The sequence below is a fragment of the Haemaphysalis longicornis genome, unplaced genomic scaffold (assembly GCF_048455015.1).
Source record: "Haemaphysalis longicornis isolate Haplotype H1 unplaced genomic scaffold, Haemaphysalis longicornis Haplotype H1 scaffold_7, whole genome shotgun sequence".
Taxonomy (NCBI): domain Eukaryota; kingdom Metazoa; phylum Arthropoda; class Arachnida; order Ixodida; family Ixodidae; genus Haemaphysalis; species Haemaphysalis longicornis.
In genome coordinates this window covers 85,533,406-85,605,494 of record NW_027526422.1, presented here as the reverse complement: position 1 = coordinate 85,605,494, position 72,089 = coordinate 85,533,406, and the positions used below count along the sequence as shown (strand labels likewise).

General features: G+C 47.7%; 2 long non-coding RNA genes across 2 annotated transcripts in view; both read right to left on the bottom strand.

The window, feature by feature from the left end:
• The window catches only part of LOC144144594 (uncharacterized), a 14,948-nt gene extending 10,369 nt beyond the window's left edge, over nucleotides 1–4,579 (bottom strand). Inside the window, exons 1-2 of the long non-coding RNA XR_013317287.1 lie at nucleotides 4,487–4,579; nucleotides 2,315–2,401 (exon numbers count right to left, since the gene is read on the bottom strand). This is a non-coding gene — a long non-coding RNA (uncharacterized LOC144144594). The remainder of the gene's footprint in view (nucleotides 1–2,314; nucleotides 2,402–4,486) is intronic.
• Nucleotides 4,580–40,928: 36,349 nt separating this feature from the next.
• Nucleotides 40,929–56,162, bottom strand: LOC144146036 (uncharacterized). Its single transcript, XR_013317641.1, has 4 exons — nucleotides 55,880–56,162; nucleotides 49,997–50,052; nucleotides 42,025–42,129; nucleotides 40,929–41,078 (listed from the first exon to the last, which is right to left on the bottom strand). It is a non-coding gene; the product is annotated as an uncharacterized LOC144146036 (long non-coding RNA).
• Between the last annotated feature and the right edge of the window lie 15,927 nt (nucleotides 56,163–72,089).

Below are 72,089 nucleotides of genomic sequence, written 5' to 3'. Positions count from 1 at the left end.
ACTATGTCTCTAGAATAAAAACTGCTTTAGGAATGGTACAAATTGAGCTTAATTTTAGCGTCATCAGGCGTGCTGCTCCAAATTGAAGCGCCATTAAATCCAACCATTTATTTTTCGCAGATATTCAGCAGTACACGCAAAATGAAATGCTCTTTTTCTTACTGCCGCCTATAGTATACTTTTTCGGAGCTACAAAACACTTGCCGAGATTTGATCACTGAGGGCTAATATTTTATTAATTGTTAACACTGTTCTAACGTATAAATGAAACCAAAACATAAGATGCCGGTCCATTGACGCAAAAGCTTATTCGGGCAAGCGAATTTTGAATGGTTTATGTTTCGCAGCGTTTGTGTTTTATCCTAAGTGCACCTTCAGAATGCCACCTGGACTCAGCAAGCGCAAGGAAGCTATTCTGCATAGGCTGCGCTTGAATGTGGCCTACAAGGGACATTACCTCTACAAAATCCAGCAGGAATCTTCGCCTTTTTGTTTCACATGTGGCTCACGAGAAGACATTCGTCATGTTATATGCGGGTGCGCAAAGTACACCGTGCACAGACAGAAACTAATAATATGGGACATCTTGAAGGTAGCGCACTTAAACACGGACACTAGGGAAAGAAGCGACAAACCGCAGCGCTTTCTTTCCCTAGTGTCCGTGTTTAAGTGCGCTACCTTCAAGATGTCCCATATGCATTACCAACTAGCCCAGTTGTCACTTCTTCTACAGAAACTAATAATATCTTTGTGTAGGCCGCTTAATGCAGCACTTGAACTGAGGGCTGTTTTGGGACCTTGGTCGGGTCTCAGTTAGGCTGCACGTGTAATCAAAGCTCTCTTGGAGGTTCTTCGGGGCGCAGAACTGGACAGAGTTTTGTTATTGAAAATTTTGGTCACATCAAATGACATCTTTTTATTCTTACAGATTTTTTGCTTTCTTTCTCTTTTTTTCTATCATCTAGCGTAGAAAGCCAGCGCGACGGCTCGGCTAACCTCGGCAGTCTTCATTAAAGGCTTTCTCTCACTCTCGCTGATTATAAGTTCAAAAGATGCCTTATGTGTATTACCCTATGGCTTCATGCAGTAGCCTAATCGGTTGTGAGTGAAAGCTAAATATAGTATGTGGAGAATAATAAAACCGAAGTGAGTTCACATGAGCTATCAGTTAAATATGGCGCCCATACGGTAACAATCTTGTTTTGTGATATGACGGTATCGTAGACAGTGTTTCAACAGGTACAAGAAATAAACTGCTGGGATATCCATGCTAGTATCCTTAATTATTCCGGCAGGAGCTATGTGGAGTCCAGGGACCTTACCTCAATTAGGTGTTTAAAGTACTGCCTTCAGTTTCTTAAGGTCGGATTGGAAAAGACGTTAATTTCACTCATTATGAAACTTCTTTTAATAGCCGGCACTGATGGCGGCGCGTGGAATCCGATTTCGGGTCACTCTGCCGTACAAAAGGTGGTCTTATATGGGTAAAAACATAATTAAAGGAACCGAGAGTACCGTTCTCTAGTTTATCTGCAAGAATGTGCAGATTTTAACTGAGCTCGGTTGTGTCGTCCATAATGTTTTAAATTTTCTGCGGATTGCCGTTGGTTTGCTGAATGAGATAATTAAAAAAAGTTTTTATTTAATTGTTGAAGAAATGATAATTCTCCTGACTTATTAACCATTCGTGGACTACTGGAAAACTTGCTGCGAAGACTTGCACGTGCTGATAAATAATTTCTGGCTCTGATAAACCTTTCTGATAAATTCTGATAAACCTTTCTGGCGCATACGTCGGGATGACACGTCACTTGTGGTATAAATTAACCACCTCTCGGCTGTTGGACGTTTCTTTCCGAGGGCCCGCGACTTCTCAGAGGCAATCTTTGGGTTTGCCGACGACCACGGACGAAGGCCGAATTTCAGGGAACGTGACTTCAACAGCTGACGCTGGGGAAAAAATAACACATTCCGATATGGCTGTTCCTCCCAACCGACCAAAAAATTGACCAGGCTTTGGAACGCTGGAATCCCTTTTATTAAAAAGATTGCGTAGGAGCGTTTTGGTCGTGTACCTGTATTTTCACAGCCGTATACACTTATCAAATCCTTTAAGAATGCTGACCAAGTTTGCCGACGTTCGCGCCAGCTGTCGTTTACATCAGTGATGTTGCGCAAGAGTACAAACGGAAACGTACCCGACTGAGCTGCTTTTGTGCTCAAAAATATATGAAGACGCTGCTGTGCATCCTTGGCCACGAATTCGCGTTGTTTCTAAGCGATAGGGAAAGGATGTGCGTGGGAATCGAATTACCTTGCAAGGCGTGCCGTCCTTCTTGTAGAAGATGTCGTCGCTCTTGCCGTTTGCCATTTCACAGGCAGTGAAGCACTGCCTGAAATTCTGGAAACAAGGGAACGCAGAAAAGGCGCAGTTGGGGTGGAGGATAAACTTGCATCTTAAAAAAAATGCGCAGAAATTTTGAGAATTGTCTACAAATGGGGAGCGTTCTTGAGCCGCTTTAAACTAGATTTGGCTATGACTAGCCAAATACGTTCGGTTATTTTATTGTTTCTAGTTTTCTTTTGTTTCTTTTCGCCAATGATGTAAAGTTACACCGTTATAGCGATTAAGTGCATTTATTTTGCAAATTGTACATTTTTGTGGAAATTCAGGGCGGTACACGGTTGGCTCATTCCCGCTATATTTTTATTCGCATTTCCTACGATCTTTCCCGGGCTTTTTTTGTTCGGTCTTCGCTTTTTGTGGGGGATATTCATCAACCTCCCCACCTTCGCTACGGGCCGCATTATCACTCGTTTGTTCCTTCTGCGCCCCTTTTACTACCCGTCACAAGCAAGACGCGCTTTATTAACGCCACCACCAAGAGCTTCTGCCGGTCAGAACCCCAGTCACCCAATCATTAGAGCCAAGTGCCGCACGTTATCAACAAATAGTTCTTTCCTTCTCACGCAACAGCAGTTTAAAATTCACTACTCAATTACATAGCCTCGTGCACAAATCGCAAAATATTTCTCAAGAAACTTGAAATTACTAACCTATCAGCCTTCACGTGATGGTCCTTCCGAATCAGTTGTGCAAATTCCATTGTTTTTTTTTCTATCCAGCTTTCATAATGTTTGCAATAGTTTCGCTATTCCTAGCTGATGTTTATTTCCCTTGCGTTCTTTTTTGTTGCTGTTGTTGTTGTTTTCATTATGTATTCTTATACCTTGAGGCAAGCCCTCCCCCCCCCCCCCTTCGCCCTTATGTAATGCCCTCGGGCCTTTAAGGAGCAAATAAATGAAATGAAATGATAAGATGCATGTTTTTCTTTCGTGAGATCGTGTTTGTAAAGTTTTTATTTTGTCTACTTTTAACAGCGAAGCTGTTTAGCAAATCGTAATTTTTCGTGTCCGCAGTTAAAAATACCAAGAAATTGCATGCAACCAGTACATCGTTGTATCATTTTCTGATGGAACTCGACTTTACTCTTTCCCACATCCCCTTCTCCGCACTGCTCCCCTCGGAACGAACGAGCGGTTAGACGTTTTCACAGCGCAGCCGCGCGAGGCCGTGGCTTGACCTCCGCTAAGCTTGAAGGTCAGATTGACGCTACGAGGAACGAGCCGCTTTCTGGGCTTGCACCAAGATGGCAAGCTGGGCGAGTTGGTTTTGGTTCATGGTGATAGAAAATAGCCAGCGCAAGAAAGACGAGGACGAGGAAGGTGACACAGCGCGGCTTTTTTTCTTATTTTTTTTTTCGGGCAGTACAACGCGTTCTTCAACCAGCACCAAATAGTCATCAACGTGTCGAAAGATGCGCTTCACGGCTCCATTTAGACATCCTTGCACACAACGACAAAAAAAAAAAGCCGTGCTGTGTCTGTTGCCTTCCTCGTCCTCGTCTTTCTTGCGCTGGCTATTCTCTATCACCATTTCTGGGTTTGACCTGGAGTAATAAGCTTTACTTAAAATTAGGCGAAATGGCTGTCTGTAGCAGCTAAACAGAGCAAGTTAAATTAACAGTCTGTGAACACTGCTATGGCCCGTACTGATGCCCCCATTGGCTGCGACGCATCGTGTCGCTTCAAGGCAACGGTCTCATCTTTGCTAAGGGGTCAGCTGAACTGCTGGCGGATCATCAGTAGGTGAGGAGCTGGTACAAGCTGGTCACACCTAGCGACGCACCAGTCGGCGCCTTCAGCACCGACCTGGTGCCGCGTCAACCCCAGAGCGTTCAACTGGTCGTTAATACTTCCGCAGATGCAGCTCAGAATGAGTGCTTAATTCGGTCTCCTCGCCCTTTTCTCATTAAGTTATCATCTTACTTTTGCCCGCTGCAGCATGAAGCCCTCCCGTGGGAGGTTTCAGCCGAATACCATACCGGAGTGACCAGATCCTATTTTGGGGAGGACCTACTTGTGTTGAAGTTTAGGCTCTAAAATACTTCTATACGCTGTATAGCTTTTGGAGGACGTCACTTACAAGCTTCCCGCGACACTTGGATGGTCCGTCGCTCCACGCCATCGCGATCAAGGCTGCACAAAACATGAACCCATATCTTAGCCGAACTGTAGCGAGCTGACGTATTTTACAAAGCGGTGGTTTTTGAATGAGATAAGATAGATTGATATTGACGAGGTTCTTGTATGTATTGGGGGCATCGAATCGCTGCGCTATTACGCCACAATAAGGGTTACCTAAGCATGTAGCTTCGCTGGCGAGAACAGAAGAATACGAGAGCTACCACTTATCAGTTTTTCAGCTTGAAAATTAACAGGCATACAGTAGCTGACGAGAGAACGCTGATTCCCCAGAATCAGCGTCCTCTCTGGCTGGTCTACGCCTGTTCTACTCACGTGCCGCTGGATAGCGGCGGCACGTGACAGCGGGTTAAATTGCCACTCGACACCGAGGCTCCGGGTTAAATTGCACGGGACGCAGGGTTAAATTGCCACTCGAACTCAAATGTGTCTTTTACTCATTACAGTGGCGGTCGTTGTCTCTGCCACACAACAACAACCACCACGGCAGTTTTTTCCCACTATGGTGCACTTCAGTCTTTAAAACTGGCAGAAGTAACGGTACCTGTTGCCCTCATTCGTGAAATCGGCAGCTGCCCTCTGTTTTGCGAAGACAGACGCAATGATTTTCAGTAATTCAGGGAGATCAGCGCATGCGCCTCATCATTTTCCAGAGCCCAGGGCATATGCCGTTAACATGCATGCTTTGACCGCGCCCCAAAGCCAAACGCCTGACAAAAAACAAACAAATCATCTCAGTGCATTCTCAAGCGCTCGCTCGAGGACACCACTGGTCGACGCAGTCTTATCCCAAGGCTGTGGGCTCGGTTCCCTTCTGGTGTGAACATTTCTCACCGTGTTTCCTCCTTCCTACCATTCAGAAAGCTCCATTTACACCCACAAAACGAGACGACCTCAATGGCGGTCGTTACTCTAGCGTTTGCTTTTCTTGCTACGTTCATTGTGCACATTGTGTGCGCGTTTCTTGTTGCTTTGTGCACAATTAAGAAGACAACCAGTAAAACCTTCGTCTTACCAATGAAGCAGAAGATTCGAAGGTTGGTCGACGTGCCTCGGAAACGCATGGGCGCTGTGAACATGGGTCAGCAGGCTCCGGGAGTCCTGACTGCAGTGAGTGACGGCGGGCCGTGATTCGGATGCCGAATAAAGCGGGGCAAGACGAAACGAGGGCAAAACTTAAGAAAAAAAGGGTTCCTTCGGCGCTCGGCAAATAAAAACGAAAAAGAACAAAAAGACCACGATCAAAGCAGAGAGAGTGAGAAAGAGAGTATTCGGCCGTACATTGGCGTTGTCCGGGGACAGACTCACGCCGGCCCTCTCCCATGTACACAGTTCCGTGCAACGCGTGCCACCGTGGAGGAGAGAAAAGGTTGTGTACCATTGGCACAAACGGAGGCCATTTGTCGGCAAGGCAGCGTTAAATTACAGTTGTTCGAATAACACGCCGGTGTGTGGCCAAGACACCATTCATGGCCGCAATCAAAACAATTGTTTCTGAACATCGCAAGCTGTATGGTGCATTCAACGGTCTCGCGCACTTATAAAGCACAGAATGTATCAGCGAATCTGGGCATACTCTGTGCTATAGATATCCGATTTCTGCTCTTGGAACAGCAACGATAGCCTGTATTTAGTGAGCAATCTACTGGTACGACGCGTTCTTGTTCGTAGGCTTTAATAGAAAAGAACACTGCCAGAAGGTAGAGTTTATCTAGAATTATTTTCTTGTGTGCTGCATGCAACTTTTTGTTACGAGTCCTTCTGTCAGCAGCATTAACCCGCTACATGAGGACATGCTACGTGACATGCTACTACTGTGGTTCTAACGATGTCAGGTCCGTGTTACTTGACAGGCACGCGCCTTTCCGTTTTTGCCCTGATTCCACTACAAAGGCCGCAATCTATGAAGCCCTTGCGGAAAGACGGCTGGTGTCGCCATGATTCTCCCTTGTTTTCTTGCGGGGGCGTTTACGACTCGCCGCGTAAAGTAACGTTCCACGTCCGCCGCAACAAAGAACGTGCAAACAGGGAGAGAAATAGAGAGTGGCAGTATCAACCCAAACTGGTTAACGAGGCCTGCACTCGCAACTCCTGCCCTGTCTTCCCTACTCATTATTACCTGATGAACACAGAGGTCATTTGCGTTTTCTCTCGCGGAGCTCCTTGATGGCAAGAACAAAACGCTAAATGGCGCGTCTGTGAGACGTCGCGGCTTCCGGGCATTGCCGCCTACGTGGCGACGCGTAGACAAACCACTCGACGGCACTCAGTTGTTCTTCCGCCGCGTGCTAAATCTCTGGACGCCTGGCTTTTCGGACGTACGCGTATTTCCGGCGAATTTACGACGTCAAGTCGTGAGCCCCTCCGCCATCTCTGCCTCGCCAAGTGCGTGAACAAGAAGGCACGGCTCGACGCTTAGCGCAGCCTGATTGCCGCCAAAGGAGCTGCTCAGCCGACTGCAATCTCGCCTGTCACGTAGCCTGAAGTGTTTATATGCCTTGGCGCTGCTGCAGCGTAGCTAACTTGGTAGCTGCTGGCCACGCTAGCTTGAAATTTATGGGCGCTGGTTGCGAGGGTGTGGGTTTGAAGGATATATGGGTGGTCTGATGCGTACTCCGGAGCCTATGATCAATGTCGGCCACGAGCGATCTGCATCTCCAATTGGTGCTTTACACCGAAGTGAAACATGAGCTTCACAACGCGAAAACGGGCCAGGGATAACAAGAAGAGGGACTGCAAACACGCGGTTACTTACAGCTAATTTTAATGGAAAGAAGACACACACTTAAATATACATTCTATCGCAACGTCAGGGCAGATAGCATAGCTTCGAAACAGCCACGTATACAAAAACGGATTAAAAACCGCTGTCGACAGACGTAGAAACAACGGAAATGCCGACAAACCGTTCAGTCATGGGAATATTCACAATTGGGTGCCGAAATAACTTCCCTTATTTTTTTGACAATACAATGGACGGGTCACTTATCTTATGCACTTATCTGGTTTCTTTCGTTTTCTCGATGTGATGTCTTGGTACGTTTTCGCGCTGCGATGCTCATGGGCCACCAACTAGCCGGTACCTGCTCGCTTTTAAGCGAATCACATCTCCCGATGACTGCGAGCTTTGTTCACTAGGATTCAGATTCAGGAACCGCCGAATGAAACGAAAGCAGACCCTCGGAATAATGAAGCCCTAGGGACAGTGAACTGGCTTCGTTAGAAGAGCCATTTCGATAAAAGTGGGGATAATTCACTCCCAGTGCACTGCAGTTGGGACTATGAACAACTTCGAATAAAGCGATTTCGTTATATAACGAGGGTTTACGGTAACTAGTCGGCTTATGTGCTGTGAATAATGGTATTTGTGAGCTGTGCTTTCGAGGCGCTTTATTGTCACAGTCTCCTCTGCCACTTTGCAACAAACAGCCTGCCAATAATTAAATGACAAGTCTGGTTAGAAAACTGGAAAAAATGTAGTCCAGGTTTGTCGCTCCTATAAGCACGACTAAATGCGTAATATTGATTGGTTAGTTTGGTTATGGGCCGACATAAACAAAGTTACACCCATTGGTGTATAAACAAACTTTGGGGCCCGGCGCTTTTGCTGGTGTGATGACGACGATGATGATAATGACAATAACGACTATACTCGGTTACAACTCAAGAATGGCACCACCACATGTAGTTTATCACTCCGCCAAAGCGCCGGACCCGTGACGTCAGTGCGCGCGCTTTTTGAAAGGGGTTTGCTATGAATGCGTGATGTCGTCTGCCTTGTCTCACGCAGTTTTTTTGTCGTCACTGGAGTCGTTTATAAGCATATTAAGTAAAAAAAAATCACGGGAACGGCTCACGACATATTCAAAATATTCCCAGTAACGCCCTACTTGCGCCGCGCGGAGAAACATCCGGCTACGGTGATAAGGCGCAGCGACAACTTCCGGTGCCGTTCTTAAGTTGTCACCGAGTATAGGAGTAGTATGATGGCAGCGGCGATATCTTAGGAGTCAGGATGCTTAATTTTCGGAACACTAAAAGATAACGCTGAATTCTTCATTAACACTGAAACTCGGGCTAGCTTGGTGACAATTAATGACTGTAACTTGATCACACAAAAAAGTTAGTCTGCGCTGGTCTTGGTGTCTTTTTCGTTCAGTCCTCGTTTTTTTGTGCGCTCATGTTACAGTCATGAGCCGAATTCTTATATTGTATAATTCGCGCTGAGTAGTTGCGGGTTCATTAGCGATCGCAGGACCATTGTTGTTGTTGCGCTAGAAAAAAAATGTAGTCGATAAATATAAAAACAGAACAAAATACAAAGTCAAGAAAGCACGGGCAAACGCTGCTGCTCCAGCCCGGCTTTAAGAATTCTGCTTTAGAAGCCCGCAACGGGGCGTATCTTTCCCTCTCCTCGCACACCGTTCTAACCCTGTTTTGCTCTCTAACCGTCTCACTGCCCACGTTCGGTCGCTTTAGTAGCGGCATTGGCTGCCTGTAGCTCTCCAATGGCATCGACGTTCCGTCGCCGTCATGTATATTCCATCCTTTTTTGCGGCTTTCCTCTGGCCGCACACTCCATTTAACAACGCGTACAACCGGTGATCCACTATGTTACCCTTAATGACCAAGGGTATCTTGCCTTCGCATTACGTGCCCTAACCACGCCCATTTCCTCGTCTTAATTTCTACTAATATGTCCTTAACACGCGTTTGTTCCCTGACCCACTCCGCTCTCTTCTTGTCCCCTAACGTTACGCCTATCATCTTCCGTTCCATTGCTCGCTGAGTCGTCCTCAACTTAAGTTGAACCCTTTAAGTGAGCCTCCTAGTTTCTGCCCCGTAGGCATATAAGATCAAGAATTGTGCGGGGATAAATTGGTCGCAGTTAGCACAGAACCCATATAATTGAAGATCTATGGGAGAGGCCTTTGCTGTGCAGTGGGCGTAGACAGGCTGATGATGACAACCGGTGAAGGGAATCCCTGGACCTGTCGACACTGCGTGTTACGGGCGCATCGGCCAAGGACTTGGCGTATCTCTAGCAACGTCGGCAGCGGAGCGAAGGCAGCGCCACCGACCGACCGCAGCCACACGCTCTTCTTTTGTTCTGTGCTGTGTAGCTCCGGGGACGGATCGACGCCGAAGATTTTTGCCGGCATGCCTCATCGATTGGATGGCAAAGAAGGAGGGTGGATGGCGTGCACTTGCTATTATACTCACGTGCAGACGCGTTCACCTGTCATGCAATGTGACGTCAGTGCGCCACGCGCACCAGGCTAACTCGTTTCGACGAGGGCAACGTGCTGATTTCGAACGGTTGTAGCGCACTAAGATCCTACTCTTCCGGCCCGGGTTCAATTCCCATACGAAATTAAATGCGTTTTTTAAGCGGAAGCTTTCTTGGTGGGACCGGTGGCGTCATGTCAGAAAAATATTGCATTTCCCCATAGACCGGTTGGTCAACAGATACGCTCTGATAAAGCCTCTGGAAACACGGCGCATGCGTCAAACCGGGCTTACATTGTGTCAACACGGTTACTTGAAAATTTCGGAAAAGGAGCGGCTCTAGATAAGACAATACACGCATCGATCATAAAGGAGGAGTACGACAGCATGCCTTGATCTCATAAACTACGTATCGGCATACTTTTAGATCGTTCGTATATGCGTTTACTCGGTGCGCGAAAAGTCGTCGCATGGGTTGATTCCTCGTTTGCGATTTGGGTCTTTGAAGGTTTGTCCTTCGCTTGGACGCACTTTTAGCTTTCGCGCTTTTTTCACGCTTCTTCAGAAGCTACCGCAAATTGTTTATTTTTTAGAACCGCAGCCATTTTGTATTCCGGACAACAACAACAAAGACGACAACTTTTATTACTATTGATAGCGCTACGTTTTCGCGTTAAACAATAACGGGCGTGAGAGAAACAAGCCGAAACAGCGAAAGAATCGTAAGAAAGCAGCAACTGCGTAACGCGGTGCATCTGTACGAAAATGTATAATTTTCATTTAGCACATTTAATAAACTCGAATATATATTATTTCAGGGTAATTTTAAAAACAAAAAAAAAAAAAAGAATTTCGAAACATACGCCCAGCATCTGCACGAAACGGAATAATTGACGGAGTTGATGCTAGCGCATTTAACCGTGATAGCAATGAATGCCGATTTAATTGGTAAAAAAAGAAAACGAGAAAAAAAATATTGGATCAACTAAAGAAATAAAAAGAATGTCTGACTTATACACCGCAATTACACACGGCAATTACTAAAAAAGACTTCAGAAACACACGGGAACACTAATAAAGAAATTGACAAAAAGTACCAACCGCATGTGTACGAAAGGGCATAACTTCTACATTGCACACGTAAAAACGTAAATGGAAATGATGAGTCGAAAAACATAAAAAAAAATAAACAATTTGGCTCCAATCTACGCTGCGAAGGTGGTTGGAATGCGAAGCTGTAAACGACACGCACAACGATTACCCATGCGATGTCACTTAAATTCACCCACGTGGCTCTAAAAAAAGTGAAACCAGAGACTTTGGCAGCCGTTACCTGCGTTTCGCAGGTGTGTCGCCCGCGTAACCTAGTACCTGAAGGCAGCAGCGACGGCAGAAAGAAAAGCGAAAGGAGGGTCAGTCGTGGATGCATCTGGTTTTTTCCCCTTTTGATCACAGGTGGCGCTTCCGCGCTTGTATTAGGGGTCTGGCCTGCTTTTCGCATTTCTTATTTGAATGATGTGAGGTCAGCTCTAATGCGAGTAATTTCTGCCATGAGAGAGCATTTTCCCGTCTAATCGCGGCCAGTTCGTTCTCGGCGCGTAACCTAAGCGCACGCTCTTGTGCTAATTGAGGGGATACGAGGGGGTTCCGAGCTCCGGGAGAGACCACCTCGGCCCAGCGCACCTGCAGAGTTCCATCCTTGATGCCGCGCCCGGCAGCTGGGGATCGCGCTCTGACTGGTGTACCGCTTCGCGAGGTCGAACTCCGACGCCTGGACCCAGACCGGTTTCTGGAACTGCTCCGGCCCCTGGGCAAGCTTCTCTTCCTCTCCGACGACCGTGATTGGTGGCCATCTGGGTGCTGTCCACGTGAACCGGAAAGTTGGGACCTGGCTTTCCGAGTCGAATCAGCAGTTAGTGACTGCTTGCGTCGGTTGACAGGCGGCAGAAATCTCTTCTGGCATGGCTTAGCGGCCGTTGGGTGCTCGCCAGCGCAGAGCGCGCAGCGTGGCCTACATTCGTACTCTTCCGATGTTAGAGAAACGCCGCATGCCCGACACTTAGGTGTGTCTGGAGGTTGGGGACATACGTCCTCCCTGCGTCCCGTCTGGTTACACTTTCGGCAGTGTGGTACGGTACGTTTGTAGAGGTAGCATCGAAGAGTCGCCCGTATGCATTGACGAAGAATGGGACACGCTTGCCGCAAAAGGTGATCACCATTGCTTGTGATTCTCCAAGGCGCCTGCAAGCCAAGACCTCGAACTCCGGGGCTTCAATTTCATTCAGAAGCTCTTCTGGTGTGGTGTCATGTCTTATTCCATAGAGTACCCCTTTGAATGAATTATCGGGTGCGACTCCGTGTGATGCGATGCCTTAAGCTGTTGCATTTAGTGTAATTTTCGACATTTTGCTAAGTGCAATGGCGATTTTTTCCCATGAGGTGCTTTGAGCGAGCACGTTTTGCTTTTCGTCCACACGGAGCCGAATGTCAGGCTTCTCATCTGTTATCTGCGCCTCCTGCATCACGGCGACAAGTAGTGTAATTGGGCTCACCTTGCTGAGTTGTAATCCGCCGCGCGGCCGTATTGCGAGCTTGTGATCATCAGCAGGGAGAGGGGGAAGTCTTGACTGGCGCACCGTAGGCCGGTTCTGGCGTAGGGTAGGCTTTGTTGGTGTTACGATTAACTGCTGCTGCGGCGTGACAGCTTGCGAAGATCGCTGCCGGCGCTTGTTTGCTCGGTTGGTAACGGTGATCCATGGCTGTTCGTTCTGCGCCTCGCACCCAAGTGCCGAAGCGTCCTGGTCGATGTGGCTTTCCATCTCGATGTGGGTTTCCATCTCGTTATCCTCCGTGGCGTCGGGGGGCGATAGGTGCTGGTCGTCGGCGTTTCCGCTCACTGACTGGCTCTCCACGAGTCCCGGTGCGGTGCCGATGTCTCGGCTCGGACTCGCCGCTAGTGCTAGCAAAGCGGTCCCCGCCTTGGAACTTCCGATGGGCGTAAGATGCTTAAAAATTCACTTACAAGCAAAAGTCCGGTATCAATGTTACCGCTGTGATGTTGTAATCACGTCGGTGACATTGGATAAGGTCGCAAAGAAGAAATTTCAGCTGGTTTGGCACTTTAAATCGGAGCTGAAGTGGAACACATCAGCACAGCATGTTGGTGATGCTGATCCTCCCTGGGTGGGAAACTTCTCGAAATGGGTGATTAGAAGACCAGATATCGTGGAGGGGAAAACATTATCCAGAAACAATTTCCACCATCGCATTTCGAGGTTCAAAGGAAGGAATCGAGAGAATGTTGATGTTTAATGGTGCTAGTAAAGACTGTACAAACACCACCTGCGGGCGTTTGTACGTGGACCATGGCTGAGCGAAAAAAGACAATGGGGGAGGGAACGAACACCATTTGCGACCTTAAATACATGGCAGCCGTGACAGGGCCCCGCAGCCTGCACACTAGCCACTCCCTCGTCGTCGTCGATGATGTGCCATGGCGCCATGCATGGAGGCCTTGTCCGCCTATGCCCCGTGGCAATATTATTTGTATTAAAGCTGTGACTGAGACCTACCCATGACATGTGCTGAGATAAAACTTGGCGCAAGCACATAATCGTTCGAGCAGCCCAACGTCATAAAACTTGTTTAAGGATGGATACGATAAAACCTGGGTTACAGCCGTTTTCTGTAACCATAGTTCTTCCGTAGAAGACTATGTTATTCCCGGCAGATGGTAAAACCGAACAAGTTACGGCTCTACGGGGAACGCTCACATTATTACAACTAAACGAAACTCGTGCCAATGACAGAGTCACCCTAGCGACCAAATGCAGTGTAGTTTTTTCCAAGATATCTACGTTAGAGAGAGCTACAGAGCATTGACAAGAAAGTTGGCTTCGCCGTATAGACGTAAAACGTATTCTTCTGACGGAACTAAGAAATTCCGTGGGTCAAACCATACACAGCTTGGCTTTAAAATCTGCACTTGGCTGCTATAGTTAGTCTAGTATAAACAGTAGCCCAGCGATGCAGACTACGAACCTATTTTGCATACCTTTTTTTTCCGTTGTGCTAACACGTCATCACCGTCAGCCCTTCTTGGAATAGTGGAGTCGGCAGCCGTTCTGCCGAGAAGTCTTCCCGAAACACTGTCACGTGGCTCAGTTTGAAGCGTCAGTGCTTACTTCAAAACGTGACGTATGGCCACTGACATACATCTTGCGAGTGAACTCAGGAAAGAAGCGCGGGCACGTCATGGAGATCACAGAAGAAATGGCGGCTTCTGGCCCTGCAAACGCGCGTTCGCCGGTGAGGATAGAAAACAAGAACACGAGACCGACGACCGGATCGTGCCCCCGAAAAATGACACCAAAAAGAACAGCCTGTTTTGGTAAAAAGAAGAAAATAGAAAAAAGAAACAAACTAACAAGAAACTTCCATCAGGAGCAGAGGGTTGGGTACGTTCCCTCCTGCAGGTTGTTTTGGGGGTACTTGTTGAAACGAAACGGCGCGCATATGTGTGATGACGCGCGTTAACAAGACGGCCAGCTGAAACGTTCACCGGCTTGCTTGCTGGGAGGAAGAAAAAAGGCCGAGGAAAAGTTGAGTCATGGGCAACTCTCCCGGCATAATGCATGAATTCGGTGCAGTTTCCGCCTCCGACAAGCACGTTTTATTCAAGCGGGAGCAGTTTTTCTACGGTTCCAGTGCCAATCACGGCTGTCTCGGGGCACCAGGTGTCTTTTGAGAGAAATCGGAGCATAGGAAATTGTGAAAGGCGATGTCCTTTTCGAGGAAAGTGACGACGTGTTCGTCGAGTGATACAGGCGTTCTTTATAGACCTCTCTCTATGGGCGTCTGTTCGGATGCGCTTGCCGCTACACAATCGATTTTTGTTCCAACTGAGAAACAGGGCGTCCAACTGTATTTTTCGAAGTTTAATGATGATTTGTTTTTGTGTTTTGTGACGTAAAGGAAAACATTGTGGATCACGAGACAGCCGCCCAGTGGTATCCAGCACGAAGCATAGAGACTACCGTTCAATGGTAATACCGCTAGCAGGCTTCTTCTCCCAGTTTTTGATGGTAATAATATGGCACTAAGTAGCTGGTTTTCGTACACATCGCTGGTAGAAATCGGTAGCTCATACCGTCCATCCTTACGAATATTTCGCTGCACCGGTACACGGCAAAAGACCCGATTAAAAAGAGGGAAAAGGGAGGGTGACAGCTCGTGGTGTTAAACCGGGGCAACGTGCTGGCCATGTCGCTGTTCTCATTGTCGTTTACGTCGTGATCATTGTGATCATCGTCATTAACGCCGTCGTCGTCGTCACCCGACTAACGCATAATGCCGAATGGAGGTCCCTCCTACAGACTTGAGCCGCGTATATCTTTTGCCATTCGAATCCTACCTCCCGCATTCTTTTACTCATTTCTATCACCCACTCTGTACGAAGCCATTCTATTACCTCACATACAAATAAACAGGCACGGAGTGATCTTGCTTGAACGCCAAGACGATGTGTTGAGAAAAGCAATTACCAGTAACTCAAGTCCGAATGATGATAACGCCAATTGTATAATCAATGGTACGGAAAGCCTCGCGTCCTTATTCTGCGCTGTTTTGGCAAAGACAAAGCAAGGTCCTTGTGAAGAAAGAAAAAGCTCCACCTACGCAGACGTGGCGGCTTCGGCTTCCGCAGTTTTCTCTCGGTTTAAACAGCTGTACAGGACCAATCACCTCACCAGGAGAACGCATCCGTCGCGGGTACCAACTGACGGCTCTAAAAATTCGCCTCCGCCCCTTCGGCGTGAGAGACCTGTTCTGCCGGTTGGGCCTACTGTGTCCCGGCATGCCATCATCCCTGATAATGCACGGGTGACGACAGCAATGAACGCTGCGCAGGCGCCCGTATCTGCCGCCCTCTGCACGCAAGCTTCAGCGTCGCTGAACCAGCCAAGCTATTCTGGCACTCAGTTGACCCAACAACAGCAACCACTGATCGTAGACCCCGTGGTTCAACAGCCTACTACTTCATCGAACATACCCAGGGAATGGACTATGATTCTTATGTGCCTGGAAGTGAAGTACCAGCACCCTGCGCGAAGCACACAACGGTCCCCGCACAGGATGAAGTCCACTTCAGACGCTTCTACCGCACCCGCGCCTCCCTGCAGCAGCTCTCCCACCGCTGTTTACCCAACCCCACCTCCCGACATTCCCGGTTCACATTGAACCAACCACCAGATTTTATATCAGCACTATTCCCATTAAATTAGCTCAACAAGTGCTAGACTGGTGCCTGGGCACCCAGGGATATCAGGGGTTCGTGATTCATAAGGTGTCCAACACAATAACCGTCCAACTTGCCAGCCTGGATGACGCTAATAAGATCGGTGGTATTACCAGCATCCCGATCTCCAGTGATGGTACTGTGAACGTGCACTCTTCTTTGCCTTTGGGCCAAATGTACAGCGATGCGTCTTATACGCCCTTGACTAAAATGACTCCCTTGCGACCATTCTACGTGAGTTGAGGTCCCCACGGAGGGGCCCACGGCGTATGGGTAGAAGCAGGACCTAGTCACCGTACGAGATTCTTCTACCATACCGGAAAGGTTCTATAACAATGGCTGTGTACTGCACCCAAATCCTTTCCGGCCACGAGTCATGTATTGCCGCAGGTGCTTTAAACTAGGTAACCAGCAAAACCACTGTCTGAAGGTAACTGCAGACCCGCAGAGAATGAATGCCGACGGCAAGCCATGCTATTGTTGCAGGCATTGCAAGGCTGATGACCACAAAATAACGCCGGCAAAGTGCCCGAATAAACAGCGTGCCAGAGCCCGCGCTCGCCGTCGGGAAGACAGTTCATTAAGGGTTACACTGAACAATCGATTCCAGGTCCTGGAACCCATCGAGTGCTCTGCTAAGGAGATCCTTAGGAACCTAATGTAACAGATGCTTTCTATTCGGGGGTTCCGAAGAAGCTCGATTCATAAAGCACAGACCACCTAAACAAACACCAAATTAAATCTGGGAGTTCACTGAATCTGCTTTGATAGATGAAGACCGGGATGCTCAAATAGCCCAGCTATCTAAACAGCTTCATACACTCCGCCAAAAAAAAGGCACGCGTAGCTGCTGTCTGTAAAGAACGGGCTGCAGCGCATTCACTGCAAGGTTCGCTAAACTTGCTTTTATGGATGCGGGTCAATGCTCAAAAGACAACCCCCTGTGATCCAGCTATCTGGACAGCCATCCGAACTAGAAACCAAAATTTGCATAGGTAAACTTCATGTGTGGGCGCTCCTTTTACAAGAGTCAAACAAATTATGCCCTCTCCATCATTTCATTGGTTACCATACTCCTACCGTCCCGGTGATGCACCTGGAAAAGCGGCAATATACATTGTCAGTAGTATTCCTCAAGCACCAATCGATCTTAAGAAATGGTGTTACAAACAGCAAGTTTTAACAGTTTTAACGCACCCAGCCAAAACACCCTTCCTTATAGGGTCCTTTTATAGCAGGTCATGCAGAGCACGTCCTAACCTGGGTTGGCTCCACCACCTTAGGGCAACGTGCCCAGGCACTCCCATACTCGTAGGAGGAGACTCCGACGCCCCACAATCTTTATCGGGCTGCGAGCTATACTCCAAGAGAGGCGTACAGGTTCATCACACATTCACGGGCATGAATTTTTCCTTATTGAAGAACTCCACGATACCTACCATCCTTACGTAGTGGCTTGGCCCCGTTAACCCCTCCTGGAATCAGGAACCAGACGCTTGGGCAAATGACCATTCCCCAATTTTGATAGGCTTGCAGACGGAGAAGTTACAAAAACTTCGTCGCCAGGTAAGAGTTGTTCACTGAAGCAAAGTCCTCTCTCACGAACGAGCTTTTTCTCTAACTGCCGAGAACCTGATCTCTACGCTGCAGTCCGTACTCACATACTGCACTATACATACCACAGGGCACGAGGATCATCCGAAGCCCAGAAGGCACCTAATTACACTCTGGGCAGAGCGCCGCCAGGGAGAAATTTTTTTCTAATCACCACCTGACACAATTATATGCTAGCGCTACGGAAAACCGTATCGTGGCACAAGCACGACGCTACGAGAAGCAGTTGTCACATCGCCGGTGGCATGACTGGTGCGCTGGCCTCGGCTCTGGCACTGGAAATAAGGCCTCAAGGCGGACTTTCCAAGCGATGGAGAGGAATGGAAACCTGGCTGACCCGTCAGCTAGCATTCACCTGGCTCTCAACATCAGCCCAGCGGAGTTTGCGGTAAGAGCGGCCGTGAGTTTCTTTCCTAGCTATCAACATCCTCCGGCCCCCCTTCCTTCTGCTGAGCAACTGGACGTCTCTGGTATAATCGAACCATTTACTATGGCTCAGCTTATCGCGGCTATTGAAGATTCAAAAGAGCACTCTTTTCCAGGGTATGATGAAATCTCGTATGAGCAGTTCAAGAACTTGGAGGGGGAGGCCTTGGACGCACTACTCCATTCGTTGAATGATGAGTGAGCGAAAGGTGTCATTCCACCCAAGTGGACACACTCTGTGGTAGTGCCTATCCCCAAATCGGGAAAACCACCCATGGGTATTAGTGCACTAAGACCCCCGCTTACAATATGCAAGATATTTCAGCGAATTAGCGGCCCCCCGATTATCCTGGTGGCTTGAGCACAACAGGAAGTACCATCCCGCTCAGATGGGTACCGCACCTTTGTACCGCACCTCGGTACAAAGGATGGCCTGTATATTCTGGCTGACGATATCCTGCATGTTTTACCCCACAGCCACCTTGCTGACCGGTGGGATTCTACTTTATGTATCCAAAGTGGTACACTCCTTCCTGTACTCAAGAGCGTTTTCAGTACGAGTGGATGGGACGCCTGCCGGCCTGTTTACACCGAATCGTAGGGTACCACAAGGTGCCAGCACCTCTCCTGTTCAACATCGCATTTTCACCCTTGGCATGGAATCTGCAAGACATCCATTTGGTGAGATTTCTCATCTACGCGGATGATGTCATGCTGGGGTCGACGAACCGAGACCTGGATTTGCAGGGTCGTAATCTACAGCAAGCCGTAGATGTTCTTCATGCATTTTCGCAATGAGCTGGTTTAGAAATTTCAGCTGAGAGGTCTTGCTACGTACACGTGGCTAACAAGGAAGGATGAAAGTTACCCTCCATGGCTAACTTTCAACCTAAAATTAGCTAGGCTGCAATACCCGCCAAAGAAGAGCTGCGGGTGATCGGACTTCTGATCCACCAGTCGGGTTCTGGTATTCATTGGCTCCGAAAGGCATGCAAGGACTCTTCGACAACCTTGCACTTGTTCGGCTGAATTGCAACGTGTAGTGGAGGAGCCCGCACGGAGGTGGCTTGACGACTGGTACGCGCTGTTCTCCAGCCGCGCATACTGTACTAGGCACAGTTTCAAAGTCTTACCGGGTAACAACGTGCGCAACTTGAGACTATAAACAGAGAGACCATACGCACCATCACGGCACTTTGTTGTCTTACCCCGATTGCAATCTTACAGGAACAAGCCCAGCTCAATACTGTAACGGAGTTTATAACCCAGCGCGAAGAAGCAGAAAAGCTCAACGTTTTAAAGCCAAGCTTTACTACTTTCGTCCAGCGATTTCGTGGAGGATGCGCAAATGACCTTTTGACCGGAGACACACCCCCGGCGATACACCCCTCGAAGCGCATCGCTTGATCTGCCGGGCCCGCTGTTGGCGCCTGCAGGCGCCGACAGCGGTCGCCACCGGCGCTGCGGCCGAGGCAACCAACTACCCCCGCAGCCTCCCATGAATGCGGCACTGGGTCGTTTCGGTCAACGTGACTAATGTCGTCACCTTGATCAGCCGGCGCCAACCTGCGATACCACAGAGGCAGCTGTTCTGCCGGACGAAGGAGAGATCGCTTTCGTCACTGCCGCACACCCGGAAATTAAAGGGTCGCAGTGTTAAAATACCGAAATTCCATACCCGCTGATACTGGAGCTCCAGCATGTACATGACGCAGTCAATGCTGCAAGTGCGTGCACTCCATAACATCACGGAGTTGCATATATATATATATATATATATATATATATATATATATATATATATATATATATATATATATATATATATATATATATATATACACACACACACACACAGACTCGCTCAGTCCTGTGAAGCACTTGAAGAAAGTGAAGAAGGCACTTCTGATCTGCCACAGCCTCCACAAAACATCACAGCAAATCACGTGTAGCTGGGTACAGAGGCGTGGTCAGAATATACTGAACCAATTAGCGCACCATCTTTACCACTCATATTCCCCGCTATGCCGCTTCTGCGAAGCCTCCGGGACGCTCTTTCATATGGTAGGGGGCTGCGCGCACGCCTCACTACATTCGCGAAATACCTCCATTTCTTGTCACGAGCTTTGGGAGAGAACTCTGACCAGTTCCGACCTCAATGACCAGCGCCTGCTGGTGTTGAGGGCTGTTGAGGCTGGGAAAGCTCAAGGGGTCTTGGACTGAGGACTCCTCCCCGTTGCCTTTCGCAATAAACACGTTTACTCTCTCTCTCCCTACCTGAATCCTCCCCTAGCCCACTTTCTTGTGATCCGCGCTTCCGTCTTTTAGGCCGGAAATCTCTTCTGAGAAGGGACACACGTGCCGTAATTCACCCGTAGGTCTGCTCTCTCCGCCTTAATCTTTACCGGGTGGAGGAAGTTTCCCTCAGGAGGCTTTGGGCTGGGGTTGCCTTCACACTTTCAGTCACTTGAACTTGGGGACACTCACAAGAAGTTCCAGGCACTTGTCCCAAGTGTCCGGCTCCGGCCCCTGAAGCTGATGCCGAACATCTTGTCTGGGCGTGCCCGGAAACAACCACAGCTCGAGACGACCCGCTTGGAAATGTTGGTCTTCGGTGAGATAAACCGGATGACAACAACCGCTGGGTGCAGGAAGATAGATACTGTAAGTTGCTCATAAACTTTTGCACGTAACTGGACTTCATGCATACCTGTAGACACGAAAACGTATGGGTTTCGTGACTGTCTGTGCTTTTTGCAGCCCCTCTCTCTTGCTTTCCTGCTTTCTTCTCTCTCTCTCTCTCTGGCTTTCCTAGTTTCTTTTTTCTTCCTTCCTTTAACCTCCTCTCATATGCCGCGTGGCAAAAACACGAAGCAAAAAAAGAATTTTCGAACCCCTTCAAAGCGACCTGCCCGCTGAGAGCGTGTTTCAACAGCACGACGCCTCCGCGTCACTCGCATGTGGCGACGCCTTGTGTCCACTGGTGTCGTGGCAGCCATGTATTGTGCACCTCCTAAGGGCGATGCCCGCTGCATCGTCTTGCGGAATCTTTTATTAGGAACAGCCATTTTAACGTATCCGTCATCCCGACTGCGTTGGCGGGTATCAGCATTCAAGACTACCTGGGCCGCCTGGGTTGCTCACGACGAAGCATTTACACCTGTACCACTAGTCCTCACATTGTAAACGGCGTGGTTCATCTCGGCGAGCACGTGTGCTCCTCCTTTAGAGCGAAAAATAGAAGAATATGGGTCTTAATGGCCGTAGAGCGGACCAACAATATATATCTAAAACAGATCTTCAGACAGTGTGGGTGCACCATTATTACATTTATCTGAGAAGACACGTGGTGTTTGTGGCATCGAAGTTTTGTGTAAAGGTCGTGTCCTCTTGATCCATTGTCCCGTGCACTTTGGGTCCCTTTCGCCATTTTGCAATTTCGCGCGATTCAAAATGATAAAGTACCAACTAGCCTCATCCGTATAACTTTCAAAAACTTTCCTAACCCACTTCGAAACCAGGCGAGGAAGAATAGTTAATAATGCGAAAGAATTAAATGGCTCATAGAGCGAGAAACCCGTCGTCGGCGTCGTCTTTTATATCTCGTACAGAACAACGGCGCATTGGGAGGCGCTGCACTGAACGAGGCGTTCAAGAGCGGACGCATGAAGTCGGCAGTAGCGAGAAGTGGCCGCCCACGCCTGTACACAAGAAGGGTGGAAGATGGCAGACAAACGAGCGAACATGCAAGCAACGAAATTCCCCATTGTTGTCAACTCTTCCATTACACGGCTGTAGGAACGAACAAATGCGCAGCGAGTAGGATACAAATCGAATTGGTTCGAAAGATTTAAAGGGGCCATGAAGACAAAATACACGTTTGGTTCATTCCAAAGATTGCCTCGTTCAAATAATACTGACGTCAATTTTTACGCAAACATCACAAGAATAAGCGGTATACTAATGAGAAAACAGAGAATAGGCATGCGACACTCTCGCTACTTTTCCGTGCTGAATTTACGGCGTATATGCCCAACTCGTTGTTATTGGCTGAGGGCGACAAAATCCATCGCAAATTAAGCAGGGATTGTAAGCTTGCATAACGACCTATGTGCGTTTAAATTTAGTGCACATTCTTTATGTTGCTGTAAGAAAAAAACTTACGAAAGAACGCGTAAACATAGTGGCACCAGTGCGTACTGCGCGCACTACTATTCCAGCCAAAGCTGCTCAGCTGTCCGGCACGTTGGGCTTGTCTAACGCGACACTGGCTAACAGGCATAACGGACATTGTAATAAGTGACCCTGTTTGTCGGGCACGCCCTGTGTTTCACGAAACGATTGCTATCAAGCGGTACGCAATAATGAGCCAGTTACAAATTCGGTCAAAAACAAAGCGAGCGTCTTCAGCGTTCGTGAGCGGTGTCGTATCGCCATCTCGGAGGACGGACGGGAAACTAGTCAACGTACTAACATTCGTTTCAGCTACAAGCCCTGGATATGTCATCGCCGGCGTGACGAAGCGCATGATCCAGCGGGAGCATTAAAATTTCGGCTTTAATTGTTTAATTTCTGGGGGAATAAAGTATCTTTTGCTACCGGTCAAGCGCTGGGGGAACTATAAAACGTCAAAACATTCGAATAAAACTAACGTATATTGTCTTTATGGCTCCTTCACGCGGACCGCAAAGCAAAGCATCTCAGGCGGCAAGATTACAAATGCTTCTGACAACGCGAGGTGAAAGAAACGCGTCTCAGTCGTCTAACTTGACATTTATGCTTTCGCACTCACAAACCGTTGGCAGTGTTTAGGTGTTCTCGTACATTTACGTTTATATCCGAAGGCACACAACGTTTGTGGCATCGGAGTTTTGTGTAGACCGTTTCCTTCACCACAGCGCAGGCGGCCGACGAATTCATTCCTTCGTCTTGAGCTTACGACCGCCTTTCCGCCCTTGAGACAAGTATCTGGCCGAATCCCCTGCCCGCACTGCAAATTTCAACTTTGTCAAGCGGAAGCCTGCTCAAAATTGTGTGCAGAAGCATTCAGCATCACAGAAACAGGAATCTAAGAAGGAAGAACATCTCTTACAACTTCGTCAACCAGTGCCACAGTCTCTAGCGTTACATCAGCGCAAGACGCAGTCAACGAGAGTTGGCAATAAGTTCAGAGATAATGTATGCAAGCGGCGTCTGGAGGATGTCAAGGGCCATTTCACGAAGGAAGATGGAATGCCACGAAAAAGAATGGTTCCCCCAGAACGAATTTTGGAATATTTGTGTGCCTGTGAAAGGCAAGCTTCCCACACAAGTCAAATCAGGCAAAAATATGACATTGTGCGTACCCTAGCAAAAAAGGCTGAACCATTCAGTTGGCGAAATCGACTTTCTGCGAAAATCGATTGGTTTGTGCCTGTATGTCGGCGAAGAAACTTTATGCGTTGAAAGCGGAGAAGGCTGTTTTTAATGAACTTGAAGTAAGCGTACGAACCGTGGGAAGGGAGAAAGTGTGGATTGAGATGCGAATTTTGAAAGTTTGCGTCGATGAGAACACCACACTGTGCATACTACCCGGAGCGTCAGACAAGCATTCTGAAGTGTATGCTGTGGTCGTCAGACATAGAAGAATATGCCGCTTCTTCGCTCGTAACAAACAACCACGAGCAGCGTGTAAAGGACTACTGTATGCTGGGCGGGTGCCCGAATCGCCCAGGCATTGCGCATGTCAAGTTCTAGCTCTCACACACTTGAAAAGGAAGTGCATGGTTTCTGCGGTTACCGCTGGCTAGTGGGCAGCAATTGTATGTCGCAATCACGCGTTGCAGAATAGAAGGTACAGGTTGGGGCTTTTTTATTTTTAAAAATCTTCCTGCCTGTGTGTTTTTTTCTGGCCACAATATAATGCGGGTCAGTAAACCGCGCTGCAGATTAGACACCATTTCTTACAACACTTGGTAGAGAAATTCAACTAGATAAGGCTACAAAAATAATCATTCGTTAGCCGAATGCGGATTCCGCGTCTTTGAGGCCTAAAAAGAGGTCTCGCACGATCGAAGCTATTGTTTTAATGCGTAGATTTCTTTGCCGAGTTCCTCCACGGCCGGGACAAACCGTGTAATGCCCTTCATTTGCACAAATATATAAATAATTAAGAAATAAATAAAACATCTATTGTTATAACGTTGCAAATAGAGATAATTGGTCGAACCTAATTTTGACATCACCAATTAATGCAAAGAATAGAAAAATAAAAGTTTTACAGAAATGAACTGAACAGATCAGAAATATGCATCGTATGTACATCTCTACCCCCACCCCAAAGAAAAGAACAACAACGAAGGCTGAACTAAAGAAGCACCGAAAAGATAGTTGGAAATACGAACTAACAATAGCGAAAATGAGCTAACAGTGTAAAACCGTGCGTTTCCACAAAATGAACAATTGGCGGGCAAGACATGTAATTGTTATAATGGCGTAAATGCGGATAATTGGTTGAACGGTATTTTGAAAATCCGGAAAACTTAAAAATATAAAATAAAATTTGCAAAAATAAACTGAAAAATCGAAAATACGCATCCTATACATGCTCCTACTCCCCCCCCCCTCACAAAAAAAACGCAGACTAAACTAAAAAAAAGCACGGAAAAGGGCGCGGAAAATGCGAATAAAAATAGCAAAAATGGGCCAGCCATGTTACGCCCTACATTTCCACAAAAATGCGACGCTTAATCACTATAGTGGCGTCAATTTACACCTTTTGGAGAAAAGAAACAAAAGAAGACTGGAAAACAATAAAATAACCTGACGTATTTAAATACTCAACACAAACATGGCTGTAAAAAACTCACAATGTAGACAAGCGGTGTAAAAATTCGGCGGATTAGTAGACAGTTATCTGAATTTCTGCGGATATTGCGCGAGCAGCAGATGAGGCATGTCGGCAAAAATTTGTGCCACTATCAGTGGGCACATAGATACAGAAGATCAGAGAACGACCATGCGTTTGTGGAGCGGGGAACGTCAAGCCGAGCCCCGAGCCGGGGCAGGTATTGACTGCGATGGCGCTGCGTTCGCACCTCCGACTCCTCCCGACGCGACCGTCGTGGGAGCGCGCTTGTACGCTTGTGCACCGCTTGTACGCGTTGTAAAACGTAGTGTGATGCGAGCGCAGGGCCGAGTAGGCAGCAAAGCGAGGTAGAATGGGAATGACATCGACAAAGTACCCATGCTGGTTAACAACAAAAGGAGCGACTGGCAGGCAATGCCTCTGTTAGAGCAAGAATACATGACCACTTAGATGGGTATAACGCGAAACACTGTTGGAGCGGCGCGTTAGGGGTCTACGTGAAACGTGGCGTTGCTGGCTTCTAATGGTGGAGCAGGGCGCGCCCATTGGGCCTATCCCCAGGTTGCCGAAGGAGAGGGAATAGAGACTCAGCACTCTTAAAGGTCCATCAGTGGGTCTTCCGTTACGTTTTGCACATCTCTATAAACGAAGCCCTTATCGTACAGGATGCTCCGCTATTTTTATGTTGAGGCAACAGCCGGGTCGCCGTGTGCGCCCTTGTCGCCTGTTTTTACAAATGTAACTCTACTCTATCGTACTTGGTTATGCCTATCTTACGTCGCTATTTCTGACTGCACCTGGAAATGTTGCGGGAATAATATGATGTGCGGGACTGCAAAAAATTGCTACAAGGTTGGGTAAGCAAGCTGCATTAATTACATTTCTGCAGTTGCTATAGTGTATGTTTAAACGCACGCCGTGAACTTGTTATAATGTTGTTTTGAAGCGATGTTATTTCGTAACTACGTGTCCCCCTTTCTTTTCGAAGACAACTTTTGCAACGCTAATGAGGGATATCGGTATATAATCTTTCAGGCTGGTAAATACCTCTTTGTATGCCGTAAAAAGATTTGCGTTTCTTAAAATGAATACAGGTTTATGTACCTAAAATAACACCAGTAAACAATTGAAAGAGTGCAGGAGAAATAATGTGGATGTTCTCCGTTACTAGACTAACAAGTATACAAGCATGGTATTTTTTCGTGGTTTATATCAACGATCACCGTTATTAATTTCAAATGGTTTACATGTTCTAGAGCAAAAATACTTGCTACACTTGCATTGTTCGAACTATTATTTCGTGCCCTCCTGACAGAATGCAAAAATAGCGCGTAATCCCACTATTTTGCTCAGACCACTCAAGTTTGTTTAGATCAGTAAATGAGTCATTGCCAGCTTTTTGTTGAGCCCTACTAGACTATGGTCATAAGCCTTAGCACCACCGTGTTATGAACAATGCATTTGTAGGTTTTAACTCCTAGTACACAAGCCATTTAGTCAGTGGCATAGGTATGTCATCGCTAAGATAACGATAGTTGGGCCCCGTGCATACAATCAATCGATGGCATGATTTAAAGACAAACACATGAAAGTCGACAGCACAAGTACGTTGTCCTTTCGTATCTTTTAATGTGTCCGTCTTTTTTTAGCGGTAAACCATGTCATCAAGCATCATCACCAACTCGCCCAGCAACAAGTTTTTCTTAAATACAATTGACTGCGTTCAAGTCACTGCGAGGAGAGTTCAACCCAGAGAAACATGAGTACAAATGAGTACGAGTGCCCGTGAGCGCGAATACTGCTTGGTGTCTTTGTGTGTAAGTAAAAATAGCGCAAGGGAATGCGAGCACAAACGCAAGCGAATTCATGCACTGCAGATTACGAGTGAGTTCTAGGCTGGAGGAGCTATCGAAAACCTGAGTGAGTGCCGCATAGACGACAAAACGGTGCTTGTGTATTTTGTGGCGACTCATGCCAAATAAAGCAATATTCAGTATCTACTCGGACCCCTTACAATCGAGGGGTATCGGCCATTAGTCTTATACCTACCTGCTCGTTGAACATATCTTCGCCAAACTGTATCGTTTTCTAATGCACAGAGTTGTACCTTATGTCACAGACGCGGAATAATCGTTAGTGCATTTAATACACCTCCTCAAAGGGGTTTCATAACACTGCTCACGCTGATGTGTACAGGATTTCAAAATGCCTAAACGCACCACGGGTGCGAGGGTGGGCTAAAGGATAGACAGCGAAAATGTCTAGTCGAAATACGTCGCTCTTGATCTATACATTTCGAGAAAAATGCACATTTCTCTTCTCTTGAAGTGATTAAGCTGCTTGCTAAAGCTTCACTGACTCACTGATCACCTAAGTGGAGCAGGATAGATAGCCAAGCCACGCAATGGAATACAGTAATACCTGCAGTATCGGCGACTGAGGAGGGTCGCTGCTTGTTGTGCAAACCTGCACTACATTTGCGTTTCTAATCATTAGTGCAGTGCTGCGGCAGTATAGAATCCGTGTTTTTCTTACCGTGTCGTTTTGTGAGCAAATAAAAAGATTCTTTCATCTGGTACATAACCAGGAGCGCCGATAGGCCAGAGCCAGGGCTCTGCACAAAAGATACGCACAATCCGAGGGCGTGATGTACGTGGACGCCGCCGAATATACCAGCCGTGACGCTATGGCCTTAGCGGTAGTGAATCAACAGGGCGATTGTATCACCTCCGGCTCGGTCCGAACGACGGACCCGGAGGTTGGCGAGGAGGTGGCCATTGGCCTGGCAATGGTCGCATCCTCCAAGAACAAAGTTATAGTAAGCGACTCCAAATCAGCCATTCTAAACTACGCGAGGGGATCCACCTCATCTGAGGCGTTCCAAATTCTAAACTCCGGCTCGACGATGGAGCGAGGGGGCAAAATACAACTGATCTGGGTGCCGGCCCACTCTGGCCTGGCCGGGATTGAGTGTGCGCACGACGCGGCTCAAGGTTTCGTTGACCGAGCCGATGTCGAAACTCCTGACACAGACGCTCACTCGATACGACGGTCAGGCAGGGACAGGCTAGTGTACTACAGAGATATAGTTGACCACTATAGACTAGAAAGGGCACAATACCCAGCCCCAGACAAGACACTGAGCAAATGGCAATCAGTAGCGTGGCGACGGCTGCAGACAGATTGTTTCCCCAATCCAGTGGCTTACAGCCGATGTTACCCAGGGCTCTGCTCAGATAAATGCAAGGCGTGCGGTGACAGGGCTGACCTACATCACATGGTATGGTATTGCCCTCTCCGGAGAAATGACCCGCAAAGCAGTAAGGCAGGACAGCCTGCACTCAACATCATAGGTCGGCAAAACAGAAAGAACTCACTCAACCTCAATCACAATTTTTTTCGATCACGCTGTACTCAATCAAACTCAGACTCAAAAAGCTCGTCTGTTCACAAAATCACTCGTACTCACTCATCAAATACTCATTTGTAATCATACTCACTTGTACTCAAACTCATTTGTCCTCACGAGTATTCGTACTCAATCTGTACTCATGAGTACTGAATCTGTACTCGTGAGTACTCACTCTGTACTCATGAGTACTCAGTCTTCTGTACTCATGAGTACTACTCATTTTACACTCACGAGTACTACTCATTCTGCACTCATGAGTACTACTCATTCTGCACTCATGAGTACTTAATCTGTACTCATGAGTATTCAATTTGTATTACTCACGAATAATCAACTTATCTGCACTGTTAGCTAGGTCGTATCTCAAATGGAAGAATAAATAGAAAAAAATAAAATGTTTAATTGATTAGAAAAACACAGGTTACAGATGAATAAGGACAGAGGAAGAAAACGTCTGACGCGGTGCACTGTCGTAGGGCGACTTACGGCGCGAAGGCACGTACATGTGAGAGAGCGAAACGGAATGTAAGCACTAGCGTTGCGTCGGGCGTCTCCTCTTGTTTCAGGAATAAAACAGCGAAGTCTAGGCCGGGTCGGGCTCAGGGGAGCTCGGGACTTGTCGGTGCGGCCGTGGCCGTAAACGGCGGTTTTGTGCGTGTCTTCGGGTGGCAGCTTTTGTCGTCCGTTTTCATTTCCGGGCGCGCTGATACTCTCGTAATCGTGCTCCAAATCTGAATTGTGCCTGCCCGCAGGCACAATCAAACGTTCGCGTAGATTGACGTCCGTTCGTATCCAGATCACCGTCCGCTTATTCACAGATGCTCGATGCTGGCGTTTCTTTTTTATTGTTCCGGATACTAGAAACTTCGTTAAGAGGGTGTTCGTCTCGTTGAGTTTCAGTGAATTTCAAATCTGCTTGATTTTATTGTGTGTGTGCCGTGGGATTGCCTTCGTCAGACCTGAACTTGACAGTGCTTACGACGTTGCGTTAGCCGCGCCGCTTCTGTCGGCGATTGTGTTCGTGTAGCTCGTCGCGTGCTTGATGCATGTGGGGGCGTAGCCGTCCGGTTTGTCCGTTGGCGAGCTGCGTTGTGTAGGGATGGCATGAGTTCGGCGCATTGAGGACGTTGCTTGAATTGTCATGTGCGTTGCGTATGGTGCGGGAGCCGTTTGGCTTTTCGTTTAGTGTGCGGTAGCGTGGCATTTTCGTAGGGTGGCATGGCTGATCGGTCAAGGTCGTTGCGGCTCCGTGCTCGCAGTCGCAGTGGTAGTTTCGGAAGTGAAACCGTTGTGGTGGTGAAGCAGGCGTGGTTCATGCCGTCTGCTCGGTCCCACATTCCTTGGCGTCGCAAGCGTGACTTCATTGTTAGGGCATTCGATGCCTTCGCCTGGATCGGGTTCATTTGTTTCCGTTCTTGCCGTGTCCGTGTCGCCGCTCAAGCCCTCGTCTTTTGCCCGTTGTTTCGAGAATGCTATAATCGCTATCTCTCCCATACAAGCAGGCTTCGTTCATACCGAGTCGGCTTGCTCGTGGTTGCGTCCTCTTGTACGAAATGGTGTTTGTCGTGTGAGTCTCGGTCGGATCGCGGGTGCCGGGCATCTTTACTAGCTCGGACATGCCGCATGCCCTGGCCGTGTCGTTGCTCGTTGACGGACCTACCTGCACGAGTGTTATGTCGTTCGTCCGCTGGACATCGGGCTGTAGCAGCGGGTGCGGACAGCTCGTACGTTCCGGTAGGGTTGAACTGCGTGCGCTGGGTCTATTGTTGCTTGTCGCCAGGTGATTTCTGCGGTTGTAACATTCGCTGGCCAAGTCCGGATAGCAGCAGTGGGAGCAGAGGATGTCGCGAATAGTAGTTTCCTCCGTGTGTACTGGCTTGGTGGCGTTCCGTGCGCTGTGCATTTCGTTCGCCGTGGTCAGCTCCACTAATTCAATTTGGATGTCGTTCGTCTCCTCTGGTGCGTTTCGTGCGCTGCGCGTCTCGTTTTATCTAGGAAACTCCCCTATAATTGGTGTGCAGTTGTTCACCACGTATGGTGCATTTCGGCCGCCGTGCGTCTTGTTCGCTTGTCGTGGCCATATCCACCAATCCGGATGGGACGTCGTTGGTTGCGTGGACTGGCGCCGGCACAGCACGAGCGAAAAATGTACGTACTGGCTCCGTTGCGTTCCCTGCTCTCAGCGTTCCGTTCGTGTACGTCTGTACCGGAATAGCGGGTGCCAGGAACGTGGTGCCTTCTGGCTCGTGCACGCTGCGTACGTTGCGCGTCTCATTGCTCGTTGCTGGAATGACCTGCGCGTGGGCGATGTAGCTCGTGGGCGATGTAGCAGAGCAACGTGTGTTCGTTATCTCGCCAGAAATGCACTGACCTTCGATGCGTTTCCGTAATCGTGGTGATTATCTGGGAGAGGTCCGGTGAGCACGCAATCACAATTTTGCATGCGTCGTCTCGTTCATGTGCGTGCCGTCGTGCATTCTGACTGTGTCCGGATCTCGTGCAGTCCAGGCACCATGGAAAACGTGCAGCCGGCTCTCGCCAGTTGTCTCTAAAAACTTTCTCGTTCATCACGCACTCTTAACAACTGACCTGATCATATAGTCAAGTTTCTTAAGATCGTTTTGTCGTACCTTGAGATAGGGCACTGCATGGCTGATGACGAAGGCCTGCACTAGGCGGAGCGTCTCGCATTCCTGGAGGCCCCCGTGTTTGCCTGATACTTGACCGATCATGCGGCTGATTTGTTCACACGTGGATTTAAGTTCGTTAAGGACAATGGTGTTATTGCATTTGTTATTACTCCCTTCTGAAACGTCCACCGAACGTTTAACACAGCTCGGGATGCACAATACGATCACTGAGCTCATAGAGGCTCAGTAAACTAGTCAAATCATGCGACTATCATGGACAACTACTGGCAGGCAGGTCTTTGAAGATCTCCGCATCGCTCTACCCCCTACCACTGAAGACAGAGCGGACATCCCTCCCCCTTGGCGCCGCAAACTAATCGTTAAACCTCTACCCCGTAAAATGCATCCTGACCGAAACTCAGGAAGAAGGCAAGCCCGAGCAACAGCCATAACAAAACAATATGGCACCCGTAAAGGCGTGTATTATGTAAACGCAGCGGTGCCCACACCGGAGGGCATCTGTACGGTTGCGGTCTTGCATGAGGGAATACAGGTGGATGGACTATCGGTGAAAACGAGTGAAATTGAGTTTGCTGAAGAGACGGCTATAGCTTTGGCCGCAACTCACTCTGACGCAACGCACATAATGTCTGACTCGCAACAAGCTTGCCGAAATTTCATCAGCGGTAATATAGCACTCCTAGCTCGAAAAAACATTCTCACAAATGCCAATCCAGAAATATCCGACACCATAAAACAACTTGTATGGGTACCTGGCCACAAGGGAGTAGAGGGGAACGAGGCTGCGCACACAGCCGCCCGAGCGTCTCTCCCCCGGAGTTCCTCTGACTTCCCAGGCCCTGACCGTACACTTGTACCTTACTCGCTAACCACATTCTCTGAGGCCACAACATACCTGCGCCAAGGTAGGCGGGCGTTCCCGGTGCCCGCCAAGGGCCTGGATAGAACTGAGGAGCGCCATCTTCGCCGGCTGCAGACGGGCTCATTCTACAGCCCCGCAATGCTCAAACACATCAACCCGTCCTTCTCGGGTTCGTGTAACTTCTGCGGTCAGTGGGCAGACACGTATCATATGGTATGGGCCTGCCAGTATAATCCAGGATTAAAAGTCAAAGTGAAGCCAACGAGGGAGGGCTAGGAGGCGGCCCTGTCCGGCTGGTCGGACCTAGAGTCTCAGCGGGCTCTCGTCCAGCGGGCACGGGCGGCGTCCTCGACCAATGGGATCCTGGACTGAGGAATACCACCCACGCAAGAAAGGCCCAACCGCCTCTCCCTCTCTTTAACTCTGTCTTGTACATTAAGAAAGTTTTTCCTCCTCCTGCTCCTCCTCACGCAGCCTCCTGCCCTCAAACAGCGCCGCTTGCAGGGTCCTCTGCCGTTTGGTGTCGGAGGCAGCCTGAAGAAGCGTTGGCACATTCGTTCATTTGGAGAGATGGCGACGTTCTCCGTTGTCGTCTAGAAGACGCAAGACGATGCCGTCCTTACGGCCAGAGCAGGGTAGCCTTCGTAATCGTACTGCGCTCACGAACTGCTGTTTCTTCGCAGAGCATAGGACGTAGCGTTCCTTTGAAGACAGCAGTGTGTCGACCACCACTGACATGAAGTCCATCGGTGCCTCACGTCAGCGTGCCGCACTCTCGTAGTCGTGTTGCGGTTCGTCCACGTTGTTCGTCTCTTCGTCCGTTCGTCCTCTCATGGCCTCAAATCCTGATCCTGTCAACTGCAACATCTTAGCTAGGTCGTGGCTCGAATGAAAGGCTAAACAGAAAAAAATAAAATGTCTAACTAATTATGCGAGGCTAAACAAAATATGCGAGGCTAAACAAGGCGTCGCACGCATTCAACTGGATATTATAATGTCCGATTCACAACTCACAAACGTGCTTAGGTGTACTCGGATATTTTATTTCCATTGCTGGGGCAAATTCCACCGCCGCGCCTGTACGGTGGGGCTATATGCTCACTTGTAAATGGCACTACACGAGACCATATTACTAGCGAACCTGAGCAAAATGTTTCAAAACGGGAACCTAATAAAACCATATGGGCGCACGTACATCAGCCAAATTGTCGCTTGAATAAGCACAGCGGAATGGGGCGGACAATTTCGGTGAGACAAACGTTACAAACCACGCAGTCGGTTTGACGCGAGTTACGTAAATTAACTGCGACTGTTGAAATGAGCGGTTCGGCTCACGAAATGACTACACAGCGTGACATGCGTCTACAGAAACTTCTGAAGACCGAAAAAGAGGGACTTCAGTACACCTAGTGCGTGCATTGTTAGCAGCCTCCACCGCCTCTCCCCTAAAACAACTGGAAGGGAGCAAGCGCAATGAAGCCGCCACGTGTTCACAGGCCGCGTAAACATAAATAACTGCGGCAGTCAAAGAGTGCCATAGGAGAAGAGCAACTGCGGCCGCGTTTTCCGCCGGGCCCTCACCCCCTCGTTTTTCCCTCTTCACCGTGACCCCTTTGCAAGCGACCGCCGCGAAATGCTTACAGCGCCAAACAGGGACCGGGAATGGGGGGAGGTGCAGTTTTTGTTGTCTAATTTTGCCAGCCTTGACTGTTAAGCTGCACAGCGGCACCGCTAAATGTTTGCGACTCGTACACGCACGTCCGGACTCGAGCTCGTGGTAAAACTTGTTTGCACTACTGTACTCACGAGTGCATATACTCAAGAGTGCAAGCACTCGCAAAACCAGTATCCATGAGTTTTGTACTCATGAGTACTGTGTACTCACGAGTACTGTGTCCTCACGAGTACTGTGTACTCACGAGTACTCATACTCATTAGTACTCAAACTCATGAGTACTCATACTCATGAATACTGTACTCATGAGTACTCATAATCATGAGTAGTGTACTCATGAGTACTGTACTCACGAGTAGTGGACTTACCCCTGTACTCACTCGTCATCATACTCACCTTTTTTTTCTGGGTGTGTACTTAATCATCATCGTACTCACTCGTGAGTTTGAGTACAAATGAGCACAAATGAGTGTACTCACGAGTGAGTACGCCGACCTATGCTCAACATAAGTTCGAAGGAGCAGTGGGAGACCGCGCTACTCAGCTCCGACCCGGGTGTCCAGACCCGGCTCGTCCAGATGGCCACGACCGCCGCCAGGGACCAAAGAATCCTGACCGACGGTTAAACGACAAATCTGGGCAAATAAAAAGTTGTTCACTCACTCACTTCAGGGAGTGTGATGTTTTACAACAGGACCTCTGGTGTCGGCTTAAGCATGCAATATCGTTATTCAGGATTGAAGTTTATGTACAGTATGCTGTTATTGTGAACCTAAGGTGCGTGTATACAGATGGAAATATCTATTTGATGGTTTCGACACTACGATAAACCTTGTATTTTAAACGACGCTTCGCAACCCCTACGGCACGTCTTGCTCGGAGGTGTTTTGTCTCAGCTCGCTTGGCTCAATCATATTACTTCATGCGGCAGTGATAAACTGATAAGCAGCGAAAAGGCAATTTTTTTTTTCTGCCAGATATCTAAGGACCAGTCTACATTTACTAAAATACTTTTTTTCCGATTTTATTGTGACCTGCCTACCAAATCGTCATTTTTCGGCTATCTTGGAACTCGGCTATGTTAAGACAATGCTTTAAATTGTGCTTATACGCTACCTAAATGCCTGTATATAAAGCGCATCAGCCAAAGAACCAAGACCACAGCCGCAACATGGCGACTAGGAGCCCACCTGTGGCCTGATTAATAGAAAAAAATGGCGAATTTTATCACAGATCTGAGAAAACAAGGAAATATGAATATTTGTGACTAGTCATTACGAACCAGGGCATCGAGAAACGAGCAAAAATTAAACAAAATGGAGTAGACTGGCGAACAAAAAAGAGATAGGACGTCATAGCCGTTCAGTTCGCCCTAAAGTCTTCATTAAACAAAAGGGGCCCTTTCTTCAATCTTTTCGGTATTGTAGTTTGTTTCCTGATGACGTTTCTAAGACAGATGAACGTTTTACTACTGAGTCGTTTATTTAGTTGGAAGCGCTTTAGAGTGCATCGAAAGGATGGGAACATAAAAAAAAGTGAATGGCTAACCTTTTCTCTGGAAAGTCGTCGAGTGAACCTGTTGCAACGAGGGCCTGCCATCCGACAGCTCATTGATGAATAGTGCTAGGAAATGACGACACATTCGCAGCCGCAGGTAAGAGGGTCGTGCTAATCAGCGCCAAGAACCCGAATTTGGGATTGTTAAAAGTTAAAACAGGCCGAAACCTTGCTTTCCAAACAAAACAAAAGAACAGAGCAAGAAAGTATGAAACAGGCTGGATAAAAAAGACAAAGTATCGGCTGTTGCAATGTTCTAAGTGTTTCTAGAAAACAAAACGAACGCATTTAAATGCAGACTATTGCTTACAGCCGCTTAACGTAAAACAACGAGACACGGATGGTACCGTATAAGACACCGCTGTACAGAAAAACTGCTGATTTACCTTTTCTTGCACGACCTTACGTGACATTGCTCCTTCGCTGTTTTTCGATAAGAAAGTGAGCGAATTTTTTGTACTCCTACGCATCCGACTAGACAATGTATACGATCGGCTGCTATGTCGTTTTTGTCAACTGACAACCTGAAGAAGGGGCAGATGGCGCGGTTTGACACTTACTTGCGGGCGATGATTAAAGTGTTCCCAGTAGTCGATATTGAATTTCACTGCAGGTATACGAGTTCTTTACGGCGCTGCCACACAGAAGCGGTTCGTTGTAAACTCTGTTCGTTGACGTTAATGATCTGCAGACTTGAAGCTTCTGGGCTTGGTGAACGCGCAAGTTGTCATTCTATGCTCATCTGTGTATCTTTGAAAGTACATTCTTGGGATGCAAAACATTACAACTCTGGTTGAAGCACGAAAGCTTGTTGAGGTTGACTGTTTGATTCAAAGGTGCATGTCTTCGTCATTGGGAATTTATTGATCCCTTCTTAGAACACGGTGCGATCTACGCCTTTGTTTCAAGTCGGTTACATCATCTTCTTGCCGGCAGGACAGTATACTGTTTTAATTGACAACGTTCTGCTTGTCGCCAACCCTTCAGTTACGGTGAGATTGTCTTTTTGTAATAGGAAAATGAAATAATGTCGTAAAAAAACGTTTTTCGTATGCAGGAATCAAACGCACAAACTCCGCATGGCGAGGGACACGGGCCGCAACTTGTGTGTGTTTAGTCTCCTTCTCAGTCGGGTCCTGAGCGCTGATTTTGTTTTATTGATCGATTTCTTGTTTGACGCGCATAGGCATACCGTACAATTCCCAGAAAGCGCTCCCCTGCAGGCAAGTCGAGATCACCGGCAAAGTGGGAGGAGACGCTATCCCGGAACGACGCCTAAATTCAAGATGGCGATGACAAAGATCTCCCGCCAGGAAAAAGACAAAACCGGAATGCACATGGAATGCACATGTGTTAACATTGTGCCAAAGAATGTTAGTCATCGCTACCAAAACAAATAAAAAGACTCCTTCGAGTCATTGCCAAAGAAAAGTTCGGAGCATCCCGCTTGAAGAAGTCCGCCCCGATGTACTGGTGCCACAGCTCCAACAACTGCCACTCCACCATGCAAGTCGCCTTTCTCCGAGCCACCCAGTGTGGTGCATACGCCGCAGCCCCTGACGGACTGTGCCACAGTATTCTTGGATACAGCGAGCCACCCCTTGGCAATAAAGTCGGGAACATGCTGCCCGACGGCTTCTTCAAGTTTCCTTTTGGTGTTCGCTCTTCCTAACCCATGTATCACGGGCTGTGGGGCTGCTAACCAGAATTGGAATGGATTGAATTATATTGGATTATAGACTGGCCATAGCCCCGCCAGTGTTGCCTGGGTGGGATTCTTCTCAGGCGCGGCGCGAAGAGGAGGCGAGGGGGGGGGGGGTGCTTCCCCGGAACGGCGCGAAAATTTGAAATTACCAGTGCATTTTTTTCTTCGAGGGGGGCGAGGGGGGGCCTTACACGGGGGGGGGGGGGCGCTTCTTCAGAAATTTATGGTAGTCAATGCGAGGTATGTTATTTAGCACAACCCTCCTCCATCCTCCCTGCCCCCTCCGGGCATTGTGCCGCGCACGTTAATAGAGAGTTTTAGCACTCCGTATGTTCCGTGTTGTACGTGGTTACCGTGTTGACCTGGACCCATCTGGGAACTTGCGCATTCGTTGCGGTAGGGGGGATTAGTTCCGCGGGCCGGCCTTCGCCATGCCCATGCATTCGTCACGGTGGGATGCGCCTCCTCGCTCTTCCGCGCGCGTAGGCGCAGTCGGGTTCCGGTGAACACGGTAACTACGTAAATGACGGAACAGATGTATTGCTAAAACTCTGTAATATGGCACACCTGCAAACACACGGGTCACGATACGGACAGGCTCATTACGGTTACGGACGCATTGACAAGTACTGCATCGTCACCTGCGGATGTGGAATTTTCGACAAATTGGCTTTGCTGCAACGCGTTTCCTTGGTATATTTTTCCTCAACTTTATAGGGTCATGTACTGAGCTGGCTATGTGAATTACGAACGCATGTAGTTCTCTTAGTACATTACATTACGATGTGCATCATTTGATGTTATATTAAAGCTAACATTCGATGGAAGGATAGCTAGCAATGCCGCATTGCGTTATCGGGCGGTGCCAGCGGCTACCCGAGAGAGGCAGAGACAAACGTTTATTGTACTAATGATTGTCTCTGTCTCGGGTAGGACAAACGCCACTCTTTTTCATGGATAACTTTCGCCGTAATAAATACAGCTGTGAGAAATTTCTGGACAGCAAGAGATTAGATCAAAATAGGAACTTCAGAACGCCCCGAAATGGAAAATTGGGCACTAATTCAAACCTAAGGGGTTACCGAATATGTTTGGAACTTTCCCACGCATCGGTGTTCTTATATTTCATTTCGATTGGAAATGCAACCCCCGTGTTAAAAGCTGTAGGTGTGACTTATGGCACAAATACCAGCAGAACGTATACCGTAAAAACCCGCGTATAATACGAGGTTTTTTTTCCAAATTTTACTATGTAAAATTTTTGCCTCGTATTATATATGAATCCCAAAGTTTTCAGCCGAAAATTTGCACTTTCGGTTTCGGTTTCAGCGGAGGGTGGGCCTTCTTGCGGTGGCGTTAGCTGGCTGCTGCTTCTGTCAGCCGGCGCCATTTTGATTGTTTTGACCGCGCGAAGGATCGGCACGTTCCCCGCAACTCTATCACGATGTCGGGTGCACGAAGGCAGTATTCAACGGCAATAAAAAGAAAAGTTATTTTATGTGCCGAGACCATCAGTAATTGCGCCGCAGGACGGCAGTTCGGCGTCACCGAAGGCAGCATTCGCGGGTGGAGAAAGCAACTGGTGCTTGACTGTATAAAGTCTGTGTGGTGTCGGCGGCCTGGAGCACTGTTGGGGGTTCCCGTCAGCGCTCATGTTGGACGCCTTTCGCTGCCACCTGGACGATGCCGTGAATAAGTTGTTGCGCGAACCCCGCATCGAACTCATTGTCATTCCAGGAGGAATGACATCCCAGCTGCAACCGCTAGACGTTTGCATCAACAAGCCTTTCAAAGACTGCATCAGGTCCTGCTACCAAGAGTGGATGAGGTCAGGAGACCCGTAAGTGACAGCTACCGGATGGCTGACGCGGGCTTCTCCAGCAGTGCTTTGTGTCTGGATCGCGGATGCGTGGGCCAGCATCCCAGAGGAGCTCGTCAGTCGCTCTTTTAAGAAATGCGGCATCTCGAACGCCCTTGATGGCACTGAGGACCACTTTCTGTGGGAAGACATTTCCAACAAGGCGACTTCAGAAGACAGCGGCAGTGAACCTGACGATGACTGAACGGACGTCGGAAGACAGTGCCAGTGAAAACTGACAATGACTGAAGGATAACTGCAGTGCAAATAAATGTTTTCTGTGCTCTTTACTTCGTATTATATGCGGATGAAAACTTTTTTTTCTGATTTTGCTGTCCCCGAATTACACCTCGTATTATACGCGGGTCCGTATTATATGCGGGTTTTTACGGTAAGCCACCACGATAGCGCTGCGAGTATTTTTGATTAACAAAGTACTTGCTTACGGAAACTGCTGGACTGGAAACTGCTGGACTGGAAACTGTCATACGGAAACTGCTGGACTGGGAAAACGGTTGTCTTTTTTGAGTGGTTGGACGACACTCTACTGGGATTTTGTGCCACGTGCTACAGCTCCCGACGGGGTCAGCAGGGGTGGCACACTTGGTCCAGGGCTCCAGCGTCCTCTGCTGTTTTGCGTGCCCGCTGAATCAGGCCGATCTGGTCTTCACAGCGGCTGCTGGCCAGCAGTGCCTCCCATTGCTCCGCATTAGGGTTTCTGATTTTGGGGTCAGCCGTTGTGCTTTGGCATTCCGATGGGGTGTGGTAGATGGTGGGTTTTTCTTGATGACACAATGGGCATGCGTCTGCGTACCGAGTCGGATAAATTTTGCTCATCATGTTTAAGTTGGGAACGTGCCTGTCCGCAACTGTCTCCAGTCGGTGGCTTCTACCCTCGTCAGAGATTCGTGCGGCGGAGGTTCTTTTTCTTCTGATACCACGGTAATATGCCAGTGTGGCCAAGTAAGCTGTGGGGAGTAGCGTTCTTATAGGTCGGACTCGTCGAGTGCTTGGTTCGTAGTATACATTCGAGATAACTGCTGCTGCTAACGCAATATAAAGTGAGAACCTGCATAACAAAATTATGCTAATAACAGAAAGGGCGCAGCTTCTCTGTACCAACGGTACTATACGTCTGTACACACTGGGAAACATTCTGAAGACGGAAAGATGACATTTTACTCTATTTCATTCCAAAAAGAAGGGGGGAATGTATGCAACCTGGCTACAGTTAGTCAGAATGTGTGTTATATTAGGAGCGGTTATACCTCGCGATACTAACAACTTACTACGATGTCATTTATGTCGTGTTTCTGTGGTCTGATAACAAGGATTGCCTGCTAACCGGTTCTCGACAAAAAACCCGGGTTTACGCACACAGCCTACTGACGGTGGCCAGTGAAACCCCAACACCGGTAGGCATTTCATGGTTTTTCGTCCGTGCCTAGCTATAACACTGTAAACTGGATGGAGCTGCTACAAACTACAACTGTGTTTTACGCGCACTCCACAGTACCAGCTTTACCGCTGTCTTCTGCGGTCACTAGGTTGCATTTTCGTGTTTTGTGATCTTCCCTTCCCCTGCACTTCCACGATAGGTTGTGTTTAGAGTTCTTCCTCTTCCCACGACAGGAGAAAAAAAAAAACGGAATAAAGGCCTATGTTACGCCAATCTCCCTATCCATTTTACTATTCCCGAAAAGTGATTCTCAGATTTTAATCTTTACCCTACATCGATGCGTTTTTTTTTCTTTATTTTGCGAAAAATTCCGTGGTCAGCACGACGGAAATCGAGTGAAGCACAACTTGCAACCTCCATCGGCCACGCGAAACAGTGCATGATGTCAGACTGTTACTCGATGTCACCCAGCATTTGGTGCCCAACACAGAGCGCCAGAAGGCCCAGTTCGCCACGAAGTTTTAAACGCCGCCATCGAGAGTTCCGGAAGATGATAACAAACGTTAGGAATAATCTAAGAGTCGGGGCTTGGCCATCATTTGTCTCACTCCGTCCCCCTTTTGTTTTTATTTTTTCAATTTGCATATCGCCAGCTCAACTGCGACTAACCTGCCCCTTCACGCTCACTTCCCCGGGTTACTTTTTCAAAGAAAGGTGGCAACTACTACTGACGATCTGATTGTCACAGAAATTCGCGCCGCGACATAATTGCAAATGTTGTCACGTTGGCATGACGCAACAGAAGGGTGACAAAATAAAAGACAAGTCAGCAGCAGGTGTCGCTGCAGGAGGGTTAGATGGAATGTTTTATTATCGAGGCCACGGTACAGCTTGCTCCTCAAGAAAAATAAGTTTCTCATCCAATCTTCCTGAGAAGGCCTAAGACACCAGCCAGTTTGCAGGATCCTTTCTGGCACGTTCCTTTAAAGCCACTGATTAATCGCTGCAAGAAGACGTATAAAAAGCAACGAAAAATTAGCGACTACGCAATTTCATTTCAAATTAAATAACATACACAATTGGCTTGAGGTTAACACTGGACGTGGAAGTAGTATCAACGCACCCATCTTTTCTCTAACACGCACTGAGCTTTGGGAAGGCGCGAATATAATATAAGAAACTCGCCATTTACGCACACACTTCCTCTCCCGCACACGTTCACACGCGCGCGTGCGCAAGCGCACGCCTGTGCGTTCGAATCTATTTCGGATGGCGATCGACATATTAGGACGTTGTTGTGCCGACGCTTGCTAAAGCCTTAATACAGCACCCCAGGTGGCAAAACCTGATTGCCAAAAACTGCTTCTAGACAGTAATAACCTGCAGGTGCAATTACAGCGGAATAGCAGTAGTATAGGTCAGTTGGACAACGTTCATTTTCAAAAATAGAACGAACAGCAACATAGCAGAGGAGAGGACGGACAAGAAGACCGCCTCAAAACCAAGAGCCCATTGTTGCTGAGGTGGTGCACAGCTTCGTCAGAAATATTTAGTCTGGCGCATACATCACCGCCAAGAAAAAAAAAAGCTTCACGAGGGTTTTCCAGCAACAATGTCTGTAATTTTAGGATGAGTAGAAGCAGTCTTTCGCATATAGTGTGATCGATTATCCTCTGACAGTCGGGCTACTGAATAAATTGTTTTGTCTCGACACTACCCCCACCGAGGCTGTTCAGCGCAGAGGAATCTGTGCTAAGGTCACAAGCACATATTAGCAGCACTAGTGTGATGCAACGGTAAACACCAATGATTTTCCTCCGTAGGACATAAAGGCACACTTGCTTTTTTAGTACGGGCTTAAATTTTCCCCAACAATCCTTAACATCAAACCAAACCTTGATTAGAGATATGCAGCCGTTAATACACATTTGGAGACGATATATACTTACCTTGCAGGACGTTCCATCGGGCTTATTGATAATTGTCAATACTGGTATAAAGCGGGCAAACGTCCTTGTCTGACAAAGCAGTTTGCATCGATACCCCGGTATACTCTGAAAAATAAAGAAAGAAATACGAAATGCGGCGGTGTACCCTCTTTTTTGTTTCTCTGCCATAGAATCCAAGGCCACAGTTAAATGGGCGCTACGAGGGCTCAGCACAGATGTCGCCCTTTCTCTTTGCCGTGAGGGTGGCGTTTTTAGGTGACACTTTTTCCATTTCGTCTTGTGATCGAAAACCTGCTTAAAGAAACCGTGGAATATAATCAATGTATGTCCACTAAGTCTAAATATGCACCAACAGTTTAAACATATCTTGATGATTTATAGACATTACATATACCCTTGGCTCACTGTGCGTCCCCAAACAGAATGAAATGTTTTTTTAGTTTTTCAAAACTTCGTGCGACCAGTTAGCTCCGTTCGCACTATTATAGCGATTACAGGTGGAACTTCCACGATATCTGCATTTTTGCGGAAATGCTGGGCTTTGCACGGTCCTGGCTGGGGGGTACTCGGTAAAGAATGCTACGCATTAAAAAAATAATACCTATCAATTTTAGCTAGCACTGCACAGCTTCAAGATATTTAGACATTAAGATACCGAAAAAGACATTATGATGTTGCTAACCCGGTTTAGGTACCGCAATCAAACAAGCGCAATGTAATGAGTATATTACGCCGCTAAAGCTATGTCGTTGACCATAGAAGCCCACAGCCATATTTTATTTTCCAAGCGTGTCGTCTGACATCCAGTTCGGGAAAACACGGGTGGCTTCTTTCTTCTATCGAAAATTGGGAGCAAGAAAATGCTCCTAAAAATGATAAAATAATATTTCGGATGAACGTCTCGCTGCTGCAGCGACGAGTTTGTTATTATTCATAAACACGCATTTTTAACAGCAGAGCTGTTTAGGCCTACACAAATTCGTCCGTAGCCCCCAAAACCCCGAAGCCTCGAGAAAAAAATGCGGTAAGGGAGGTCCCGGGAATGTAACCCTGTAGCTTTGCTGTGAAATCGGCAATTTAACCACTGGGCCACCCCAAAAGCCCGAGGGGTGCGGGTTAGAGGCGGCGGGGGGCAATAACATGCGAAGCAAATTAAAGAAAAAAAAACGCTTCCCATGGTGGGAATCGAGCATGGGTTCCTCACGTTACGAAACCGGCGCCTATCCCATTGAGCTATCGTCGCACTTTTTTTTTTTACAAAAATGGATTTATTAGCATAATAAATATCCAATCTACAGAGAAAGGACACAGATTGACAGGCTATATACAGTTCAGGCGAGGTGAACAACATGATACGCTTGTAATAATTGAGGACTCGCACAACCAAACGACCCATAGAAAGCGTCTCGGTTTGCCGAATGCATAGTGCCCGAGGCCCCCATACTGGTCACTGCCTTTATAGGCGCCTAAATCGTTCTGCTTTTTTTTTTTTTTTTTGTTTTGAAGGCTACCGTGGCACGGCAGCAGCACGCGAGGGCCTGGCACAGTTGTTTGTCCGAGTCGGGTGCCCCGAGCGCGCTCACGGTTCATTCAGTTTTCTGGACGAAATGCCGCCACCGCTGGCTTGGTGTTGGAAGCACAGTCCACGGTGTCCACCCGCGCTCGCAATAGTGAGTGTAGACCTACATTCGCCGAGCACCACGTGATCTAACGGGACGACTAAATAGCGGAGAAGGGATCAGCCAATGGGACTTTTCGATTTACAGCCTCGGACTCACCGCGGATAATCCGCGGGTACTCCGAGGATTCCCCTAGCCATAGAAATACATGGGAAAATCGAATGCTGGGCTGCTTTTCGGAGAGTCAGCGGTGAGCCCGGCACCGTAAATCGAAGAGCCCTAGTGTCCTAGTGGACGCCCAGAAAGCACTGCACCTCGTCCCAGAAGTAACCCGGGGTGTTACATTCCAAGAAATCGAGCTGCGCGGTCTCCAGCCTCCCACACAAGGACCAGCCTACACCGCGCGGCAAGAAGCGACCACGCTCCTCCTTTCGCGATCCCACCGGCAAAACCCCGGTGTGGAACAAGAAGAAGAAGATTTTGGAACCAGTCGGAATCGGCAGGGACATGACCCTTTTCAGAACGTCCCGCTTAGCCGCCTCGACTGGTGGTTGCCGGTAAAGGGGTGAGGGGAGGAGCTTTGGGAGAAAGCCGACGGGACTTGACCGTATGAAGATAGTCCCAGGAGAACTGTTGTTCTAGTAGGGTGATGACACCATCGATTTCCCTATAAATGGGGGGGGGGAGGGGGGGGGCTGGGTAACATTAACCATAGCGCGGTTGTACTGTTGCAACTGTCCACTTTGTTATGTGGACAGAGCCGATGGACTGCAGTGCTCCACGGAGGAAAGAGTCAGGTTGGTCTCGGAAATATATGGACAGCTGCACTGTAAGCTTAATCTCCACGTAGACGAGACCCAAGCCGCTGACATCTAGACCCCAGATGCCGTCGGCTTAAAGACCTCCCACTGTCGGTGCAGCTTGTTCGTTGATTTTGTGTCCATGGAGGTGACTGGCACCGAGTATCGGGCTGCTGGGTAGACGACAAAGTTGCATACGTGCGCTCTGATGACCAAGACGATGCGACAAGCTCTCCGGGGTGCAAATTGGCCTCCGCAGCCGCTAGCTTGGGTCTCCATCTGACTGCACCAGCTTCCCCTAGGGCCATGTTTACACTCAAGTAGCAGTCTACTGCATCCGCCCAGAATGTCCCACAAAAGCTGAAAGGCTGGAAGTATCTCTCACCCAATCAACATCCCTCCGATTCGGCGAGGTTTAGTTCCGCTCCATGGAAGCTGCAAAAGCGACCTGCCAACTCGGCTACCTTGCTCACCTGGGAGCGAGAAGTGCAAACAACGGCGATGTTGTCTGAATACGCTAGAATGTGGTTTTTCACTCCCAAGTACCAGTCCCCTGATTGAGTCGGACGGGAGAATCATTCGAAAAAGCGGTTCCAGATAGAGTGTGAACAGGCACGGATACATTCGACACTTTTGGCGGACCGACCATCTAACCGCTATTGGAGGGCCGAATGCTGTCGGCCTGATCGAAAGCTTGTCGGATGTCTACTTGGAGTATCGAAATAGGCATTACGTCCATCTCCGCGGCCTCACAAACGGTCTTCATGCGATGTAAATTGGCGTTTATTGAGTGACCTTGGACGCCACGAGTATGATGTTCACAAACCACACTTCGAAGAGCCATCTCGACGCGAAGAGCTAGAATCCTGGGCGCGCAGAGTTACCTTTGGGCTCGTAGCGCGGGCGCTTGCTTTGAACTTGGCCAGGGGCTCTACCGCTGACGCCGTCCACTCTGGGATAGATGTGAAAGCCTTCAGACGAAACGATTTGGGCCTGCCAGTCATGGAGAACTTTCAGAGGCAAGTTCGGAAATAATTGAAAGGTGACGACGTGGAGCAGTGCCACCTTAATAAACAACTTGAAATGTAAACTTAGGTCGGCTCAACGGGCCATGGAGCAAATAATGTTCGGAATAACATTCAGAGACAGGAAACGAGCTTCCTTGGTCAGAGAACAAACTAGAGTAGAATATACCATAGTTCAAATAAAGAAAAAGAACTGGACTTGGGCTGGACGCGTAATTAGGCGAAATGACAATCGGTGTACTACCAGGCTGACGGAGTGGATACCGAGAGACGGGTGTAGAATAAGTGGAAGGCCTATCACCCGATAGAGGGACGAAATATGGAAATTCGGATGCAAACAATGGATTCGAGCCTCGCGGGACAGGAGCTGTTGGAGATCAATGAGAGAGGACTTCACCCTGTAGTGGACCTAGTGGGCTGCTGCTGCTGCTGATGATGATGATGCAACAGCCGGTTTTCCGACGAAGGGAGAGGGGCCGCAAGCTCTGCTGTTTCTCCAGCCTTGCACCAGTACTGCAAACTGTGCCAATTTTTAGGGGGCGAAGCACCTTAGGGACTCGGGCTGTCGGCGCCTCCTGTGGTCTTATGTAGTCACGGCACTAAAACACCGGGACACTCGTTTTCCGACGCCTCACGCTAGAACGTAACGCGTACTAAAAGAACACACCGGGACACTCGCTTTCCAACGCCTCGTGCTAAAGTCATGCTGCGACGTGTGACACGAAGGCAACTTACGGCCAGTCTATCTCTCATTTAATTGCTTAAAGGGGTCCTGAAATGCCTTCCGCCGATGCATGGATGTACATGTAACCAAATAAAGCAATGTATTAGCAATCTCCTCCTGCAAGAATTTTGTTAAAGCGATGAGTATTAGCTGAGAAATCGTAAATCAAAAACCGCGAATTATCGTCGCGCCGTATTTCCTCCTCCTTTCAACTGTTTCTTCGCTGTTGGCCTCTCCTCCCATGATGCTCCGCTCCTCAGCGGTGACGTACTTCCGCTATTGCGCTCCCACAGACTGCCGTCTGCTACGGGCCAGCTCTTTCGGCTTTTTCATCTCTGTAGACACCATGGACACAGGCTGGAAAAGCGAACGAATGACCTGGCCGCATGTGTGCGGCCTGGCCTTACCCTTTCGCGGTGTACGTCGCTGCAGGGCTGCAGTTGGTATCGGCGGCGAACTCGCAGCCGCGTAGGGAGAATCGTGCGCTCGTTCCCTTTGGTGCACCGCGCACTGTTTATCCAAAAAGCGCGGTCTCAGATGTGGCCCCACTGCTGCCGGGTGTTATTTTGCGGTGGTTGTAATTCCTACTACCGGCGGCATGTGAAAAGACATTTTCAACCGACACAGAACCCGTGCACAAAACGCGCCGGATCGGATCGCTTTATCAGCGGCGATGAACGTGAAGGCGAAGAGCAAACCAACGCTGCACTCGATCAGCGAGAACCCGTGTTCTGACAAGCTGCACCCATGTGTTGCATTCAACACTGACGGGAAAGAGTTTGTTTGCACTTGTTTGGATAGTCGTAAAATGTCCAAACACTCCGGCACTCCGCTAACAGATCATCCGGCGAGACATTTCGGAAAACATTTGACAGATGGCGCCGTATGCATTAGTGTGTCGCTACGCAAAACTGATGAGACGCTCTACTAAAACTCCCATCGCGGTGTCACGTAGCGGGACGCAAAAATTTAGCGTTTAGCGTATGCAAAGGCCACAAACGCTGTACTAAAACTCTATTAGCAGCAAAATAGCGTGCGTATGTGAAACCGCTTGCGTTTACAAAGCTGCACGCCGAACGCGTACGTTTCAAACCTAGTGACATCGTTTAAATACACTGGCAAGCACAGTGTAACGTAGTTAGATATGAACCGTATGCTCAGGCGACAAGCAAGAGCTTGTTTTATGTGGGGCGGAGATTGCGCATAAAGGCCCCTTCGCACTTGCGACGAAAGCGAGTGATAGCGGCAGGAATTCCGTCGCTTTGTCGCGCGACGATCGTTTTTGTCGAATGGTGGGGACAAATTTTGGTTGCGCGACAGAATTCCCGTCGCTTTCGCTCGCTTTCGTCGCAAGCGGGAATGGAAAGTTCTGCCGCTGCCGTCTGCTACGCAGCTCGGAGGTAACCGCGCGATCTGCTCGGGCCGGATGAACGCGCACACTCCCGCACGGCAGCGCCCCAAGCGGCAGACGGCCGCGTACATCGCTCCCGGCGCCCGCCTGGAGCCCGCCCTCGGCACACTAGCCAGTATATTTCAGGCACTATAATGGAGGAAAGATTTTTTGCTTCCGATGAACCTAGTTCTTTGCCCCTGTGTTTTTAAATACGTGAAGTGGTTAGCACGTCGTCCTCACGCAGCTCTGTATCGTCGTAGCATCGCTGATTGTCCGAACGAAGCTTGCAGCTAAGCCAATGCAGCGACCGAAGCTGTGTGTGTGTGTGTGTGTGCATCGCCTCCTGTGTGTTGTGGACGCGTTCGTTTCGCGATGAAATGCGACATTGTACTTCTGCGGGTGGATAGTGCTTCCCATGGTCTGGATTATCTTTCTCGAACGACGTACCACTCAACCTCGTATGGGGTATGTGCAGTGTGCCTGGCTAAAAGCCTTCTCGCTTGCGCGCCAGAGTTGTGACTTGCTGCTCGTCCCCGCAAACCGGGTGTGAGGTGAGTGCCGAATTTACGACGGGCAGGAGGAGGCAACTCATCGTCTGTCAATCGCGGTTCAGACTTGCAACGCATGTTGTGACGTTGCGTTCGTTCGAAACGCATCTCTGGATTGTTTTGAAGTTGAATAAAATGTACGCGTCAAACCCGGGCATTCGGCTCAGGGCGTTCTCTGCGATTGCACCAAAGAAGTGCCACGGGACTTTCTTTATGGTGCGTACTCACGTAAGATAAAATCCACGTCGTGTTATGGCCGTGTTGCATTCAATACAAACGGTTAAGCGTTTGTTTACACTTGTTTCGTTTGTCGTAAAATGTCAAAGCACTCCGGCACTCCGCTGGCAGATCAGCCGGCGAGCCGACGCTGAGCAGACGACTCATCTCCTTGCCGGAAGTGCGTGAAAAAGCCGCCCAATAGCAGGATGTCTAGCTCATGACGAACATCTGGGAATCGATGATGTAGACATGTGAAGATGGCGGCGTCCAAAAACACGAAGGAAAGGGTGAGAAAAAAGCGACAAACTTTGCAACAAAAGTGTGAGCTTTCCGCTGCGCGTAAAAGAGTAATACTTGGCACAGGTGACGTTGGCGACCCAATCTAGCGATTGCGCTAGTTCATTTAGTGTGCTCAAAATGCCTTTCAGGGCCCCTTTAAATCCGGTTCAACGCCAGAAAGGGCGCCACCGCCTCAGCAAGCGCGCGATTGCTCCTCCCACCGGCGCTTCTCCGGTGCCCAATCAGCGCGCCCCGTGTGGCAAGAGAGAGACTTACAACCTTTGGATACCCTTTACATTTGGATACCCTTCCCAAGTTTCACGTTAGTGGAGATGGCCTGGTTTTTAAAAGTGGATGGTTTAAAGAACGGTTCCGTTTGAGTAAAAATCTTTACTGTCGAGAATAACTTGCGATTTATCGCTATGCCTGGCGATTATGTTTCTCCCCAAAAACAGTATTTCTCAAACCAAATTTTTCCGCGTCTTGATAAACATATTCTCTATGCGCTCGGGACAATTATTTCCCTGTTTTTTATGTCAAAAGTGGGCTTAAAGAGGAATTGTTTGCTCACCACTCTTTGACCAATTTGCTGCAAGACATTGGTTGTGGCTCATACTCCCAAGCACGCAATGTAAAGCTAGTCTGATTGAGAGCACGTTTATTTTACACGAGTCTTGGCTGAACAAAAAGAACTCGGTAACACCCATGACAAAAGTTCACATTCAGATAAAAAATATTGGGGCCTTTCATTCTTCCAAGCCTTAACAATTAGCTGAGGATATAGATATCTGTTGCATAGGCCTACAGTGAAGTAAACTATTCCACTAATTGAACCACACCGGTTCGGCCAAGAATAAAATTCGGCGTACATTCTGGTGTTTTAGGAGAATTATTCGGCCGGTCAACCCAACCGCGATCCTTCTCTTGGATTTACGGCTCAGAACGAGGGCGGAATTGATTCGTGATCTCAAAACGTGCAAGAAATTCTCTTCCTTAATGGTTACGCGATGTTATTTTGGCGCAAGAACAGAAGCGTGGTTCGGCTGTGATGAAGTGATTTCTTGACGTGCGTAAACAAATGTATCTTTGTAAGAACCGGGACTATTTCTGAATCTGCTGCTACAATAACGTAACAGCTTTCGTAGAGTTACGTGCAAACGTAAAATCAGAATTCTCTAAAATATACTAGCGCCAATGTTTAGCATTCAGCTAGCACACTTTATTCGGCGCTTCGAAGCCGCGCATGACTGTTGCATTACAGAAATTAATGGCCGATCATACATACTGAGGGACCATTTAAGGCAGACGGTGCTTAACAGGGGTAAGTAGTAACAAGGTAGGAAATGACAGGTGATTTGTACTTACGAATGTCCGTAGGCAAGTAACGCCTTCAATTTTTGTGCCGTTACTAGCAGCCCACACTGAAACGTTAAGTAAAATAAAAGTATTTAATGTAAGGACAGGTTTCGGGCATTTTGATAAAAAATTGTTTTATCCGCATCTCAACTGGCAACAAGAGTACCGACGATTCAAACGACTCAGCAGACAACGATAGGCTGAAGCTACCCCACCTGGTTTCTTGACACCTTTAAAGACGCTATCGAGAAGAGAAGTACTCGCCAACAAGGTGTATGCGGGTGCGGCTTATACACTGGACATCATTTCTAAATGGACAAGAAATCTGGCTTCGGCATCTAAATGTACCTCCTGTACGGCACATACTATCCCCAATCTCTTTCATCTAATTTGGTCTTGTTCAGCATTCTCAAGGGGCAGAGAGCAACTCCTAGAGTCTCCGGCAGCCCCGCATACACTAACAGCGCACTTGCAGCTTAGTAGAGGCGATCCACGCACCCTTGAAAGGGTAGCAAACGTTGCTGTACAAAGTGGTCTGTACAGAGTTGTATAGTGGCTGACTGACTCCCACCCTTTGTTTCAAGTTTTCGTGCACGCGACTGTACTCGTGTGAACCTTCCTGACAGTGCTCCACATACCAACGACCAGTGTTTATGTGAGCACTCAAACCGTGCCTGCAGATAACCGGAACAGGAACTCTAAACGATTACAACGTCATGGGATCATTATATGTGATACGGGTCTCCCCCTTTCCTTTTCCCCCCAACCCCCACCAGGGCCTCAAGCCTCTGTCTAAATAAAGGTCATTCATTCATTCATCCTCAGCTATAGAATAAAAAAACATGGAGAGATTTGAAGACGTCTCCTACTCTTACTATTGTCACGAAGTGAAGGACGGAGCAAGGTTCTTGTAGAAATAAACGTTTATTGGAGCGAACTTGTGCCCCGTGTTAAAGTAGAAGAAAAGCAATTGGCCGGGTATCTGCTCACTTCGCTGCAAATGTCGTCGAAAGATGACAGTCTTCTGTCACCCCTGTCCCATAAATGCCTCTCTTCTCTCATCCGCCCATCTGTCCTGATCTTTTCTCACTTTTGAACGTGCCACAATACAAACAGAGGAGTTTTGCGAAAGTCAATTCAATTTTCCCTCGTTATACTGCGCGCACCATCCAAAGGAACCTTTTGTTACTGTTGAACTTGGGACACTGCCATGAAGTCGAAGCTAGCGCAAGCGATATCTGTGTTTTATGGTCACAACATTTTAAAGAGTGATGCTGTTTAAGTTGGCGTTTGACCGGCAAACAGGCGCAAAAAAAATAAAAAAAGAACCTTGTCGAGCAATGACGGCATCGCGCGCGCCGGCACCGCTCGACCTTCGATAAATCTCTGCTCGGCGTTCATGGCGTGACCTTTCGCGTGCTCTTCTACTCACCAGTTCATGTGCGTTCGCGCCTCAAGTGGGAAGCATAGAAAAGCTCGCGCTACGAAAGCCGAGTTCGCTAATCCGCTTGCCGCCGGTACTAACGTGGTCCACATTGGGAAAGACATGAAATGTGCGGACAAAACGATCCGGGCCTGACAGTCATGTCGAACTTTCAACGGCGAGTTTGGGGTGCAACAGCCGAGTCTGCGACAAAAAGAGAGCTAGGGCGACAGAAGAACAATGTCACTCTCGAAGAAGAGGAAGCGCGGAACGAAAGCCGCTTCGCTGCTCCACTCGAAAACGGATGCGACGACTTCAGTCCAACCCCGAATATCGCGCCTTGGAAGCGGCGACGAAACGTCAGCGAGTTGCAGAAGGTCTGAATTTACGGGCTCGTATGTATTGTGCATATTTTAATAATCAAGTGTTCATCGCTCTTTGGGGGGCTAACGACGATACCACGCAGAAGACTTTTCCGGGTCTTCAATTGTAACCACGTAGAAAACTTGGCCGGGTCGTCAAGCATAACCCCGCATAAACCTAGCCGAACCAAGAATAAGCTAGGTGGGGCCAGCTGCTTCGATGTTCGCCCAGTCTTCGTGCCAATAGTGCGAAGCTGCCTCAACTTTTTTTTTCAACGGGCATTTTTTTTTTTCAATTTCCTATCGCAAAAAACAAGCACACATATATTTTCACTTAAAATAACACTGGGGATACCACTTGGGTATTGACGTGTCGCCTGAAATACGCCTTAATTTTATTTTTCCTGAACAATGTTGACAAGTCTGGAGTGTGCTTCCAGATTTAGGGGTTTGGAAACGTTTTCCCCATGCGAACCTGTCACTCAAGTATTCTTTTAACTTTTGGCCGGAAAGCTGATTCGTGGAACATATAGTCAGAAATACAGACAAACCTATTTTCGAGTTTAAATAGCCCAACACAGACTATCGCCTCCAAACACAAGCGCCGGAGCAGCAGTCAACAAAATGATGTGCACAAACGAACGTGGGCGAATCGAATGCCACGGACTTTGTTCTGTATGCATTTATCTAAGAACGCCTTTGTTTCTGCAATTATATATTTATATCGAAAACATTTCTGATCAAAGAAGATTGCGCAGAGCAGAATGCTACAGAAGCGTCAAGGGCAGCCCGCTTGAAACACCAGATACTCTCACTGGGCGCCACGTGCTGTTAACGAAACCAAACAAAACGGATCCCAAGGCGTAATTCGTGGTTTTATAATCAACAGATCCGGACACTCGGAAGATCCAACGGGAAGACGCAAGGCATGTCATTACACAATGGAGGGGCCGGGTTTCGACACAAAATAAAGAAAATGCTGTAAACCTAAAATGCCTTCCATATAAAGAAAACACCAAGAAAGCGTACATCACGATAACTACAAAAACCTAAAATCGCTGCAGCAAGAAACTTTTTATTACTCCCGGACACATATATTATTTATTTCTTGACGAAAACGCCACAAGGATAATGCATATTGAAATAAATATGACGGAGCAATCTTCAATTGCCCACCTAGACATTTTCCCCCAAACATTGGGCCGTAACTCAGCCCTGGGAAAAAAAACAACTATCAACACGATTGGCATCATGTCTTAGTTATCAAGTTTCACATCATTTCTGCCGAACTATTCGGCGCAGTATTTGGCAGCTTTCTTCAATACTAAAGCTTCTCACAGAACTTCAGCACTCTCCATGTTGTTCGGAGGCTTCATGGGCAGTAATCTCGTCTTAAATTAAATCACTGCGAAGCTCTGTAGTCAGAGTAAAATTTTGCGTTTCCATACCACACTCAAGTTCTCATAGGTTTTAATTTCGCGCGATCAGCTTCCATTAGTACATTCCTTTTAAGTGCATAAGGTCCTGGATGTAAAATAAATTATAATGAAATAAAATAAGGACCGAAACTAAAAATTATGTATGCGAAACTTGCAATGTTTGGAAAAGGAGAACTTATCGGAACATACACCATGGTGTATGTTCCGATAAGTTCTCCTTCACCAGTTGCAGCACTTCATCTGTTCTCGAGGGAGGCCAAATGTTCTAATGCTGTGTTGTTGAGGAGTTGGATAGTTTTACACTAAAATATGCGAATGTATTTCTCAGCCGATGTGTCACTGTTTCCGTCATAGCGGGGGGGGGGGGGCTAAAACATCATGCGTCGCCCGCCATATCGTTCCCTTGAGTCGTGCGACTATGAAAGAATCGTTGTGTCAAAGTAGGTGCATGCAGCTAGTCATCCTTTCTTTCCACCTACCGCTCTGGCCACGGCCGGGCTGGAGGAGCGGCGGGCGCGCAGTTTCATACGGCCTGCGCTTCGGGTATAGTTCCCACCTTTCACCGCCGCTAGTTCGTGGCGCTTCGGACCAACCCTCGCCAGTTGACCCACAGCACGGGCGGGGTAGAGTAGAGGAGCGGTGCGCGCGGATTTGCCGATGCCCTAGCCCTGCCGTGGCTACAGGTGATACCTGCCAGTGTTAATTTACATGTGCGTTCTTAAAATAGTTGATTCCTTACCCCCTTCTGAATTTTCGGTCCATTAGGGTCAAACAGCCTAACATTATCATTCGGAAGCGCCGAATCAAACATTTGAAAGAAACATTTCAACGCGGGGCGCATGACGAAAAATATGCGAGGTCTTCATATCTTATCAGCGACTGTATTATATGAAAATGGTGAGACAGGCAAATAAACACGGCACTTTCCGTGACTGAAATATCATTTCTTATTTTTTTATTTTTCCTTTCGGATGATGTCTTGGTTTGCACACGCACAGGGCACGACCAGTGACGCGAATGATTTCCCGTCGAGGGAGATAGGGTTATCGCTTAGCTAAACGTGATTCTGCTATTCACGCTCCGGTCGGGCTGAGCGGCCCGCCGGCAGCGAAGCGCACTGTCAAAAACACACAGCTGCGCTCGGCCAGAAGCGATGCGTCGACTAACAGAAAGACGGGTTGGAAGGGCAGAGGGTTGGTTCGAAGCGCCCCCACTGTAAAGAATCTGCTGTATTGGTTCCTTCTTGGGTGCGCAGGCCGTATGAAAGTGCGCGCTCGCCGCTGCTCCAGTCCGGCCGTGCTCTGGCTTCCTGCGACGCATGGTTCTGTGCATCTGACGTGGCCTGTGCTTGTGCCTGTGCATGACGTATACAAGCGGACTCACGGTTCAAAATTCAACTCGTGGTTTTGTATTGCTTTTGCAATTTAACAAGTTTTTCAATAATTAGGTTACTGAAGAGGTAACATAGCATGAGGATGTAAACGTAAACGCCGACTGCTAATGCCCCCAATTACGCTTCCAGTCGGATGCAATTCCACCAGCACGTCATTACAGCTGCCATTAGCGTAAAAAGGGCAACACACACACACACGCGCACGCACGCACACACAAACGCACACGCGAGCACGTAAAGGTGTCGTCAAAAAGTAATAAAAACACGGTCTCGCAAATTTAGAGGAATTTCTTTCGGCAACTGCCTGGCTGCATTGGTGTGCGTTTCAAGGAGCCACGAGCACGGACGGCCAGCCGAAGTCAAGGCATCCCGGACTAGGAACGCCTTCCACGGAGCGAGGCCCGCACATCAGCCTCTGCTGGAGAAATAAAAATATTTTTTTGTCTCTCTCTCTCTCCCTCTCCCCCTAATACAGCAAGCTTCCTGTAAACCGGTAATGGTTGTCATAAAACCAGTGAGACAAATATTTTGTGATATTCACAAATCCTTGTTCCGATTACTTATGGCGGCACCTGTACGTATATATTACGAGCTCGCGCTGAAAGCATTGTGTGCTGAAGAAAACTGATGCATACCGTCAACTCTTGCGGCGCAGCGAGTTTAGCATTGAAAAAAAAAACCTCCCCCCCGCGCGAATCCCTGCTGCTCAGGAGTTCTGACGCATTGAACGGAGTTGCAACGATCGTTCTCAGCTGTTGTCCACGGATACCGTGAAAATGGGAATACTGAAATGCCCTATCCGCAAAGTTACTGCTTGGCGAACAAAGTGAAATAGTGGAAATTAAATTGGAGCCGTTACCTGTGGATACTTAAAAGTTTAAGCGTTGCGATTGTTTATTCAGCGTTGTGTTTTACCGGTAATTAGCGGGAAGCACAATGAAGAACTTATTTAGGAGCCCTAATTCGACTAGAGCACAAGCCAGTGGGCCGTACAGTCGATACATGTGTAGTTAATTACAATGCTTACCTTTTCTGCCAAACAGTGACGACAAATCTATGGCCAAAGATACTTGAAGCGTTAATAAGTTTGTAACTTGTTCTGAATAGGGGCGTTTTAAGGTGTGAATAGACAATCAATTCGAAACAAAGTTCGGTACAACCCTGCGGTATGCTGCGTCCACTTCTGCATTTGTTACATCAGTGTTCTGCGTTCGAACGTATTACAACATGAACATCTCTTATCGTGACGTCACTATTTACAAGCCGAGTACTTACCTAGACAAACGGGCAGCAGCAACAGCAAAGCTAGCCGCATCGCAGCCATCGTTGTGCTCGTTAACACATCTTGGTCGCCAACAGCCCACTCGTATCGAGGCTAAGTTGGGACTATTTTTCGATGACAAGTACTGGAAGAACGACAGCTATTGTTTTCTGGTGGACGCACGCATAGCGGCTAGCATGCGTTGCGGATGGCATACGTGTTCTATTCTTGCGAATTCCGAGCAGCTGAAAGCCCGCGAGGGAGCAGTGTACGTCGAGGAGCTCCGACGCACGTATTGTTGCCGCAGAGCGATGTCGCTTGTTCATGCGTGCACATGGACGATATAGTTTTCAAGGAGAACGCATACAGTGAGCGAGAAAAAATCGTGTCTACTCTCTCTTTCGTCGAGGTGTTGAGCGAGGCAGAGAAGATGCATGGGTCATTGTTTCGTTTGTTGCTTAACGCCTGGTAAAGAGGAACACGTATACTTTCCAACCAGCTTGGCCTGCGAATTTTTGACTTGCTTGAGGCCATCTGCAATTTTCTATGAATCAGGCCCTGGTTCTAGCAAAATATGTGTAGAAATCGCAAATAATTTTTATGAAGTCACTTTAAAAAGATAACATTGAGCGAGGGATGTATGGGGTTTAACATTTTTAATAAAAGAGCAGTGATTGTGTAAATCCGGAAATAGCAACATATAACAGCAACGCCTGGTATGAGCAGTTCAAGATGGGCAGGGCGACATTTGCCTGTGTATGGACCTGCAAGATGAGTAAGTCAAAAAAGACCACATCAGGCAATGAATTTTATAACGAAAGCGAAGCCTTGCTCGTGGAAACCACCACCCGTCAGAATATTTGGGTTTGTTAGTGTTGTTTCAGGGACCAAGCTAAGTTTACTTTATTCTGAGGTTGCCCGGCGAAAGTTCAGAAATATTCTACTGAGATCAATGCTATTAAAGGAGCACTGACACAGAATTTCAAAGCTAAGATAACTATGTAACGTGCTTCCTTTGGAAATGGAGATATCTCCCAGCGTGTTTCAACAGTGCCCGTTCCATATAACATATTTTGAATTCATTTTAAAATTTGCGCGCACGAAAAAGCTCAGAGAGGACCAGAATGACGTCATCTGCTCCTGGCCCCAAACTGCCAATGTCAGGGCTCCCGTGACAAGGCCGACGCGATGGCTGTGATTGGCGCGCGGTTGCGTCATGGTTTTGAGACTGACGTCATGCTGCCCGCGCCTCCAGACAGCCAGCGGTGCGACAAGAACGCTGAAGTCACGAGCACCCTCCTGTCATGGCGGCCGCCTCGGTGTTCGTTTTGTCGAAACCGAAACTTACACGAATAAACGAGGGCGTAAATAATTATTTACGCTGCAATCAACCGTGTAACGTGTCATTCAATGATTAGTGGGCTCTGATGGGCACCCATAGTAGCGAAAAACACATAACACGACAATTTTGTATCAGTACTCCTTTAAGACTGCAAGTGAGCTATAAGGTACATTGCGCCCACACGCTATTTGCCACCCGGAGCAGGGAATGAAGTGAGAGGCTGAAGCCATCAAGCCTTAGCCTCTGCCCCCATTTCTGTAAAGAAAAAAAAATAATAATAAAGAAAGAAAGACATGGCTACGGAGTTGGGCACAGTCTAAGCGTTTGTAGTTTGCAGTTTCGACGTGGCAGTGAACCTGAAAAAGCGAGTTGAGAGGCATTGAATCCGCAGCAGTGGACACATCGCGGTTATGAAAAGAGTGTATTGAAAGATTGATAAATTGGTCTATAAAGACACTGCTGAATTGTGCTTGTCGAGTAAGGTCCGCGTGAAGTGTCGGTGGACCCCTTGGCGTTGATCCTGTTAGGTTTCGGTGTAACGAGTGAACTCTTGGTGCATTGCTTTTTGTGTTATTAGATGTTCGTGCGACCATGCGACGCCTAAAGGGACCCTGAAACGCACTTTTAAACTTTTTTCGAAATCCTAAATGCTTGCAGAACATAGTCAATCAACACATCCAGTGCTTAGATTGGGGGGTTGCAAAGTGATTCAGTCAAAAATTACTGCTCCATGCCCATGACAACACTTGGAAACATGCTAAAAATATGCTTCTCCCTTTTCGTGTCTCGGATTTCTTAGACCGCTGGAATTGCGCCATTACAGCGGTGTAGCGGCTATTGGCCGGCTTTTCTTCAGTTGCAGCAATAAATGCATTCGATTGCCACTTAAAAAATAAAGCCACAAAAGCAAAGCAGAAACGGAAGGCGCATCTGCTGCGACGAGCAAATCACGCAGTGCCGCTCCGTGGGGGCAATAAATGTAGCTTTCGCAGTGCTTCGAGACTTGAAGGAAATAGTGAAGGCGTTTATCGTAAGTGTTGCAAGGTCCTTTTAAAGGGACTATGACAGTTCAGATAAGCGAGATGTCAAGTGACGAAGGTGTGCACTAAGCGCGTACGGCAATGGTGGAAGAAGTAGATATAGTGCATTTTCGGTCCACTGTATCTGTAACGTGCACAGCTGCACTAAAAATAAAATAAGTGCTTGTTTGTGCCAGTTTTCGTGTAGTTGCTTATGTGCGCACAACAGCTGTGTTTCTTTTGGCGGACTGCACAGACATTAAACAAGACGCGTAAAACAGACGCCAAAACAAGTGACAAGTGCTGTGATTGCTCTTCCTCCTTAAAGGGAAGCTGAAGCGCTTTCCAAAAATTTTGAGTTAGATTAACAGTTGTATAGTTTCTTGCGCGCTGATTCCGAATATCACATTGAAATATATCGTACATGAGTCCAAGTGGCATTTATCTTGCAAAAAGCGCGGCCCCGTTTGAAAGACGCGCGCTTTTCGTCTTTTGACGCCCCTGATTGGTTGCGCCCGTCATGACGTCAAAGGAGGACACCCTTCGGCCGCGCGGGTTGTCGGAAGCATTGCGAACGATCGCACGGTTGCCTTTGCGGCAATTTAGCTTGCAGTTTAATTTTCGCACATGACTGGAAGTTTGTTTTATAATTTCCCGTGCTGTTGGTTCAATTATCTTGGAGCTTAAATTTGCTTTACACGACAGAGAACCCCAAAGCAGTGACTGTGACGTCGACTAGTGGGTTCCATCAAAATATTTTTGAATTAGGCAACCAGCATAGGGGGATTTTATACCTTATGTTAATATTAGGTACTGCCTTAACTGTTTCTTATTATACACAAAACCATTTATGCCGAAGATTAATGGGCGTTTTATAAACATTCTACCAGCGAAAAGCATGTACGTGCACTGCGCGAAAAAATAGCGTTCATGCGCTGTAAACGTATATGCGAGACACATCTTGCCGGTACACGCATAAACCAACAAGCGAACTCTGCTTCCGAATTTCCTTTGTTCGTTGTCGCCCACCCCAGCCCCGTTACTCATCCCCGTACACAGACCCACACGCGCGCGTCATTTCGGCAGCGGCGCTACGGCGCCTCCGCGATTGCTAGCTGCACTTCGATGAGTGGCGTCTTACTGCTTCACATGCATTTATTCTGAAAACACTGCAGCATACTAGTGCCTGCTCAGCATTATTGGCTGTAGTAGGGCTTGATTTTCGCTTGTGCGTTGCGCATTCTGCTACAATATTACGGTCACCTCGTTATAATTAACAGACCAGTCGGACAAGGCAGTTACGTTGGAGTTACGTTACTTTAGGTAACAATCACCAAACGTTTGTGATAATAAATCGTTGGCCTGTTTCAGCATTTCTAGATTTAAGCATTTACCGCGCTAGTCGGACAGAGGCCGTATATTTACTCTTAGCTCCTAATTTTTTAGTATCATCATTATATATATCACCGACTATCACTGGAGCACACTTGAGAGGTTCAGTGACAACAAGTGCTTGCCAGGTAATAATATGCAGCCACACGGAATCTTGGGCAAAAAATTAGGCCCCCGCAGTGAACACAAATTATGGCACGGTGGTGGTTACGAGTGGTGTTTTTTTATTAATTCCAGACAAACATCACCTTATCGTGACATGTATACTTGCAAAATAAGTAATCTGGTTGTCTTGGTTCTTTTACTTTGTAGGAATACTGTTTACCTTTTAGCCGGGAGAGAACTTCTATCAGTATTGGCCCCTTGTTTTAGTTTCGCCAAAAAATTGTTTTTTTGAACACTGTCCTGAGCCCATAGGGAAAGAAAACCGACGCGTTTAACGAAACAAGTATTTCCTGAATAAATGTGACTTGGTTTCTGGAATGGAACGAAACGTCCCCGGCCAAAGTACAGCAGTATTCCCCATCCTTCCTAAATCTAGAATCTAATGTGAACATTCACGTCCGTCGCATCAAAAAAAAAAAAACGCATTGGAGCGGTTTACAAAGTATTTAACGTAGTGCAGTATATTCTCTGTCATCAAGCACAGCCACCTCGGCTGTCGCTTCCGTATGTTATCAAGCATCCCGGCGTGGCATTATTCTGCTTAGGAATACGGCATGATAACGTATGCCTCGTTTGGCGTTCGTGCATACTTTTTGAACACCAAAATTGTATAAATGAGTGCTATCAACCACAACAACAAGTATCATTCACAAGGAAACACGGCGAAAAAAGCATGGCCGAGGCGGCCGATCCGGCCGGAAGTCCAGGTATGACGTTTTTCAGCCGGTTTTCGCCCGCGCTCTTCGGTCTTCCGGCATCGCGCGGCGAGATGGGGGCGGGGCATCGGGCCACTTTTGTTTGCTCATTGCGCCGCTTCTATTGCATGTATTGCGGAAATATTTCGTACACATGAAATATTCAATGTGTACTTGCTGCTAGTCAACTTTTCTTTTAATTCTAAAACCGCTTCACCTTCCCTTTAAAGGAGCCATGAAGAGAAAATACAACTTCGTTTAATTTGAGAGAACTAGGATTCAGTATCTCACTAAGCTCCATTACAGCCACAAAAAGTGTTTTTTTAGCGGAAAAAAAGCAAGAAGTATTTAAAAACTTTCAGATTTTGCGCCACAGTGGCGTGTTATGAGCAAGAATGACGTCATACGGGCCAACAATAAAATATAATTTTCAGTGCGTTCACTGCACGTTAGCATTCAAGTGATGCGGTCAAATGGAACTAGAGGCCCCATTACAGACGTCCAGTCATGTGTCGTCGCGACAGGTCAGTTAGGCGGCCGCCAATCCCACAAACAAGGTTCCGTGACGTCATAGAAAAGTTGCAGGAAATTGGCTAGGGGTTCGCGACTGCTTCACATGTTTTCTTTAATATCTCCGTTATTTGTTCGAAGATTGGAATGATATTGGTATCGTTGTTATCGGGACTAAGCAGTCTTTCTAATAAACCCAACTTGCATTTTGTCTTCATGGCTCCTTTAATATAAATCTCTCGCAGTGGTGACTTCCTTGAAATAAAGTTTCGATGTTTCTTGACTTCCTTGAAATAAAGTTGTGATATTTTTGATCAACCAGTTATAAGATGAGCAGCCACAGCAAGCGCTAGAAGAAGGGGGGGGGGGGGGGGGGGAGGGCTTCTGCAAAATCTGTGCGGGGCTCATCCAGCGATGTTTTAATTAGAGTTGAGAAAGAGTCAGGAGTCACCTGACATTGCAGCTAGCAATCGGCAGTAAACTAAACGATCATCAAAGGGTAGGTCTTACCTAATATAGCAAAGGGCGTGAGCGCAGCTACCGACAGAAAACGTCGATCGCTCGAAAATATCCCTGCGGTGCCGATCCAGCGCAAGAAATGAAGACGATATTAAAGATAATGATCGTTAACAATTGCTCGCTCTTTTCCTCTGCTCGGAATGGCTCATGAGATTTCCGGGCAAAAAAAGGATTACTCGGTGAACGTTGAATGCAGTAAACGGAGTTATAATGGATGGCAGTAGTCTCCACCTTCAGCGATCGCAGTTTGTTTGCAGTAGGTCTACAGGAGAATGGTAGGGGCATATGACAGAGAACTTGATCTGTAGGTGGTTTCTGATCGACGAACGATTTGCAGATGTGGAGGGGGTGTCGCGGGAGGCTGAAGTGATCTTGTCTTGGGTTGCTGACACTCCAAATAACGAGAATAGATGATGTATGGGTGGCGTCTGTGTGTGAGAGTTATGATGTTTAGCATGTACCCGCTCCATGGGCTTGACTGTTAGCGATACCTTGACCTGGGTGAAGTCCAAGATGCATATTTAAAATTCGAAATTTTTATGTGTTGCCACCAATGGTGATGGGGAGGTTGGCTGGATATAGTTTTTGGGTATGATGCGAGGATCTTTGAGATGAAAATCCCCGGGGAGGTTTGGGAGGGTCGGAGAGACCGGCTGGAGAGATGTCCTTCAATTAGCTCAGCAACGGGGTTATGACGTCCTTGGCTTGTCCTAGAATGGGTGGAGCCAGCGAAGTATCATGTGTTGGACATGTTTGCCGAGACGGGCGACGTAAGTGAGATTGGACGGAGGTTGTCGATCTGAGGTGGCTTGTGTGGCTTAGGGATTGAGCGCATTTCTTCGCAGGGGAGGCTAGGGATCAACAGTGGGAGTTGATATACATTTCCGCTCTCCTTCATTGGCGGCGAGGGAGGCTGCCGAAGTTCCATCGTGAGTTGATGTGGTTAAGGAGGTGTTCCAGGGAACGTTACTGACATTGGTTAAGGAGTCTGTCTGTAGCCTGTTCCGTCCAGGGACTTCAGAAGGGAAAAGGTTTGGGCGTGTTGGTTCATCGTCCACTCCTCGTCCTGTGTTTTTATTTTGCGCTTGTTTTCCGTCTGCCGTCCAGGGACACTGTTTCTTTTTACGCTCAGAGTGCCATCACCGGAGTTCATACATGGGAAAGTCCCTTCCCTGCCGAAGTCTATTTTCGGAGCATCCACGTAGGGCCGGGGGTTAGACTTACATGACGTTGGGAGCTATTCGGAGGGTAAGGTTTGGAGAAGGGCCCGGGCGGAGCCATTGAAGGAGTGTAGTGTGCGAGTGTAATTTTGGTGTACAAACAAATGTATCAGCCCAGCACCGCCAGACACTAATGGAAGAAACAAATTGTCCCTACGCATAGGTTCCCATTGGGACCCCCACACAAATGTTGCAAAAACTCTATGTAGAGCTTGTACTTTAGAACGCGCACAATGAAGTACTTGCAGCACATAAACAAGCTTTGCGACAAGGAAGACATTACAAACCTGCGCACGCGCAAATACAGAAAGTTCTCGCCTCATCCATGCCTGAGAGGCTCGCTTGACGTTTTGGAGTGCCAATGACCAATGCGGCCCGGTGTTTAGTATTTGGTGCAAATGTACACCTAGGTATTGAAGTGCGTCCTTATCCCATTTAACGCCACCAAAAAAAGGAAGGTTTCGCACCCCATTCACCAAACCAAAATCCCTTTGTTTTTTTCCATATTCACTGCCACTCCAGACGCGTCATAATAAGGCCTGGTCAGATTAAGGGTTTCTTGAACACTTTTTTTAACAGCACAGAAATAGGCAATGTCATCCGCGTAAGCAAGGATCTTAACCTCACAGGATAGTGATGAAAAGCCCCGTACTCTTTGACTCTGCTGAATACTAAGGCACAGAGGTTCGAGGTATAAGGCAAACAACAAGGGTGAAAGGGGGCAGCCCTGTCTAACGACTTAATCTAAACTGGCTTAGACAGAACGCGGATGACGACCAGTTGTGTGGTGCACTGTTTGTAACAAAGCTGAATGCCTTTTAACAACATATCCCCTAAATTTACCGCTGCCAATAGTGCGAATAGAAAATCATGAGAAGCGCGATCAAATGCCTTTGAAAGGTCAATTTGGATAAGGGCCACCTGCTCTGCCGAATCAGACACACACTCCAATATTGAGCGGGCAACGTGTATGTTTGTTTGAATGCTCCTACCTCGAATACCGCAAGTATGGTGGGGTCCTACTAAACTAGTGATGACAAGTTGAAGGAGTCTAGATAAAATTTTAGCAAAACTTTTATAATCTACATTGCAGAGAGATATTGGCGATGGCCGCCAACCGATTTCAGCTTTTGTTCGTCTTGCGTTTTCGGAATTCGGGTGGTTGAAATAGAGGGCTGATTTGTGCACATCAAACAGGGGCCGCGTAAATTGTCGGTGACTTACCGTTGATCCAGACTGACCCAGTTGTAACAACAACGCTTTTGACGCATTGCCTTTTGTGACGACCAATATTCATATAAGGACCGTGCGACACGTAAAAAAGGCGCCTGGCTTCACCGAATGACTGCCATTGACTGTCGCGGTGTCATCTGGTGTTGAAGGAGCTGCGCAGCAGCCGACTGGAAGACAGGCTTTTGCCATGACGAACCATGTAATAAAACGAGCTCGATTTTGCCTTAATAACGACTTGACATTTTTCGTCGGGTGGAACAAAAAAGACGTTGAAGTGTGCAAAAAAAAAAAAAAAAAAAACACGTTTATGATCTATGGGAGGCGTGCGGGGATGCGCAGAGCACAATTGTGAAAGATCACTGCATCTGTCAAGTCAGCGGGAACAAGGAGTCTCCTACTGTCCCTGTGCAGGTTTCGAATACTTTTGTTTTGTAATGACGTATTTCTAATAACATATTAATTTTATTTACACGGACGTGAAATATAAGTAAGTGGACGCATCGCGGTGCTTGGGTCTATCTACTTACTTGCTTAAATGAGCGCGCACTTACGTGGTTCGTCCTCGTGAATTGGAGCCCTGCACCTTAGTTACCCCAAATACAAGTTCTTAGTAGGTCGACTCGGGATCTTTAAGCTTGACACCAAAATTGGCGATATGACCATTATATGCCACGCTGAGAAGTGCATGGCGATGCTTCACAGCCGACGGTTCTCATTGCCAACGACACGGACTATCGTGAACGCATGGTGCTATACGCGTGGGGAAGCAAGATACCACGCCCACTCTGACGTGGTCCACACCAGCTTACTTGGGGGGCTAAAGATGCGACACAGGCACACGGAGCAGTCACCACAGCCCTGAGTGTGTAACTCAAAGTAGCGTATCAGAGTGCACCCCGCGGCGTGTTGTACACGCGGTAAGATGGGATGAATATAGCCGGGTCTTCTTGGTTCCAAAAGAGATTGCGTCGGTGAGAGAACGGCCGGCGAGCGCACTAAAAATGGCCACCGCTAATACCGAGATTATACTCACGCACCTCACTAGGACTTCGTAAACCTATAAGAAGCCCGAGAAAGAGCTGGGATATTAAAAGAAGCAAATGGCGGCACACATTACGACCTTATTCATGCGCAGTGCATGCGACTACCGCCAGAAATTACGCCAAGCATTTGCACAGGGTCCGCTGGAGCTAGCAGTGCTCGTCCTTCAAGAGCGGAAAGGTCTGCGCAAGCTCTGGTCAACGTTTAAGACCATGTTTGGACAATGCATGACTCAGATCAGTATTACTAGCGAACTGCTTAAGCCTGACTGCTTAAGAGTCTGCTTAAGAGTCCTAAATGAAGAAGCGAGAATCTTCATTCCTGCCGACAACGACCAGCAGAAGCTCTGACATTTAGAGTACTTTAAAATATTCCAGTGAATGTACAGAAGGCATGAAATGCATTGAAACCGGGGGGTATACAACTCCGTTGTAAGAAAACTGCGAGTTTAGTCCACCCTGCGAATGTGGATGACCAGAGGAGCTGCAAACATAATGATAGGAACACTACATTGCATCACTCATTCTCACTTAGCAACTCTGGTCAGGGTGGCTTTGTTCTAGCTATGATATACACCGATCGGCACACTCGTAACTGCATACACAATCTTGTATAATGTGAAATCGTTGCAGGTACGAAACGGGGTGGTCAGGTGGGCCGGATCAGTGTAGCATTGCAAGCCAAATGTCTCCAATACGGAAATGGTAAACCCCTCTCTTTTTGGTCCTCACGCATTGACATTGAAATCACAGACATGGCCGCACGAGTAGCGTAATCGCAAATGAGGGGTGTCGGGGACTCTTACGCGCTTCTCAAGTGTTCTGATTGCAAAAACATTTACGTCCAGATGAACGCCCCAGACGCCTTGCTTCCGGCCCTGCATTGTGGAAGGGCTTCGTCCTCTAGCCACTATTGGCGATTCGCTTCGCGATCGCTTCCCTCCTTATGCTTTTGAATGGCCTCCATCTGTATCCTACGCGTTGCTCCGGTACTCATTCCTGCCACCATGTACTGGAAGAGTAGACGATGGGGATGGATTTAGCTGCATGTCTACTCGCTCACTTGGCAGCGTTCTTTTTCTACCTTACTTGAACTGTGTTGTACTGTCGCTAGCGGGTTCCTCATGCTATGGTGAGATAAAGCGCATGCTATTTCATGGTTTATGCTATGGAACGCCCGGCGCTTCAGTGACACCCGTGGGGAGTGGGAAGGTTTATCAGTGATTTTGAGACAGAAACTCGGAGGGGCGATGGCCTTTAATTTTTTTAAGGCCATTTCATTTTAGACATTTCGTGCATGTGTGGCTTTTCTTGCTCATCCTGTATGTCGGGTTGCGCTGTACAGCGTGATGAAGTCTGATGAAGCAGAACCAATATTGATTCTTAACCATGATAGCCACCTTCAAATACACTAAAAGATTGTTCATCCGATTATAGAGGTATGCAAAAATCGTCGGGATGAATAAGAGTTCGAACTCACTTTAGCCAAACAAGAATTTTTTTCCGAATAGCTAATCCCCCTAAATGACAGTATTTATTGGAGGAAACACTGACCCTGCACCCTGCCCACCCGAGGGCGTTGGTTTCTCGGGCCATCGAGTCGGCCCTATCAAGAGGCATCCTGGACTACGGACGCTTCACCACTCCATTCTTCCCTTTTCCTTTTGCTCCCATAAACATTCACTACTACTACGTTATTAAGCGTCTCACCCGCCGCGGTGGCTCAGTGGCTAAGGCGTTGCGCTGCTGAGCACGAGGCCGCGGGTTCGATTCCCGGCCGCGGCGGCCGCTTTTCTGATGGAGGCGAAAAGCAAAAACGTTCGTGCGTACGAGATTTCGGCGCAGGTTAAAGATCCCGAGGTGGTCAAAATTAATCCGGAGCCCTCCGCTACGGCGCGCCTCATCGCCTGCGTTGCGTCGGCGCGTTAAACCCTACAATCAATCAATTACGTTATTAAGCGAAGGACATGTTAATTCCTTTTCAGTTCAAAAGCATGGCAGGCGCAATTCTTACACATTATTCAAGATCAACGGGGAGGGCAAATACTCTCTTCCCTGCAGAACAGAAACGCTGATTGCACCACCCACATTTCCTCATTTACTTACATCGTTCACGCTTTCTCGAAGAAGCTTCTCTTCAGCCATTTATAACATATTGTGTAAGCCTATCAAATCATCCCCGGAAAGCTGCGTAGTAAGGCGCCGTACGTAACAAAGATGACGTGTAGCAATACCTCAACCATACATATGCTTAGACAATATTCAGTCGACTCTACCCAACTCGCCTCCATTCGTGGGCACTCAAGCCGTATCGTTGACGCTGCGGCTAAAGTCCAGGCGCTCACCAATAAAGTTTATCTGACTGGCATGGGTACTGGCTTCTCGTTCATTTTTGTGAAAGATATTTATTTCGCACATGGGACGTCACCGGGTTGTCATGTTGTTCCTTCACCGCGCAACAGTCATGGCATACACCCGTGGCGGTGACGCCAATTTCATATTGAATTTAGGTGTCAGGTAACAAATTTTACCATAAAATAACTGACTTCAAAAAAATTATGAACCAGTATGAAAGTTTTGGTTGACTGGGGCGTCAACTTCAATTTTTTGTATGTTTGGAAGTAAAGAGGCATGAATACCAAGTTTGCACAGCAGTCGAACAACTAGAATTGTTCGAACAGACACTGCGGATTGGATTAAATAGAAAACGTATACGAATTTTGCTGCCTTCGCGCACTCCTAACATCCAAACAAATAATGCTGCCTCAATAAAATTTTTATTCTCCAGGTCATTTCACGGGGCAATGTTTCCAATGTAATTACCCATGTACATGCTGATATTGCCACGAGGTGCCCAAAGAGGGCACGGCAGGAGATGGCTGCTCTTAGAAGAGGAGGAAAAAGTTTCGGAAGTGAGTGTCCGTGAAAGAAGAAGACTGGGCTTGGTGCGGTGTCTGCTGCGCTGAATGCTGCGGAGGCCGAACCCCCTCATTGTAAATAGTGTAAAGACGCTTTACAGGGCATAACTAACTTATAAAACAGCGCTATAAACAGGACTACAGAAAGGGCACACAGACATGCCTCTGCTACCTGGAAGACCTTATCGTTTTTTATGCTTCCTTTGCTCCTCCTCTTGAACACCTTTCGGGCATTCTGGTGCTTTTAGGGGCGAAGCACCTTAGGGGGTCTGTAGGCGTCTCCTGTCGTCGTCGTCCCCGGTCGTCACGGTAAATCAAGTTGTCAAGCGATGGTAACAAAACAAGTGTATAACGGATAAAACCGGTTCAAAATAAATGAACATGATTTAAACTAATTTAAAATACAGGAATAATCAGGATTCAATTGCATAATAACTTAAATTTGTTAAATTCCGTCTCGAAATTGGTTTCAAACGCGAGGTTTGTTTTCTCTAAAGCATACTTATTAGCCTGCTGCGGCGTGTGACACAAAGACAACTTACGGTGAGTCTGTCTTTAATTTAATTGGTTAATTGCGGTTCAACGCAAGAGATGGCGCCACCGCCTCGGCAAGTGCGCGATTGCTCCTCCGACCGGCGCTTCTCCGGCGCCTAATAAGCGCGCGCCGTGTGGCAAGAGAGAAACAATATTTCAATACACTTATACACTGCATGCTTCGCCCCTCCCCAGGTTTCACGTTAAGGGGAGATGGCCCGGGGCTTTTTTGAAAAGCGGGCCTCCCGCTTAACTCCCCTAAGTGTCACTTCGGCTGCCATTCAAAAAACCATCATAGGACACCTTGTTGAAGCAAGGGGCGTCCAACGCGACCCTGGTAATGTTCGTGCCGTCCAAAACTTCCCGACACCACGTTTCACGACAGCCGTTCGCAGCTTTTAGGATTGTGTCCCTATCTTCGCCGCTTTAGCGAGGACTTTGCGCATATTGCCAGCCCTCTCGGACAGTCCTCTTCAAGAAAAAAGTGACTCTTTCCTGCGGCCCTAACCAAGGGGCTGCATTTGCTCCCTTATTTCCCTGCTTACAACTTCGCCAATTCTGGTCCACTTTGACACTAACGCGCCCATAGAAATCCGCACGTATTGCAGCGGCCATGGACTGGGGGCTGTTTTGTCCCAGCGAAAATGCGGGAAGGACTGTGTAATCGCATATGCCAGCCGACTGCTTTCTACACCCGAGCGAAACGACTCTTTTGCGGAGCGGGAGTGCCTCGCTCTTTTGTGGGCTGTCTGCAAGTTCCGCCCTTATTACCTGCATGGCCGACTATTCATAGTTGTGACTGACCACTACGCGCTTTGCTGGCTGTCTTCTGTGAAAGACCCTGTGGGACGGCTCGGTATCTGGGCATTACGATTGCAGGAATATACATTTTATGTGGAACGCAAGTCCGGTAGATGGCATCAAGATGCCGACTGCTTATCCCGCCACCCTGTCGACCCACCTGACATGTGTGACGACGATCTTGCCGCCATCTTCTGTTCCATATCTGGCCTCCTGCAGATTAGGAAGGAGCAGCTTCGTGAGTCGGCTGTATTCCCCATCATTGATCAGCTGAACTCTGGTTCTCCTGATGCCTCCACACGCCGGTCCGTACAACAAGACGGCATTCTGAACCGTCGGAGCTTCCGTTGTAAATGGCCAGTTCTAGAGTCACTAACCTTATTTAGTGACACTAGCCAGTTCTTCTTTTAGTCGTAGTCGTGACAGTATAAGCCATAGTTAAGGCTATGTTCAGACTACCGACGCAAAAGCCTCATCGTGTTCTATGGACGTAAAAAAACGGCATGTCACGCAGTTCGGTTGGCTGAAACGTGAAATGACGTCACACTTTGAAGTTATTACGACAATTGAGGGAACAGTCTGAACCCGGCCTAAGAAGAATATTATATCCAATAATTAACAATTTGGTATTTTTGTAAATTAAAAAAAAACAGTGCTTCATTGTTCACTTCAATGCAGATGGAGAAAACAGGAAAGCCAGCTCGGCTTTTCATATGGTATTTGGATCCGCAATTTTTCGCCGTACCAGGCAAATTGTTGCTTGGCTGTGGAAGGGTTTTGAGAATCTGATCTCGGTTTTATGCATTATGCTCAACAAATTAAGTAGGCCCTAATGTTTAGATTTTTCTAAGCTATGTAGTGTACAGAACTACCGAAACATTTGCATTAACTAGTGACCACATTCACGAAGCATTTCGATTACACGTTATGGCGATGCTATCTTATTCGGCCTCAAATTCGCGAATCCGGCCCGGGTTTTTTCGTTCCTCGTATGACCTACAAACAGGCTTTAGAGACACGTACTAATGCGTAAATGAGTAGTTTGAGCCTGATATTAACGAGCAACGAAGAACTTATATGCTGAAGCGTATACGTAGGGCTAACACAAGCGAAAAAAAGCAAACAAGACAGAAGAAAATGAAGCAAAAGGGAAAAGGAGCTTGACGGTGATAATGGGAGGACGCCATCGCAGCACTGGAGGCCTACAGGCGTAATTTCATCCTGCGAATTACAGAAGCAACAAGGCACGTTTACACTAACAGCGTGTATGTAGGAGTAACAGGGGTTATCGGCCGGAATTTTCAGGCATAGTAAAACATAGTAGAAGATGAGAGCATGAAGCAAACGGGAAAGGATCATGATGATAGTAATGTGGGAATACAATCCTACCACTGAACACGTTTTTGCGTGTCTATGCTGTGTTTACTGCGATAAATTCTCATGCGTCTACTACCTAAACGGCGCATCTGTGAAACATGACCTCCCACGGAAGCACGCTTCTAAAGTAGGCACAAGAGAACACAGAAATGTCCCAAACAAGTAAATAGCGCTCGCTGCTGCTAGCACAACCACCCGCCGACACCGCGATATTCCATTCTAAGATCGGTACAAGCACCGCACTTCCGGTCAGACGCAAAATGTTATGTATCCGCGTTGATATGCCGCGGCCCTAAACTGACCTAAAGAATACCAAACCACTTTTATTTACGAGACAAATACGCCGAATTGAGATAGGAAAACGTTTAAAAAAATCACGGTGTAAGCAAAATATCCACACAGCTGGAGGTCGAGCCCGGGACGTTCGTTCCAGAATCCCACGGTTCTACTCGTAGGCTTCTGAGACAGAACAGCAGAATTCTTTTACCAATTGCATAAACGAATAAAAGGAGTAGGCGAAGCAGTTCCAGGCGAAACAGTAGGTGGCGCTGGGTGCGCACAGGAAGTGCCGGGTTTGTACCCACGAGGAAACGGAATCTCGCGCCGACACCACCGCCATTGTTACGGCACGAAAATTCACTGCCAGACATATATCCCTCTCGTGACGAATACATTGCCGCAACAGAAAAGGACATTATCGTGACAGACCTACCATTGAACACAGGGGATCGCAGCCCAACACATGAGCAGTCATAAGTGTCTTCTGGATTTTATTACTGTCATATCGGTGTGGAGCGTTATTTTTGCTGGAAAAGTTGTGTGCATATCTTTGACTCTGTTCATAACACTCAATCGTAAGCGCCACCGCTCTGCTTGAGCTCACAACAGCCGACTTTACCACACGCAAATCACCCACCGACTTCCACAAAAATGGCGTAGATATATGTCAACGGAGTGGTAAGTAAAGCCGCAAGAAAAGAATGGCTTGTTTAAGCGGTCAAGTTCACAAGATGTCAGTGGCGGATATTGTGTTCAGCCAAGCAGGTTGTAAATTAAAAAGGAAAGTAGACACAGATCCATCCTTTACATTTATTATTCTCCTGTGCTTACCCTCTGCAGCGAACATGATTTGACACACCAATTTGCTGACAAAGACGCACATGTAAACACCTTATGTGATAAAAATGTGGATGAAGTGTTTCCTTTGCCTGATTTTATTGTAGGTAAAGTCTCCTGATGCTGCGCATACAGTCCCGCGTGCAAATGTCGTAGCGGCACTTATTGCGAACGTGATGTCTTGAATCGCCAGCGAAAAGAACATTTGATGCACGCGATGGAGTCCGGTCTTGAATTTCTAGTAATCCGCAGTTTCTTGCCATGTAACTTATCTCAAAGCCCGAGCAGGCTTCGGTGCGCGGAACATCAAACCTGGGCTTCACTTGTGAACAGAGGTTTCGGC